Source organism: Vulpes vulpes, chromosome 1, assembly GCF_048418805.1.
Source record: "Vulpes vulpes isolate BD-2025 chromosome 1, VulVul3, whole genome shotgun sequence".
NCBI lineage: Eukaryota > Metazoa > Chordata > Mammalia > Carnivora > Canidae > Vulpes > Vulpes vulpes.
The window spans coordinates 129,298,524-129,365,798 of NC_132780.1; the positions used below are offsets into that span (position 1 = coordinate 129,298,524).

At 50.3% G+C, this 67,275-nt stretch overlaps 6 protein-coding genes across 40 annotated transcripts; 1 reads left to right on the top strand and 5 right to left on the bottom strand.

The window, feature by feature from the left end:
* Positions 1-524: 524 nt before the first annotated feature.
* Positions 525-8,559, bottom strand: PPP1R18 (protein phosphatase 1 regulatory subunit 18). The gene is made up of 3 exons (XM_025990368.2): positions 6,406-8,559; positions 2,047-2,281; positions 525-1,391 (listed from the first exon to the last, which is right to left on the bottom strand). Exons 1-3 carry the CDS (start codon positions 8,026-8,028, stop codon positions 1,372-1,374), a joined length of 1,878 nt encoding a protein of 625 aa, XP_025846153.2. The 5' UTR covers positions 8,029-8,559; the 3' UTR covers positions 525-1,371.
* A 972-nt stretch (positions 8,560-9,531) lies between these two features.
* On the bottom strand, positions 9,532-12,614 carry NRM (nurim). The gene is made up of 4 exons (XM_025990369.2): positions 12,419-12,614; positions 11,712-11,908; positions 10,948-11,124; positions 9,532-10,388 (listed from the first exon to the last, which is right to left on the bottom strand). Exons 1-4 carry the CDS (start codon positions 12,549-12,551, stop codon positions 10,107-10,109), a joined length of 789 nt encoding a protein of 262 aa, XP_025846154.1. The 5' UTR covers positions 12,552-12,614; the 3' UTR covers positions 9,532-10,106.
* Positions 12,615-15,577: 2,963 nt separating this feature from the next.
* On the bottom strand, positions 15,578-29,970 carry MDC1 (mediator of DNA damage checkpoint 1). Of its 32 annotated transcripts, none has more exons than XM_072727125.1 (16): positions 29,656-29,769; positions 27,062-27,200; positions 26,313-26,506; positions 26,126-26,200; positions 25,970-26,039; positions 23,989-25,451; positions 23,213-23,278; positions 22,955-23,047; positions 21,634-22,398; positions 21,475-21,518; positions 18,989-20,995; positions 18,789-18,908; positions 18,478-18,660; positions 18,139-18,264; positions 17,916-18,026; positions 15,578-16,658 (listed from the first exon to the last, which is right to left on the bottom strand). In XM_072727125.1, the coding sequence occupies exons 6-16, from the start codon at positions 25,286-25,288 to the stop codon at positions 16,491-16,493; spliced, it is 4,983 nt and encodes a 1,660-aa protein (XP_072583226.1). In that variant the 5' UTR covers positions 25,289-25,451; positions 25,970-26,039; positions 26,126-26,200; positions 26,313-26,506; positions 27,062-27,200; positions 29,656-29,769; the 3' UTR covers positions 15,578-16,490. The 32 variants fall into 32 exon arrangements, with proteins under 32 accessions (XP_072583226.1, XP_072583145.1, XP_072583221.1 ...); XM_072727044.1 differs by having other exon boundaries at positions 22,955-23,044; positions 29,656-29,736; XM_072727120.1 differs by having other exon boundaries at positions 22,955-23,044; positions 29,496-29,728.
* TUBB (tubulin beta class I) lies at positions 29,863-36,454 on the top strand. Its single transcript, XM_072727139.1, has 5 exons — positions 29,863-31,557; positions 32,533-32,979; positions 34,285-34,393; positions 34,606-34,716; positions 35,215-36,454. The coding sequence occupies exons 2-5, from the start codon at positions 32,923-32,925 to the stop codon at positions 36,270-36,272; spliced, it is 1,335 nt and encodes a 444-aa protein (XP_072583240.1). The 5' UTR covers positions 29,863-31,557; positions 32,533-32,922; the 3' UTR covers positions 36,273-36,454.
* Positions 36,455-38,073: 1,619 nt separating this feature from the next.
* FLOT1 (flotillin 1) lies at positions 38,074-49,105 on the bottom strand. Of its 4 annotated transcripts, none has more exons than XM_025990380.2 (13): positions 48,991-49,105; positions 48,079-48,135; positions 47,702-47,777; positions 47,526-47,616; positions 47,144-47,287; positions 46,901-47,020; positions 46,715-46,810; positions 46,336-46,488; positions 40,813-40,994; positions 40,586-40,631; positions 40,332-40,469; positions 39,922-40,086; positions 38,074-38,489 (listed from the first exon to the last, which is right to left on the bottom strand). In XM_025990380.2, exons 2-13 carry the CDS (start codon positions 48,119-48,121, stop codon positions 38,460-38,462), a joined length of 1,284 nt encoding a protein of 427 aa, XP_025846165.1. In that variant the 5' UTR covers positions 48,122-48,135; positions 48,991-49,105; the 3' UTR covers positions 38,074-38,459. The 4 variants fall into 4 exon arrangements, with proteins under 4 accessions (XP_025846165.1, XP_025846164.1, XP_072583270.1 ...); XM_025990379.2 differs by lacking the exon at positions 48,991-49,105 and adding an exon at positions 48,429-48,672; XM_072727169.1 differs by lacking the exon at positions 47,526-47,616 and having other exon boundaries at positions 48,991-49,034.
* Positions 49,106-49,712: 607 nt separating this feature from the next.
* On the bottom strand, positions 49,713-50,873 carry IER3 (immediate early response 3). The gene is made up of 2 exons (XM_025990381.2): positions 50,273-50,873; positions 49,713-50,193 (listed from the first exon to the last, which is right to left on the bottom strand). The coding sequence occupies exons 1-2, from the start codon at positions 50,480-50,482 to the stop codon at positions 49,933-49,935; spliced, it is 471 nt and encodes a 156-aa protein (XP_025846166.1). The 5' UTR covers positions 50,483-50,873; the 3' UTR covers positions 49,713-49,932.
* Between the last annotated feature and the right edge of the window lie 16,402 nt (positions 50,874-67,275).

A 67,275-nucleotide genomic window follows, 5' to 3' on the forward strand; every position in this document is an offset into this window, starting at 1 on the left:
AAGTGTGCTAGGGATAATATTGTGAGGTATGGGGATGCTTCATTAAACCCAACTACAGTCTGCCCTTGTGGCACTTCCAGTTTATTTTTTTTAAGATTTTATTTATTCATGAGAGACACAGAGAGAGGCAGAGACACAAGTAGAGGGAGAAGCAGGCTCCATGCAGGGAGCCTGATGTGGGACTCGATTCCAGGACCCCGGGATCACACGACCTGAGCCGAAGGCAGACCCTCAACCGCTGAGCCACCCAGGCTTCCCAATGGCACTTCCAGTTTAGTGGATTCTTTCTATCCTTCCTTAAACTGGTCCTTTTCCTGCCACTCCTTCAAGCAACAGCTACAGGGCTCTCCCAGAGCCCTTTCTTCATGTCAATGCTGAGTTCCTGTTTCATCTCCATCACCTCGCCGCAGCTGTGGCCACTACCTCTTCGTGGCCAATAGGAAGATGGGAGCGGCTTGTAATGAAGAACACAGACCCTCCCCCACCCCATACCTTTTTCTAAAGAAGGAAAAGCAGCTGGAGAGTTGGAGAGATCTCCGTTTTATTATGGAAAACTTAAAAAACAAACAGGCAGTTGATAAGGAAGGAGAAATGGGGGAGAAGGGTTGAGGTGCCTTGTTAGTCACCCCACACCCACTTGCAATTCAATTAAATTGTGAACCACTGGAAGGAACAGAATTAAATAATGAGGTGGGGGTACAGGGTTAAAATCCCCAGCTCTCCTTCTTGAGGACAGCTGAGGTACAGTAATACTGAGCAAAATTGGAGGAAGCCACACCCCCAAAGAGACAAAGGGCGGGGGGTGTTCCATATGGACTCAACAGTTAGGTGTGCTTGTAAACCTGGGACTTCGGCAGGTGGGGCTGGGAGCTAATGGGATTTGTAAACCAGGCTGGTGGTCAGGGGAGGAGGCAGGAAGTATAAGCAAGGGGGCAATGCCCTAACGAATAGGAAGGAGAGGGGCCTGTAAATGGAATGGGGCAGGCTGTCCAGGATGAGTGCTTAAATCCTCAGAGCCCCCACGGGGTGGTGGGGAGTCAAGGAAGGCTGAAGGGAGAGCATGGAGATGGAGGAGGTGCTACACCCCAGCCCCAGTGAGCCCTGTGATCCTCCCCAGGACGTGATGCTCATTCTTAATTCACCTAGGATGCCACCAGCATGTCTGACACACTCACACCAGGGATTTTTGGTGAGGGTGGAAACTAGGTGACTAGCTCTGCTCCCATAAACAGGATGAGGAAAGAAGGTTGGAAGATGTTGGTTGCCCCTCACTGCAAAGCTCATTTTCAGGGTCTCTCTGTTCTCAATCTTCTGGGCTCCAGGATCTTCCATTCTGGAAAAGGGGGGTATAGACCCTCTGTTGAAGGAGGGTCACCTCCGGCAGGACTCATCTGTGGGAGAGGAGGCAGTAATGGTAGAGAGTGAGTGAGGGCCTCTGCCATCCACCGTCCCCACTTACTCTCTACACTGAGCAAGTCAGTGTTTTCCATGCCCAGCACCTGCTCCTACAGTACCAGCAGCCATTGCTCACCTAGCTCGCATCCTGTGCCAGGCATTCTTACAACCTGTTTAATCACATAGTAGCACCAGAGGAGATTAAGTAATTTGATGGCCAGCCATAGTTACAGGGTGCCTCATAAACATTACTGAACCTTTTCAGTAAACCCCAGGCGGTGGTTATTATTAACTCCATGTCATAATTAATAAACTGAGGCCAGAGGTCAGGTGATTTCCTGGAGGTTACACCCCATGTAAGAAACAAGACAGAAATCAAATGCAGGCCTGTCTGACCCAAACCCGGCGTTTTTAAACACACGAGAGTGCTCAGAAGGGGTCCTGGTTCCGAAATCTGGAGACCCCTTGTGCCTGCACGTCCACTTCCCCATCTGTGAAGGAGAGCGGTGCGCCTGGAGGTCCTGCTGGAGGTCCTGCCGGCCCAGTCTCTCCCAAGCAGCAACTCGACTCACGCCGCCCCTTCCCTCCCAGGGCGCAGTGTCCGCCCTTGACGCCAGGGGGCGCCCTCGGACCGGCGGAGCCTCCGCTCACCCACGATCAGGGCCTTGGTGCGCAGACCGCCCCGGAGCTCCCGCTGCAGCAGCAGCAGCTCCTCGTCGTCGTCGTCGTCGTCGTCGTCGTCGTCGTCAGGCTGGGCCGCCGGGGGGCCGGGGGGGCCGGGGGCACCGGGAGCCTCAGGGTCCGGGCCCAAGTCCTCCAGCACCGAGCTCTCCGAGGGGTACTGGTACGTGGTCTCCAGTGCTGTCTCGCTGAAGGAGATCTTGAGCTAGGGTGGGAGAGAAGCGGGGGCCGAGTTCAGCCCGGGAGGCGCCGCCCAGGGGAACACGTGCAAGGCGGAGCGAGGCCGGAGCGGGAGCGGAGCGGGGCATCCACCCGGGGCCGCGGGGCCGGTTTTCCTTCTGATACAGGCCCTCCAATTCCAGATTCTCCCTCTTCTATCATAGCATTTCCAAAACATCAGACTCCGCACTGCCTGGGCAGAGGGGAGCAATACAGGACTCGGGTTCCTACTCTGGAGACTGTGGGTGGTGGGAGGGTAAAAAGAAATGAAAAAATATACTCCTGTAATCAGAGCTGAATCCTTAGGCACCCTTGAGGGCAATCAGGAAGGCTTCCTGGAGAGGAGGGAAGTTTGACCTGGCAGGAAATAGCTGACTGGACACAGTCCCAGGCAGAAGCAAACACAAGCACATTGGTTTCCGCACCCTAGGCCCCCTGGGGTGCCTGGGAAACCCAGCAGCCTGGATACCTGTGCCCTCCGGCTCCCCTCACTCTCCTCCTAGAGCCCGAGTGGACTCACAACAAACTGGGGCTAGGGCCTGGGAGGGGAGAAGAGACCTACCGAGAGGCCCAGAGGAAACAAGACTCTACCCTGACACACAGGGGAGATGGGTCCCTGAGTCCCTGCAAGGCCCAGCTTGGGGAGGTGGCAGGGCAGAGAGGAAAGTGCATGCAAACACAGGTTGGGGTGGAGAATGCACCCAGAGGAGCGCACAGACAGGCGAAGAGCCAGAGGGGACCTGAGGGGACAGAAAATCCTTCACAAACACGCTGTCCCCAGAGCAGGCCAGCTCCAGCTGTCCTCACTACCTTTCTACCCTTCCCCTTTGCCCTTCTTTTTTTTTTTTTTTTTTTTTTTCCCTTTGCCCTTCTAAGAAGCTCAGGGAGGCAGGGGCAGAGTGGGATTAACTCTGGGAGCCAAAGCGATTAAGAAGACAAACAGGAGGATTCCATGTGAACTACTTGGAAAGGTCCAGATCATCTACTGGGGCCTTCCCAGGTGCCTGTTGGGGGAGCCAGGGCTTGGGCCCTGCATCCTTGAGAAGACAGAAGCTGGGAGGGTGGCTGGACAGGTGGATGCTAAAGGCTAGATGGAATGTGAAACCTGGGTCCTCACAGGAAGCTGGAACTCAGAGGCACCTTGGCTCCGGAGCTGGCATTGGCTCCTCATCTCACTGGCAGGAAAAGCCAGAGCCTGACTGAGGCCCACAGGGTACTGGGGCCCCTGTGCCGCTCCCGCCTCACCTCTCAGGCATCTGTTTCCGCTCCAGCCACCCTGGTCAAGGCTCCACTTGGCTCACCAGGGGCACTCCCATCTCGGGGCCTTTCGCTGGCTATTCCTCCTGCCTGGAACACTCTTCCCCCAAATATCCCCATGGCTCCCTCTCTCCCAGTCACCTTAGTGAAAGTTCACAGTCACACCCCCAACCTTCTGGCCCTCTAGGTTCCACTTACCCTGTTCTAATCCCCCCCCCCCCACACACACACACAATTACTTACCACCTTCTAATGTACCAGGGGATTTACATTTGTTATCCTGGGTCTGCTATCCATTAGAACATGGAAGTTGCCACAGTGAGTAAGGAAGGGCTGCTCCAACCTCAGATGTGGTCCCCAGAGACCCAACTGTGGGAGGTACACAGTCTGTCTGTGGAACTGCTGGTAGACACGAGGGACAGCAACCAGACCCCTTACGTCCCAGCTTTTCAAAAAGGACCACTTCTGGTTCCGTTTCTGACAGATTTACCTAAACTCCTGGGGACCCACTTGTTTTCTTTTCACATCCCCTTTTGGGACAACAAGCTCTGTAGTTTATTATCCACTCTGAAAAAAAGATTCATTTTATTTGTTCTGAGTCATGTTTGTCTCTCTTCCCCAACCCTTTTTCTCTCCTCACCCCCCTCCCCTCACCCCTGCCCCAACTTCTGACTGGTCTCCTCAGGAATGCACAGCCTGCATGGGAGCTGAGGGTGGAGTGGGACGGGAAACAGAGGGGTGTGATTCACTTGTTCCTCTCCCATCAGCTATATAAAGTCACAAGGGGGCCAGAGAGGGGAGGAGCCCAGCTCTCAGCTAGAAGGGGCTCTCGGGAAGGGCACCAGCCACAGGGCAGGGCTGGGATTTCTGTCCTGTGGCAAGGATGTGTTTGATGACATTAGCTTGCAAACAGGAGTTATTTAGGGAAGTGGCGGGGTGGGTAGGGTGGGGTGTGTGTGGGGTCCTCTGGTTCCGAGCTAGTGGGTTGGGTCAGAGCTGGGTCAAGGCACACCAGTCTGTGCTGAGCAGGGTGCAGAGAGAGGGAAGGCAGCCTGACGTGGGGTGGAGGGGGAGGTGTCTGGGTCTAGAGAACTCTGTGCTGCTTCCCCACCCCCACCCCCAGAGCAGCTCGCTTCCTTATTCTCTCACCACATCCTGAGCAGTTCTGGCCAGCCCATGGCCCAGCATTTACCCACTCAGCCCTACCAGCCTTCCCGCCCCCACCCCAGGCTTCCTGTTTGGGTGATCTGCTTCCCGCTCCCCTTCTCCCTCACCTAGGTATGGTCACTACCACAGGTTCTGCTCTGCTCTCCAGGCCTCCCTCTGCTTTTCCTCCCCAAAGGCAGAGGCCAACCTCAATAGGAAGTCACTTGTTTGAACGCCTCATCTAGGCAGTTCCTGACCTACTTCCTCACATCTGCCCAGCCCAGGAAAGAAGGGGCTGGTTGCAGCCAGAGTGCCCAGGATAGACTCAGGTACCATGGCTCAGGGATGAGAGCTTGAGCTTCATGTGAGATGAACTGGGGGAGCAAGTGACCTGCAAGCTTCATCTAGGTCGTTGGTCCCTGTGGTTTCCCACTGACCAGGGACACACAAAAGAACCAAATCTGAGGATGTCAGAGGAGATGAGGACTGCAGACTAGGAAGGGCTTCCTGGTCTCTGGGGAGATGTGTTTGGTGCAGGGACCTCTCTCTCCTTAGACATTTTCATTTTTTTTTTTTTTTCCTTAGACATTTTCAAACTGGAAACTGGGTGGCGTGTGAGGAAGGGACTGGGCTGAAGCCAGCCAGGGCAAGAAGCCTGGCTGATCCCACTTCCTGCACTTCGTCCTTTTTCCAGTTTTAACATCTGATCCTCTGCTGGCTTCAGCCCTCACCCCTGTCCCCAACTTCCATTGTATTCCCTGCTTTGGGCACAGGGCCTCCAAAGTCACTTCTCTCTTTTGCTACCCCAAGGGGAGGGAGAGGCCAGGGCAGCAAGGGCAGCAGGAAGACTGGGGAGGGAGGGAAACCAACTGCTGAGCCAGTTCTGGGGAAGGAGGGGAAGCCCAGGGAAGAAGGAAGAAGGGGAAGGGGAGGGGGAATTTTGGAAGAAGAGAAGGCTTTTCTTGTCCCAAGAGAGAAGGGAGCACTGTCTAAGGCAGTGGCCCAGCTGAGGGTGTGTAACCCTGAGGTCACCCACTTCAAATGGCCTCTGTGTGCGCCTCTCCCATGGAGCAGATTTGAGGTTCAGAAGTCTTCTCTTGGCTCTTTGGCCAGCCCTATTCCATCCCCTCATCCCCTCCCGCGGACATACCCTCATTCAGCTCTGCCCCCTCAGCCTTGGGGCTGAGACCTTCCTCCACTCACTTCTCTCTGGAACCCCAAAGCCACCCGCTTGTGCCTCTTCAGGCTTCCTGCCCCAACGTCCTCTTCCCTGGAAGGCTGTATGTGCTTTCAACCTGATGACCCTGCTCCCATAGATTCTAGGCTGGAGCCTCAGTCTGACTCTCCTACCAGGAGGGCTGGGTTTGGCATGGCTCAGAGGAAGGGAAGAAATGGGGCGGCCCAGGGGAGGGGGAGCTGAAGGGGCAGGGAGGAAGGACCCAGAGCTCGAGGGTGAAGAGTGAGCAGCCTGGGCACACCCTGGGAGACACACCCAGGGACAGCACTTGATTTGGGACAGAACCCTTGGGCTTGGAAATGAATGGAAAGTGAGGGCTACAACAAGAAGGAAGGGTGTGCGTCGAGGAGGAAGGGTAGTGGCAGGAATTAACGAGAAAGCATAGAGGAAGACAAGAATACGGGGCTATACAAAAGAAAGGAGGCCAGAGAGAGCTGAGGCTTCTGAGAAGTCTGAGGGCTGCTCCCTACCTGTTTGTGGTGCCTTTCGGGGGACCCCTTGACAAGGCAGCTGCGGCTGAGGCGGAGGTAGCCCCCCAGAACCAAGATCTCCTCCGCAGTCGGGTACCGCTTCTTCCCAACTCCAGGAACTGCAGCATCAGCCGTGGCTGGGGTGGCGGGAGTGCTGGGGGCTGCAGGGGGCACAGACCGCCGGGGGTTGACTGTGAAGGTGTGTCCACTGCGGCGAGGGGTCCCCACCCCTGGCCCTGCCTTCACCCCATAGAACAGACGGTTCATGAGGGGATCCCCAGGGGACTGGGGAGCAGGTGGGGCTGGGGGTGGGGGAAACAGAGGGGCAGTTGGTGGGGGCCGGAGATCCACCGCTTCCTCTTCCTGCCTCGTAGAGCCTTTAGTCCCAGCGTCCTCTGGTGGGAAGGGGGAGGGCACAGAGCTATAGTTCTGCAGGGTTCTCAGAGGCCTGCTCAGAGCCCCTGCCTTCTCCTTCTCAGCCTCCCCTTCTCCAGCCTCTGTACCAAGAGGCCCCAGATACTTCTCAGCAGCCTCTGGGGGGACTGGTTTCTGAGGTTGAGTCTCTGTGTCCCTGGGTGTCCATTCTCGAACCTTTCCAGAGTTCAGGGTCCATTTCCAGCCTTCTGTCAGCCTCAGGCCCCTCTCACTATCCTCCACAGGGCCGGGCCTTTGCTCTGCTGCCTCCACCTCTCCAGAGCTGCTCTCTGGAGCCTCCCTTGTCAGGGTCTCTGACAGCTTTGTAATCTCTTCTGAAGCCAGTGTTGGAATTGGTCTCTCTTCTTTTCTCCTGCATTCCTCCGAACAGTCTTTTCTTTCTTCTTCTGAGCTGGGCCTCCACCCTGATGCCTCCCGTTGTACCAAACTCTGTTCCTGAGACTCTCCAGAGTTGGGCCTCCATTTATGGGACTCTGACAGCTCCAACTTCTGGTTGTCAGATTCTGCGGGGCTCAGTCTACTTTCCACCACCTCTTTTCTCCTGGGGCTTTGTTCTGCAGGCTCTGCCAGTCTCAGACTCCACTCTGGAGTTTCTCCAGGGCTCAGCCTCCATTTCCATGCCTCGGACAGTCTAGAGCTCCTGTCTCCAGACTCTCCTGGGCTCTGCCTCCAGTCCCAAGCCTCTGAAGATCTGGGGCTCAACTCTCGGGCTCCCCCTATCCCCAACTTCCTCTCTCTGGCCTCCCTGGGACTGAGCCGCTCTTCTTTTGAGTCTCTTCCCTTGGGGCTCTGATCTCGAATTTCCCCAGGACTGGGTCTCCTCTCCCGGGCCTCCAAAGGCCCAGGCCTTCTCTCTGCAAGTGACTCTTCATTGCGCTGCTGCTGCTGCTGCTGCTGCTGCTGGCGCTCCTGCCGAATGAATCGGTTCTGGTGCACTGGCCCGATGGCTTCTAGGAGGACAGCCGACTCATCTGGGTCTGGAGGTCCAGCCTCTGTAGTCCCAGGGGCAGGGCTAGGTTCTCCAGGAGACAGACCAAGCTTGGCCCGGCGGCGCTCCAGGATTCCCCGCTTCCAGGCTGGCATCTGGGACAGACGGTCCCGCTCAGCCTTCTCCCGGCCGCGAAGGGCCGCCTCCTCCTGCCGCCGTCGGGCCAGCAGCTGTAGCTTCCAGTCTGGGATGGTAGCCATGGTCGCGCGGAGGGAAGGGTGGGAAGTGCTGGGCTGGAGAACAGGAAAGGGAGGCTCCAGAGGTCCTGGGGGAGGGGGACACAGAGATGGGCCCAGGAGCTGAGGGTGAAGGCAGGGGAAGCGTGAGAAGATGGAGGGCAAAGCAAGGGGGAAACAGAAAGTGAAAAAGCAGTGGGCCAAGGGGGTGGCGGCGCGGCCCTGAGAGAAGAATAGAGATTGAGGGCGAAGAGACAGGAGTCGGAGCCGGCAGCGCAGGGCTCACGGTATCGGGGAGGCCCGAGGATGGGAGAGGAGAGGAGAGGAGAGGCCGGGGGCGGGGGCCGGGGCCGGGGCCGGGGCGCCGCGAGGAGGAGGATCCAGCCCGGGTTTCCCCGCCGCTGCCCCAGGCGGAGAGAGCGGGGAGGGGTCCGGGAATCCCGCCGACGGGCAGAGGCGGGGCGACAGGGGCGGCGGGAGGCGGGAGCAGCGGCGGCCGAGAGGAGCCGGCGTCCGGGTCCCGGGGAGGCCGCGCCGCGCGTCTGCGCCCACCCCGGGGCTCCCGGCCCCGCCCGCCCCCGCCTCCGCCCCCGCCCGCCCCCGCCCCTCCGGCGCCCGCAGCCCCCGGCCCGGCCCCGCGCCCCGCACAGCGGCCACCCCCGGCTCGGAGCGCACCGACAGGCAACCTCGGCTCGACGGCGGGCGGCCGGGGGCGGGCGGGGGCGGCGCCGCGAGACACCCCCGCCCCGAGCCTGCAGCCCCGAGCCTGCAGCCCCTCGGCCGACTCGCGCGCGGGGCTCCCACGGGAGGGGTGCGGAGGAGCAAGCGTCCGGAGGGAGGGGGAGGGGGAGGGGGAGGAGGAGGGGTGGGGCCGAGCCCCGGGGGCCGGGCGGGGGGCGGCGACCGCTTTGTCTGAGGACAATGGGGAGGGAAGGGGGCGCGGGGCGGGGCGGGGCGGGGGCGGGGCCGGCTCCGGAGCCCGCGCGTGGGCCCCGCCCCCCGGCTCCCCTTCTCGCGCCCCGCCCCGCCCCGCCCCGCCCCGCCCCGCCCGCCGGGCCCTCCTCCCGGGAGCTCTCCGCCCTGCAGAACGCGGGTGTCCAGGCCCTCGCCGGCCCCAGGCAGCCGCCGCCCGTGACCCGGGCCCCTCGAGGGACTTGGGGAGGAAGCAGCCGCTGCCCCGGCCGGGCCGCCCCTCCCCAGGCGGCGGCCTCTCCCGACCAGCCGTCGTCACTGCGGGGCCCCGGGCGGCCACCGGGCCGCGGGCGGCCGGAGAGGTGCTCGGAAGCCGACGGCTTTGGTAACTGGCCCCCACGGCGGCCGCCGCCCAGTCCTCAGCTTCAGCCTGCGTCCCGTGGGCCCCGGTCCACGGCGGGGAACTGGGGACTTGGAGGAAGGGGGCTGGGCCTCGGGGGGTCGCCAGAGGGCGCGGTGGCTGTCCGGACTCGACTTGGCGTGCCCGGGCTCTGCTTGCCTTCCTCCCAAAGTCAGCCCTCTAGTCAGAGACACACTGGTAGACTGCATGCCATATGTAGAAAAAACAGGCTGAATTTTATTTTTCCGCCGCAGACGTTCCTCGGGAGGGCAGAGATCTCTTAGTCACCAACACGAAGGGCGGGAGGATCCTCTCAGGTTAGAGGACAGAGCCCAGGGCCAGCGCCCAAGGAGGGGCAAGGCCTAAGGAGGGGCTAGGTGAGTCAGCAGGGCTGGCATTACCATCAAACCTGCAGACCCTGACCCTACTCCTAGGAAGGGAAGCCTGAGGGGGAGAAGGGGATCCCTGAGGTGTAGAAGGGAGCAACAGTGGGAGGGAAGTGGGCAGGCCCACCCTTCTTCCTTAGAAGGACGTCTTAAGGTGGGATGGAGGTGGGTCAAGGCCTAAACTGTGAGGAAACACTGAAGTTCCCCACCCTTCTTCCGTGGTTTGGTGAGAAGTAGATCTTGGGGTCCAGCGGTTGAAACTCAGGATTTAGGGTATGGAGCTGGGCCCAAGGAGTGGAGGCTCAAACAGGGGAAAGGATGGCCCCTTCAGTCCATAGATTTGGGCCTCTGGTCTGAAGCAGCCAGAGCCCAGATGTTAAAGGGCTTGGGACCAGGTTAGCTCCTCACTCGGCCTCACCTTCCTGGGGCCGGGAGAGCAAGTGGAGTTTTCTTTGTAACTGGGCCCGGAGGTAGCGGAGGTCTTGCTGGTCAAGCCCATGAGCCAGGCCCAGGTAGAGGGTAAGGAGGAGAGCAAGGAGGAGGCGGTCAGTGCCCAGGGTGGGCACCACCCACAGCACCATCAGCAGCTCCACACACACTGGATGGCGCAAGTGGGAGAAGAGTCTCAGAGCCCGGGGAGACTTCAGGGCCAGAGGCTCACCCAGGCCCAGCACATGGTAGTACACCTAGGAGGGAAAACAGCTTAGAAATGAGGTCAAGCCCCTTTTGCAGCTTAGCCACCTCTTTCCTCCCCTTCCAGGAAACCTCCCTTTCTATAACTTAGGCCCAAGAACTACCCTTCTGAGACCTGGGTCCCTGGTCCTCAACTTGGATTCACAAACTTTCCCTAGGCCCAGGAAGCCCATGGTTTCAGGCCTTCAGTGGAGAACTGAGGGGAGACTGTTTTATAAAAAAAGGAGGAGGGATCCCTGGGTGGCGCAGCGGTTTAGCACCTGCCTTTGGCCCAGGGCGCGATCCTGGAGACCCGGGATCGAATCCCACATCGGGCTCCCGGTGCATGGAGCCTGCTTCTCCCTCTGCCTATGTCTCTGCCTCTCTCTCTCTGTGACTATCATAAATAAATTAAAAAAAAAAAAATTAAAAAAAAAAAGGGGGGGAGGTAGGTGAGGGAGTTGAAGAGGAAGTTGGAAGAGCATGGGAGAATGAACAGAGAGAGATCCTTGGAAGGGAAAAAGGCGTTCTGGATGGAATCATAGGTCTTAGGTAGGAATCTGGGAGCCTTACCTGTTTGAGGCCCATGAGTTCGGCATAGTCAAAGACGAGAAGGATGCTGAAGATGAGAAGCCAGGATATGACGTGGAGCACAAAGCAGAGGAGGGGCACCCAGGTGGCCCATGGTTCAGCCCGAGCCTCCCATAACACAGGGCCTCTGGGTACAGGTTCCCAGTACCGCATCACCAACTGGGAAAGGATGAGGTGCTGAGTATCTCGCTGAGTACCTAAGCCCAGAGGCTGTCCCCACCCCAGGTTGGCCTGGAGCTGTCCCTGCCTCTACCATGAGCGTCACAAACAGTCATCACGTGGAGGGTGCTCGGTGGAGTCCTAAGTATGTAAGGATGACCTGTATCTACCCTGAGGACTTACAAAACAGATGGGGGTGACCAGATAGGTCCATAAAGTAGGCTATGCCAAGCACTCACTGAGATAAGTGAGTGCCAACTGGAAAGCCTTCTCTTGAGACCTAGGGAGGTGGTTCGAAGAAAGGGTAGCACTGAAAGAGGTATTACTAAGGGGATCTCAAGCAGAACAACATGAACAAAGTTGCAAAGGTGAGAATACACAAATCTGCTTGGGGAATGAGGAATGGTACACCATTCTTGATAAGAAGGATATGTGCTGCAGAGGAATGGAAGCTGAGATTAGAGTCCCGAACACCCTCAGTTCTCCTAAAACCACATTTTCAGAAGGTAAGGTCCTTGCCCCTCCAATCTAGGACACCCTTCTCACAGATAGTTTCCCTTGGGGACTCAGTGGCCAAGACCTCATACCTGCAAGGCCAGGGCAGTGCATGCCACATACAGTGACCTCTGAAGGACCCCAAAATATCGAGACATCCATGCCTTCACGATTTCAGTTGCCATGAGGCTGTGCTGCCCCACAAATAGTAGGAGGAGACCCAGATCCCAAGCCAGGGGAACAAGGATGCTGCGGTCCTGCACGGCAGCCAGCCATCCCTGGCGGGCATCTATGGGTTTTCAAAGAAAGGGACAAAAGATCAAAAAGGTTGTGGAAAACACCCCCTAACCCAATCTCCTTTTGCGGCCCCCATCCGTGTCCCCTTCATGCTTCCTCTCTAGGCTTTGCCAGCCTTGCTCTTCCATTCCCTGCTCCTTCCCCTTTCCCCTGGCCCCCTGCAGAGTAGCCGGAAAGGCAAGGCTGGAGAGGCAGCCCTCTGGTTCGGGTACTCCACACGCTTCCTCTAACACTCTCCCCTCCATAGTCCTCCTTATAAAAGCACTTTCCTTTCTTCGCTTATCGCCCTTGCTCTCCCCACAGTCCTCACTCCAGCGTCTTCAAACCGCTAATCCCCGAGTTCCTAATTTAGCCCTCCGGCCTGCCCCGAAGCTCCTCCGGCTTCCAGGGTTGCAGCTCCCTCTCCCGGACTTCCTCCGTCATAGGTCTCCAAGTCCCGCCCCCGCCCCGCGTCCGGCCCCACCTCCCGTCCCAGGGCTCCTCGGCGGTCCCGCGGGCTCACCCGGACCACCAGGCTCCGGGGCCACTCCGAGAAGTGGCCGAAGAGAGGTGAAGCGCACGAACTCCACTCCGGTGCCAAAGGCCAGGATGAATGAGGCAAGGGCAGCAGGGATCAGGAGCAGAGCTGGGGCCATGGCGACCCGCGGAGGGGCGGGGGAAGGGGCAGGCCTGGAGTTCCCGCTGCCGCAGGCCCCGCCCCTCCCCGGGGCCCGCCCCCTCCCCGGGGCCCGCCCCCTCCCCGGGGTCCTGCCCGGGAAGGCGGGGCTCCTGCGCTCGGAGGACCAGGCTGCCCAGCTCGCGTCCGCGGCGCGCCCCCGTTCACTGCCTGCCCTGCGGGCCCCGGGTTCCCTGCGCCGAGTTCCCGTGTCACAGAGAGGGGTCAGAACTCCGAGGGACAAATGGGAAGGGCAGGGGTCCTGCGGCCGCTCCAGTGGGTTGAGTCGCAAGCTCGGCTACTTGTCTCATCTGAAGTGAAGCCAGTTCATTTCTTTGAGGATTCTTGTAGAAGCCGAGAATTATAAGCACCCTTTCTGTAACCTGGCCAGAGGTTGCAGAGCCTCAGTTAACACTTCACTAATAAGCGGTGAGAGAACAGAAGATTGTAGACCGAGTCTGAGAACCCGAAGCTCTCAATCACCCATTACGTCTTATTAAAGACTATTTTACCATAAAGTAAATTAATGTTTATTCTGTAACTTATTCTCTCCACTTGCCAAGGACAAAAAACTTCTTGTAACACTTACAGATTATTTCTAATAATGCCAAAGGCTGTTGATTTGTAATCATGAGCGTAACAATGTTAAAATATTTGTGATAGAAAATTTTGTTGTAAACTTTGTAGTCTATTAATTTCATCCAAGCCTGTGATAATTCACTATCTATGACTTTACCCTGCAAGCTTATTAGTCTGACCCCACTTATTAGTGAGGAACCGCCAAGATCTATTTTCTGAACACATTTTCCTTTGGACCTGTTTGTAATACCTACAGACTGATATATCTGAAAAAGTATAAGTAATGTTTTCCTCCATCAGAATTAAAGATCATGTTGCTAAGGACCTAGTCAGAGTAGCTATGACCGTAGCAGGGAAGTGAGACATCATTAAGTGAAATCCCGTGGCTTATAGACAGAGGAAATACAAAGAAAATTTACCAAGATGAGAGTTAACTTGCTGCTAGTCCTGTGGGTTCATGAATGAGAAAATTGCTAGACAGCATCCCACAGCCTTTACACTCCTCTTGGAGTCCCGTACTCCCACCCTCCTCTTAATCAATGCTGTCGTAAACTGTTACCAGGCATCTTAGGTTTTTCCTCCAGTTGCACCCTCCACCCCCTGCTTTCGCTTCAAGAAGTTGTCCTGAATTCACTGTATCAATGAAAATCACAGCTTTGGGGGCTTAAAAAAAAAAAATCACAGCTTTCATTGAGGAAGCCCTCTCTGCATAACTGCTCCTTTGTGTCAAGCATTAGGAGTTAAGTAAGGTGTGGACACAAGAGCTGTGGGTACTGGAGTACTGCAACATCATGATTTCTCTAACTCTCCCAACTTCTTTGTAATTTTCACTTTATTATACTCTCTCCAAATTATTTTTTCAAGATTTATTCATGAGATAGAGAGAGAGAAGCAGAGACACAGGCAGAGGGAGAAGCATTCTGCCTGCAGGGAGCCTCATGCAGGGACTCCATCCCAGGACCCCAGGATTGTGACCTGAGCCAAAGGCAGATAGATGCTCAATCACTGAGCCACCCAGGTACCCCAGTCTTCAAATTTTTCTAATTTCACTGTACCATCATTTTCTGCTAGGACTCTGATAGAGATACTTCTCATTTGTGCTACAAGCTATATAGTATTTATTGAAAATGTAAAAAAGGATCTCTATTTTCCAGAAATTTAAACTGGGGCACTTCAATGTCACTAAGTAGGAGTGCACAAGCGCTAAGTGGGAATATAGAGGCAGTTGATATTGTAAGGAATCCTGAGGACCTCAAGGCCATAGTCAGTTTTACACAGTACAGGCTCTGAGTTATACAAGCAGACTAACATTTATTTGGGTCCTATCATGTGCCACACCTACAATGGCTGTGCTTAATATTTATTGAGACATGTTTCTATGTTTAAAAGGGAGCATTTGGTAAAGCTCACGTTCTTTCTACTACACCAAGAATTTACAAACTTAAGTATAATTTACTCGCAGAAAAGTCACAAACTAATCACCCATCATTTTTATTAAGGTGAAATTCACGTAACAAAATTATTTTAAAGAGAATAGTCTAGGGCAGCCCCGGTGGTGCAGCGGTTTAGCGCCACCTGCAGCCCAGGGTGTGATCCTGGAGACCCTGGATCGAGTCCCACGTCAGGCTCTCTGTGTGGAGCCTGCTTCTCCCTCTGCCTGTATCTCTGCCTCTCTCTCTGTGTCTCTATGAATAAATAAAATCTTAAAAAAAAAAAAAAAAAAGAATAGTCTAGGGATGCCTGGGTGGCTCAGCAGTTGAGCGTCTACCTTCAGTTCAGGGCATGATCCTGGGGTCCGCGATTAAGTCCTTCATCAGGTTTCCTGCAGGGAGCCTGCTTTTCCCTCTGCCCGTGTCTCTGCCTCTCTTTCTCTGTGTCTCTCATGAATAAATAAATCTTAAAAAAAAAAAAAAAAGTCTATGGGATCCCTGGGTGGCGCAGCGGTTTGGCGCCTGCCTTTGGCCCAGGGCGCGATCCTGGAGACCTGGGATCGAATCCCACATCGGGCTCCCGGTGCATGGAGCCTGCTTCTCTCTCTGCCTGTGTCTCTGCCTCTCTCTCTCTCTGTGTGACTATCATAAATAAATAAAAATTAAAAAAAAAAAAGTCTAGTGACATTTAATACATTCATAATTTGGGCAGTCACCTTATCTCTAGTTCAAAGCATTTGCATCCCTCCAAAATAAATCCCTGTATCCATTAAGCAGCCATTCCCCACTTCCCCTGCTTCTGGCAACAACCACTCTACTCTGTCTCTATGCACTTACCTATTCTAGGTTATTTCATGTAAGTGGAATCATCCAAGGTGACCTTTTGTGTTTGGGTCCTTTCACTTAGTATAATGCTTTTGAAAGTTCATCCTTAAAACACTGTAACATGAATCTGTACTTCATCTCCCTTTATGGATGTATAATATTCCACTGTATAGATACTTCACATGTGTTTATTCACATAAATAATGTTGATAGACATTTTTCTTTTCACCTTTTCGCTCTTGTGAAGTGTGGATATAAACATTTTTGTACAAGTATTTGTTTGAACACTCTAATTCTTTTGGGTGTATACCTACTAAGGGAATTACTGGGTCATTTGGTAATTTTACATCTAATTTTTTTTGAGAAACTGTCAGGTTGTTTACCACAGTAGCTGAACCATTTTATATTCCTACCAGGAATGTATAATAAGGGTTATAATTTCTCCGTATCATTGTAATCAACCAACTTTCTTAAAATTTAAATTTAAGATACGTTTAAAAAAAAAAACCGCATTAAAACAAAAACAAAAACAAAAAACCGCACTACACCATAAGGCACAGAGTGAATATTTATCAGACGTTAACCTAAGCTAATTTTGTAAACACTGGAAAAGCAGGCCAGAAAAGTGCAGAGATTTGCTCAAAGTCAAAGCTAAAGAACGCTTCTAACACGATGGAGGAGAAAGGAAAATATTCTAGAGGATTCCATAACTCCAACTTCAAATTTACTCATTCCCAGCATCCCTTCAAGTTCCTGACACTAAAACTGTTCCACTATCTTTCAGAGGATGAGTAAGGATCCCAGTAAGAGGAAAAGAAGTGGCTTCCAAACGGGAGGTAGGATACTGTGTCTGCCCAGAGCAGTAAGTACATCAGTTCTGCTAAGATATCTGAGTATGGTACCACCCAACTCTAAGAAATCTGTGGCTCCAGACCTCCCTATCTGTTGTTTACCCATAATATTCCAAGATAAGTCAGGTCAAGTTACCCCAACCATCTCTAAAGCCCTAGGTTCTTTCTTCCATATTTTACTCTAACACTTTTATTCACTGGTCTGGGAGGGAAAAGAGTACTGTAGTGACATTTTCAGGAGGATGACATTTCCAAAGTGGAGAAGATGAACGCCTCTGGCTTGGCTTCCTGCTTTAGCACTCCTGTTAGCAGGAACTCAGGTGAGAGGATGGGCAGCCCAATCCGAAACGGAATAGAGCATCGAGGGAAGTCCTGGGAGCATGTAATCACAACTCTCTGAGGCTGGGGAAAGACAGCAAAGACAAAGTCAGAGGTGAAAAAGAATTCTAGGAATAGGTTCAGAACCCACGAATCAGTTTCAGCATCACTGAAATAGACTGCCTGATATGAAGCACTTGCCAAAAGTACTCTTGCCAGAAAAGCCAAACCTGAATTTATTCAAGCTTTTATTTTTATTTAAAAAATTTTTTTTTATTTTAAAGATTTTATTTATTTATTCATGAGAGACACAGAGAGAGAGGCAGAGACAAAGGCAGAGGGAGAAGCAGACTCCATGCAAGGGAGCCCAATGTGAGACTCAATCCTCTGTCTTCAAGATCACACTCTGGGCCGAAGGCAGATGCCAAACTGCTGAGCCACTCAGGCATCCCTATTCAAGCTTTTAAAATTAACTATAGTTTATAAGGAATGTAAAAGAAGAACAAGATAAATGACACAGCATGGGGGCAAACAGTAAAACCCAGACGGGAACATTGTAAAAAACAGCTGACCTAGTTTCTGCAGGAAGTCAATGGAATAAAAAATAAAAAAAAAAGCCTGGGTGGGTTGGGGGTGGGGGGAAGATCTTCTAGAGTGAAAGAGAATAAAGAGATATGCAATTGTGGCAATACATAGACCTTGTTTGAATCCTGGTTTGAACTGTAAAGAGAACTTTTTGGCCAACTGGAGAAATCTGACTAATGGAGTATGAGAAAATGACTAAGAAGCTATTGTTAATTTTGTTATGGATCAATAATTGCATTGTCATTACGTTAAAAAAAATACATAATTTCTTAGAAAAGTATACTTTAAGTATATAGGGGGAAATAATATGATGTATGCAGTTTCCTTTAAAATAGTTCAGAGTGGCTCAGCAGTTGAGCGTCTGCAGCTCAGGGTGTGATCCCAGGATCCAAGATCAAGTCTCACATCGGGCTCCCCTGGAGGAGCCTGTTTCTCTCTCTACCTGTATCTCTGCCTCTCTGTCTCTCATGAATAAATAAATCTTAAAAAAAAAAAAAACCAACTAAAAAATAAATAGTTCAGCAAAGAAAAACAATACATGAAGAAAATGTAGCAAAATCTAAACTACCTTGTTAATTCTGAGTGATTGATATATGGAGGTTCATTGATAATAGAGGTTCTCTCTGTATGTTTGAAAATTTTTAAAATACAATACAAATAAATCCACTTGGAATCAACAGACTTCTCCTTCATTCCTATCCCTTTACATACTACAGGGCTCCCCTATCCTCTCAATACTTGTGTTCCCACCCATACCTTATAAGACCGGGGCATGCTGGGTAGTACAGTGCCTCCACAGCAGCTGATGATCTCTCCCATCTGAGGTGGTGGTGGCTGGACTCCTGGAGTCACATGGATCTCATAGCCCTAAGAGAAAGAAAAATGGTGGAGGCCACAGATGTATGCACTGAGAGGCTATGAATAGCTGGGGAGCCTCAGGAGGGAGGGTTGGAGCATGGGGCACAAGACAGCCTCTTACCTCCAGCAACCTTTGCTTTCGAGCCCGGCTCAGGGCATCTCGAAGGCTGAAGCCAAAGTTCTTCTCCTGCTCAGGATCAGTCACCACATATTCATCCGGGGGCAAAAAGCAACCAGCCTTGCGGGACTAAGGACAGTAGCAGTCAGCATCAAAGCTCAGCCCAGCTCACCACCCAGCTCTTCTGCCTAGCATTTGGAGGGAGCTTACAATGTTTTTTGAATTAAGCTTTCTGTTTCACTCACCTCCCTGGTCTTCCTGGGCCCCTCCTTCCCCTTTCTAGGGCACCCTAAGAGTAGTTTTCTGCCATGGTACCTCTGCTGTCATCTTCTAGCCTCTCACCTGGTGAAGCCAATCCAAGGAGAGGATGGGAATCCCCCGCCCCAGGGCACACAGGAACTTGACCGTACGGCGGACTCGATCAGTCACCAAGTGGGAAGCCTCTGCCACTGAGCTGGCCAGACTCCCCCCGAGGGCCAGCACTACCCGCTCACCACGGGCATCCACCACTCCTGTGAAGAGAACCTGCGGAGGGAGTTAGCCTGAGCTGGACACAGCAACCCATGCCATCAGCGCCTGTTTCCAAACCCCTTGGTATCCTCCCATCCTCCCGCATCTGCCTCCCACCAAGCCCCATGCCCCTTCTCTCCTACTTTGGGGGCTGTGGACTCTTGGTTAGGTTTGGTTCGTCTAAGACTGCGGCTTGGGATTCCCTTGGGCTCCTCCTCTGCTTGGTCTCTCTTTCTCTTGCCTGGTCCTGGAACCACTACATCCTGGGATTGAAAAAGATCTTGCTGGGAGTTTCGGAGCCTCCAAGCCCTTTCCTAGCTTCACAGTCAGGCCCTGTCCTCACCTCCTCCTCCCTTGGTCTCTCCATTGGATCTTCTTCCTCCTCCTTGAGGAACACTGTCTCCTGGGTGACTTCTCCTCTTTGGTGCCGTTTTTGAGGTGGGGGTGAATCCACAGTAGCCAAAGGCCTCTTGTGGCTCTGAGAGGCCTTAGGTTGGGGCCCCAGGGTGAACTCAGATCTGCCTGCTGCCTCCAACTTGTGGATCTGGGTAGCATGAGTGGGGGCTTCAGGAAGCTGGGCAAAGGCCGGCTTGGGAATGGTCCTGAGGGACTCAACTGCTCTCACTGCTCTTTGTCTTTGGTTCCTTGAGGACCGAGATTTAGGTTCAGGGAGTGCAGAGTAGGGCTCACAGATAATGGGAGCTATAAGGGACTTATGGTTCCTAGTGGCCCTCAGCCTCCTGCTGCAATTGGCTTGAGAGATGGGCTCAGGGGGAATAGGCTGGTCTGTGGGGACAGAAGGCTGGAATTCAGGAGTGGTAAGAACTGGCACAGCACTTATTGTAGAAGACCTTAGCATCTTACCCTGACTTCCCTGAACCTTGGGGGAGAACAGTTGATCTGTGGGGGTGACAGATTCAAGATCAGGGGCTGTGGGTTCAATTGGCTGGAGCATCTTGACAAAGGACCTATGTGTCCTGCCCCGAGTGGCCCGAGATGTGGGCTCAGGAGTGACAGGCTGATCTGTGGAGATGGAAGGCTGGGGTTCAGGCACTGTGGGGGCAACTGTTTCAGGGGTTTTGATAGAGGACCTTTGTGTCCTACCCCGAGTGGCCTGAAATGCAAGTTTGGGGGTGACAGGCTGGTCTGTGGGGGTGCAAGCCTGGAGCTCAGGGACTGTGGAGACAACTGATGTGGGAGTCTTGCTAGAAGACTTAGGTGTCCTGCCCTGAGATATACGTTTGGGGGTGACAGGCTGGCCTTTGTGGGTGGTAGGCTGGAGCTCAGTGGCTGTGGGGACAGTTGGCTTAGGAGTCTTGAGAGAAGACCTGTGTGTCCTGCTGTGAGTGGCTCCTGATGTGGGCTCAGTGATGACAGAATGGTCTTTGGAGGTAGAAGGCTGAAGTTCAGGAGCTGTGGGGACAGTTGGTTCAGGGGTCTTGACAGAGGACCTACGTGTTCTGCCCCAAGTGATCGGAGATGTGGGCTCAGGGGTGACAGGCTGGTCTTTGGAGATAGTAGGCTGGACTTCAGGAGCTGTTGGGACAATTGGCTCAGGAGTCTTGACAGAAGACCTACGTGTCCTGCTGTGAGTGCCCCCAGATGTGTGCTCAGTGATGACAGACTGGTCTTCAGAGGTGGAAGGCTGGAGTGCAGGGGCTGTGGGGACAGTTGGTTCAGGGATCTTGACAGAGGACCTACGTGTCCTGCCCCAAGTGACCTGAGATGTGGGCTCAGGGGTGACAGGCTGGTCTTTGGAAGTAGAAGGCTGGAGCGCAGGGGTTGTGGAGATGTCTACTTTGGGAGTCTTGACAGAAGACCTAAGTGCCCTGCTCTGAGTGGCTGTGGAGACGACTGGTTCAGGAGTCTTGACAGATTTACGTGTCCTGCCTTGAGATATGGGCTCAGCAGTGACAGACTGGTCTTTGGAGGTGGAAGGCTGGACTTCAGGGACAAGGAGTTCAGGGGTCTTGAGAGAGGACCTACGTGTCCTGCCCCGAGTGACCCGAGATGTGGGCTCAGGACAGAGGGGCTGGTCTGTGGGGATGGTTGAGTGAGGTTCAAGGGCTAAAGAAGAAATTGCAGAGAGTGCCTTCCTGGAGGACCCTCGGAGCCTGACTCTGGATTTTGGATACAGAGGCTCCATCTCTGAGGATAAAGGAGTCCCTGGAACTTCCTGATTCCCATTTTGTCTGGTCCTGGGAATGGGCTCTAAAGAAGATGGAGAGGAAGAAAGGAAGGGCTGAGACACAGGATGTTTTTGACTCTGAGAGAGGAGGGGGTTGTGGTGTGGGGTTGAAGCTTCAGGCACTGCAGCAGGCAGATGAGCATCTGCGGATTCCTGATCACCCTGAGGAGAAATAGAAGTAAGTGAGGGAGGAAGAGGCAGAGAGAAGAGAGACAGTACTTAGATACTATTCTTGATAGTTGTTTATGGTTAGAGTGTTTCCTGGCACTTCACTTGTCTGTGACCTCCCTTCCATGAGACTTGGAACTTCCTAGGGAGGAAGCAGTCCTCATTCCCACAGACCTATCCTCATGCCAGTATAGTGTTCCCCACAGATGGATGATGGTAATAAAAGGATGGCTGGAAAAAGATGGGAAAGACATGAAGAAAAAAAAAAAAAAAAGGACATTCTAAGTCAGGCAGAGGGAGACAGACCTTGGGAAACAGATACAGAAAATGATAGGTGTGAAGGGAAAGGTACAGAGCCAACTAAGGAGTGGTGACAATGGAAGAAAATTGGGAAGATGGAGAAAGGAAGAGATTAAAGCAAGGTCAGGGGAAGGGGCAGTGAAATAGAGGGAGGTAGAAAAAGCAGTTCTCACCACAGAGGCCTTCTCAGCAGGTGGTGCCTTGCAAGTCAGGTGGCCTAGACAGAAAGTAAAAACAAGTGTATGTAGCTGGGGTCTAAGTACTCAGCCACTTAGGGGTTGTTTAGCACAAGTGCTGTGTACCACCTTAGGTTCCCCTCTGCCTTCACTTACCTCTCTCCTGCCTGCTGGGGCTCATCGGGGCTCCACCTGACTGGCTCCCAGAAGCTCCTGGGACTGAAGCAAGTCCCTGCTGGGCCCCCATCCCTGCACTAGGCTCTGGTGTTAGACTGGAGGCCTGCCCTTCCTGGTCTTGGCTCCCTTTCTCTATCTCCCCTCTCTGTGGGCCTCTCTCCAGTTTTACTTCTGGTACCTTCATGCCTAATCCACTTGGCTCACCCTCTCTCTCTAGTACTGGTTTCTCTGCTTCTCTCTCAAATATTTCTCTTGCAATAGACTGCTTTTCTGTCTCTTTCTCTTGTGCTTCCCTGGGTACCTCAATTTCTATGTTTAAACTCTCCATGTTCCTTTCAGTACTTGCACTTTTCACCTTTTGGTCAGACTCTTGTTCCTGATTATCTCTAGCTAACACCTGTATCCCTCTCGTTAACTCTTCTCCTAACACATCTTCTCTCTCTCCTGCTGGCAGCTTCTTGGTTTCCCTGTCCAATGGGCCTCTCTCAGGGGCCACCTCCTCTGGTGCTTCTCTTGGTGTACCCATGTCTTTCTCCACAGTCTGCATCCCTCTGCCTTGAATCCCCAGTGGCTCTGCATGAACTGGGCTCTCTGGATGTTGGGCTTGTGGTGCTGTCCTAGGTGTAGAGGGGCAAGATCCATGGGCATCAATGTGGGCAGCAATGGGCTGGGGCTCAGGGGCCTCAGACTCTCTTGGACAGAATGGCTGTGTTGCCAAGACTTCCCACGGCTCATCCAGGGCACCTGGAAGTAAAGAGTCAGGGAGAGAGACAGAGAGACAGAGAGACAGAGACAGAGACAGAGAGAGAGAGAGAGAGAGATGCAGATTGGGAAAGTAATAAATAGGATGAGAAAAGATTAAGATAAATTCATGAATAATAGGGATTGCCTGGGTGGTTCAGTAGGTTAAGCGCCTGCCTTCAGCTCAGGTCATGATCTTGGGTCCTGGGATTGAGCACGTGTTTCTCCCTCTCCCTCCACCCCTTCCCCAAATCGTGCAGGTGTGCTCTCTTTCTCTCCCTCAAATAAAGCAATAAAATTTTTAAAATAAAAAATTCATGAATAATAAACCTAATAATCATCATCATCATCATCACCATCAGCTGGTCATTAAAGGAAAGTTGGGAAGAGGACCAAAAAAATAAGATCCCACATGCATACAGAAGTTCTCATAGCAGCCTCTTTAAAAATGATGGAGATGGAGAAACGTCAGTAAAAAGTCAAAGAATATGAAAGAAACATGTAAAGAGAAAAAGCAATGATGCCAAGTTAGGAGCATGAAGGATAGAGTTTCTTATACCTGAGGCCTGGAAGCTGTAACAGGAAGGGCCAGACTCTTGGGGTAGAGTAGCCAGGAAGGCCTGAGTGGCTTCATCCTCCATGTTCTGGACTGCTGCAGAAGAAAAGCTGGCTCACGCCTAGCTCTTCCACAGAACTCTGGGGACCCATTCTTGGCCTTCTGCCCCACCTACACCAGCTTTCACAACCTTCAAGGACCACCAGTCTGGGCTCCCAGCTCCCACTTGCACCAACATCCATACAACACAGATGCCCTCACCTTCTGGGCTCTGATTCTCTCTCTCCACAAAACACTGGGTAGCCTGTAGGTCCAGGTCTTCAGAATCTGATGGGGGAGCAATATAAGATAGATAAGTCGTATCTCATGTTTAACTCCTTACTCTTTCTCTACCATTTTCTCCCCAACCCCAAGCCCTCTACAATGGACTGAATGTTTGTATCCCACCCAAAATTCATATGTTGAAACCTAATCCCCAATGTGATTTTATTAGGAGGTAAGGTCTTTGGGAGATGATTAGGTCATGAGGGTAGAACCCACTGAATGGGATTGGTACCCTTATAAAAGAGACCCCACAATTAACTTGTGCCCTTCTGCTTCTACCATGTGAGGACACAGTGAGACAACAGCTGCCTATGAATAAGGAAGTAGGTCTTCATCAGAACACAATCATACCAGAACTTTTTTTTTTTTTTAAGATTTTATTTATTCATAGAGACACAGACTGAGAGAGAGAGAGAGAGAGACAGGCAGAGGGAGAAGCAGGCTCCATGCAGGGAGCTCGCCGTGGGACTCCATCCCAGGTCTCCAGCAGGATCACACCCCGGGCTGCAGGCGGCACTAAACCGCTGTGCCACGGGGCCTGCCCCATACCAGAACTTTGATCTTAGACTTCTAAGCCTTCACACCATGAGAAAGAATTTCTATTGTTTATAAACCACCCAGCCTATGGTATTCTGGTACAGTACCCCAAGTGGACTAAGATATTCTATAAGCATTCTTTCTTTTCGGAGTCAAGGAAGAAGGCCAGCACTTACCACCATGGTTGTCTCCAGAGTTCTTGGTCCTGTCCACATGTGGTTCCCTCTTCCTTTCTGTGGGGGTCTGGGCTCCCTCTCTCTGTGGTTGGATGGTTTCTCCTGAAGTGCCTGTGTCCACCACCTGATCTATAAGGTTCTCCTTTGAGACAGGGAGAAGATCTTGCTCCACCTGTGATACAAGTGAATCCCCCTGGGCCCTCGCCTCAAGAACTCTCTCCTGCTCAAGAACTGGTGCAGCCGATTCTGTCCCAGCATCCCCTTCTGCTAGAAGCTGGTGCTTTCCAGTATCTGCCACCAGTGAGGCTGCTAAGGATGTGTCCTCCTCCACATCTGTCCCACAGTCCTCAGATAGAGGAGGCTGGGGTTCCCCTAGGTGCATCACAGGCAGCTTTGCTTGGTCCCCTTCTACTTCCACATTTGTTTGATTTGTCCATACCACAGGCACCTGATGCTTCTCCACAAGTATAACAGCTGGTCCTGGTAGGACTTTCTCTTCCACTTGTGTGATGTCTATGGTGGCAGAGGCTTGATTTCTCTCCAGGTGGACCTCAAGTAAGCTCTTATCTACCTCTAGATCATTGTCTTGGAGAGGAAATTGCCTCTTTTCTGAGCATGCCTTGTCTGTATGACACTTGGGCACAGTTCTTCTGTTTTCCATTGGGAGACCCTCCTCCTCCATGTCTGTCTTACTATCTCTCCCAGCAGAGGTTTGGCTTTGCTCCAGAAGGGCCACAGGTTGGGCCCTGTCCTCTTCCACATCTGTACCTCTGTTCCATGTATCAGATCCGCTCTCTTTCAGACGTGCCAAAGTGAGTGCTGCTAAGACTTCTTCCTCATCATCCGTATTGCTGTCAATCACCATGGAAATTTGGTTTCTCTCCAGAGGGACTGCCGGTTGGATCTCACTTTCCTCCACATCTGTATCACTACCAGCTGGGTTCTCCTGTAGATGTACCAAAGCAGGTTCCTGAAGACTCTTTGTACTAACTCTGTGGAAGATTTGCCTCTTCTTCATAGGAACTACAGCAGGTGTTGCAGGGATCCGTTCTTCTTCCACATCAGTATCACTGTCTATGAATTCAGAAGGTTGGGCCCTTTCCAAATGGACTTCAGCAGGCCTTACTGGAGGCCTGCTCTCATCCACATCTGTGTCACTGTCCTCCCCAGCACTTCGGTTTCTCTCCAGAATCCCCCCAAGTGAGACCACCCCATTCCTTGCATCCCTCTCAACTTTTGTGTTATTGTTCCTCTCCTTCACTGAACACTGATCCTTTCCAAGCTGGGTTGCAGGTGTCATAGCTTTCAGCTGTTCTGTTTCTGCAGTGGAGCCTCTTCTGGCAGATAAGGAGGCCTCTCCCGCTGCTGAATGCTGACTTTCTTCCTCATCTGTGTCACTGTCCAGGTTGAAGGCAAAAGGTGGCCCAGGGCCATCTGGGGCAGGAGAAGGCCCCTCTTCATCACTGTAAAAGGGAACAGAAGAGAAAGGGTTGATATCATCTGTTTCCCAAGAAGGAATACTTCACTCAACTATGAGCACCTTAAGGGCAGACACAAGGCAGTAGCTGTTTGTTTTTTGTTTTTGTTTTTTTCTTTTCTCTCCAGCAATTAGTTCTCACTTGGCACATCAGAGATGCTCAATAAAAGTTCAGCTGAGCTGGGATCCCTGGGTGGCGCAGCGGTTTGGCGCCTGCCTCTGGCCCAGGGCGCGATCCTGGAGACCCGGGATCGAATCCCACATCGGGCTCCCAGTGCATGGAGCCTGCTTCTCTCTCTGCCTGTGTCTCTGCCCCTCCCTCTCTCTCTCTATCATAAATAAATAAAAAATTAAAAAAAAAAAAAAAACTTCAGCTGAGCATAAGAGTATGTGCAATTCCCCAGCCCCACTTTCATAACAATCATCTCTTGCAGATAGATTCTACAGTCCCTGGTTCCTCCTCCTCCTTTTAAAGATGTAAGTATCTGGCCCTTTGGCACTTACCTCTCTGGAACTACTGCTGCCAAAGGGGAGGTCCTTGGTTCTTTCACCACACACCTTTCAGAAGGAGAATCTAAGAGTAAAAAGAATTAAGTTAGTTGACTGTTCTATACTCACCATCCCCATCTTCTCACCCACCCTCCCAATATACAAACATACCTACTTCCTCCTCCGAGTCCTCAGCCAACAGGAGCCCCTGGGGTTGAGTTCCTCCCTGTACCCTGGGTGTCTCTTCTACAGTTAGAGGGCCCCGGGAAACAAAGGGCAGGGGGACATTCAGGCGATGGTACTGGCAGGGCAAGTCAGCAAAGAGAATCAACTCCTGGTCCCTCAGCCGATGACTCACCCCTGGGCTTAGGACCTTAGGAGGCCTTAGGACTTGAGTACCATTGAGGCTGCCACAATCTTGGAGGACAGGTGCCTTGTCCCAGGCCAAGATTTCAATGACTGCATGTTGTTTGGAGATGGATGAAAAGGGCAGGGTCACAGAGCAATCAGGCATTCGGCCTACCATATTCTTCCCAAGATACAGGGGAAAATCTATGAATTAGAGAGATAGATAGGTTAAGGCCTGAGTCTTGGCCTGCTATCAGGAAAATATTCCTGTTAAGTAAGTACCCCACTACCCATGTTAAGTAAGGTCCCCACACACATAAGAAAAATAAAAGACGGTAGGACGTATAAGTATTGAAGAATATAAGCAATGCGTTATTCATTGTCAATACCCCATCCATCCACATTGGATTTTTTCTACTGCAGTAAAGTATACATAAAATTTACGACTTAACCATTTTTAAGTGTACAGTTTAGTAGCATTAAGTACAGTCACATTGTTGTGCAACCATCACCACCATTCATTTCCAGACCATGCTGGATTTCCATCTGAATCTCTTCATCTTCTACCAAAGTAAAATTGAGCCCATTGAGTCCAGGGTACTTGCCAGGAGCAATCAACTCAATCAGTCCCTCCTCTGCATTCCCAGTGAAAAACTCTGATCTCCTCGAAACATATAAAAGATGCTTACAACCCTCCAACTACCTCCCCATAAAAATAAGAGGCCTATACCAGTACTTTATCATCTAAGAACCTCTGACCTTTTTCTGGTCCATGGGCACTACTGAAGATATGCAACCGCCCTACAGGCTCTAAGCCACGCCCCAAGGCTTCACTGGGTCTCTCTGTCTCCTCCTCTTCTTCAACCTCCCAGTTGATAGCCTGGGTGTCCTCCATGACCTGGGAAGTAAACACATTATCATCGTCTCAGGTTCTTGCGCAGTCTGAGAGAGGAGGCTGATAACTGGAGATAACCCTGGAGAGTTATAGGAGATTGACATGTCTCCTTTTTTTTTTTTAAGATTTTATTTATCGGGACACCTGGATGGCTCAGTGGTTGGGTGCCTGCCTTCGGGCCAGGTGGTGATTCTGGGGTCCCAGGATCCCATCGCACATCGGGCTCCCTGCGGGCAGCCTGCTTCTCCTTCTGCCCCTCTCTCTGTGTCTCTCATGAATAAATAAATAAAATCCCAAAATAAAATGTGGGACTCCATCCCGGGACCCCAGGATCACGACCTGGGTGGAAGGCAGGCGCTCAACCGCTTAGCCACCCAGGTGTCCCGTCATGTCTCCTTCTGACAACCATCCTGTTATTATCCTTCTGAACTATTTAAAAAACATTTCTGTCTATAATAATAAATAAATATTACGGGGTTGGGAATAAACAGTATGAAATTCCAAGTACACATACTACAAATGCATGTGCTTATGTAAAGAGACAAACATTCTGAGAAAAAGCAATGCTTAGCCTTATGGTATATGATATACTGACAGTTTTCATTCTTTTTTTTTTCCCCCATCCACTATTGTTTATTTTTTTTTTTTTTAATTTTTTTTTTTAATTTATGATAGTCACACAGAGAGAGACAGAGAGGCAGAGACACAGGCAGAGGGAGAAGCAGGCTCCATGCACCGGGAGCCCAATGTGGGATTCGATCCCGGGTCTCCAGGATCGCGCCCCAGGCCAAAGGCAGGCGCCAAACCGCTGCGCCACCCAGGGATCCCTCCACTATTGTTTAAATGCTGATCTGCAACCTGCTAAATTGATTTCACCATCCACTTACTGGTTTGGAACCCACAGCCTGAAAAAAATATTTTAGAGAGAGCTAAACTTTGCCAAGCATCAACTATGTGCTCAGCATTGTGTTATGTGTTAGGCATCATGGACATATGAGGCAGGCATTTAAAAAACTAAGGCTAAGGGACACCTGGGTAGCTCAGCAGTTGTGCGTCTGCCTTCAGTCCAGGGCCTGATCCTGGAGACCCTGGATCAAGTCCCACATTGGTCTCCCTGCATGGAGCCTGCTTCTCCCTCTGCCTATGTCTCTGCCTCTCTCTGTCTCTCATGAATAAATAAATAAAGCCTTAAAAATTAAGGCTAAAACATTAAAACATTAAATGACTTGCTTAGGGTAACATAGCAGGTAGGTGGAAAGGATAGGAATAAATGTGCTTCTGGAGGCAAACCGCATGCTTTTTATACTTTAGCAGAACATCTCAATGTGATCGAGTAACTGCCGAGAATCCTAACAACCGAGGTACACAGAGGCTTGTTCTTTATGAAGCATTACTCTAGTTTATACTGACACTCACTTAATCCTCATAAAAATGTCTTAAACTATTATTGTTACTCTATCAGACTAAGCAACTGCAACATAGGTGGGTTAAGGAACTTGCCCAAGGTAAACAAGGTATTTTCTGTCCTCTGTTTAATATTTCATGGCTTTCCATGCCCACAGGATGAAATAAAATCTCACGTCTTTAGCAAGATCCTCCATGATCTGAACCTCAGGTCCTGCTCCCCTCTGCCAAAGCCTATGGTTCAGCCACATGGACCTTCTCCCCGAACTCTGAACACACCGTTCCTGTTGTTCCCCGTACCTGCATGCCTCGGTCAGTTCCTTGGCCCTTAGCTCCTAGTTTCCTGGTCCAACTCCTACCCATGATTTACGATTCAGTCCAAATGTCGCCTCCTCAGTAAGGCCTTTCCTGGAGGCGTCCCTGCTCTCTCTGTTCTTGGTGTCCCCACATGCCCCCCGTGGTCGGAGAACTTTTACTTCCCCTGATACTTCTCACCATACCGCAACCATTACTTTCCATTTCTGCCTTCGCAAACTGTGTCTCTTCCCCTAGGTCACATCATATTCATTCAATAATACCTACTGAGCACGTACTGCGCACCTGGAACTGTTCAAGGAGCTCGGAATACAGTCACACAACAAACAAAATTAACCCCACCCTCCTGCGAAAGGACAAATGGAAGGTGATGAAAACTCAAAACGGTGAGGGTGGAATTCACTTAGAGGTTAACTGCTGACAGGGAAAGCAGGCGTCGTCCCGGGGGAGAGAGCTAACTCCGTCCCGAAGGCAGGACTCAGCGGGAGCCCAGGCCCCGCGGCTCCTCCGGGGCGCCACCATCTTTCATCTCCACCCCAGGGGCTTCCCGCCGGGCCCCACGTCTCCCCGTCTTCATACCTAACCTCGGGGAGGGGCGTCAAGTAAGGCTGAATACTATGATCCGAGAAACCAACTGGCAAGTGCCGTCCGCCCCGTCGCAGCAGGGCACGCCCCTCCCGCCCTACGGGAGGATCAAGATGGCTCCCGCGGAGCGGTGGGCGCGGCCCCCACAACTCACCCACTGTGAGTCCCCGCGCGCCGCCAGTAACGGCCGCGACCCGGCGCGCGGGAGCTCGCGCCGAGAGGGCCCCGGCCCTTTGATTGGCTGCTGCTGCTGTCGTTCACAGCCGCCGACTGAGGAAGCGCCCAACCGGGAGGCGCCGCCAAGGCCCCGCCCCGCCCCTCAGCAGCTCAACGGGGCAGGCCTTCCTGGGCGCCTGAAACCGGTTACGTGAGGCGGTAACCCGAGGCTGCCGTGCGCGCACTGGGTGGCGCGCCCCGATTGGGCAGCTCCGGGGCACGGCGCAGCACCGCGCACCGCGCACCGCCCACTTCCCGCGCAGATTTCCAAACCGCGACCACAGAGTCTGGCTCCCGTCGGTGGATAGAGGGGCCGACCACCGTCGTCGCGAGGCGTCGGCCGCGGCCAGAGAGCCTTCCTCGGTCCTCCCAGACATGGAGTCCGCTGACTCAGGAGAAATGGAAATGAGCTGCGGGTTGCAGTCGTGGCCGGAGGCTGCAGGTTGGAGAGCTGCCCGTAGGCGTGCCGCTGGAAGAGTCTCCATCACAGTGGAAATTCATTTCCTTTGGCCTTGGCTTTTTTAGGGCAAGTCATGTCCTTCCCTTTCTGACACTACATCCTGATGGACATGTGGAGGTCATTTTCCTAAGGATCCCTAGGCAAAGAGGGAGAACTGTTTGTTAACTGTCTTAAAGGTTGACCGAGGTCTGTCAAGAGGTGGAGGACGGATGATAAAACCATCGATTTCATTATCTCACACTAAGAAGAGAGGAGAATAGTGACAATACTATTACGTGTGTACTTTAGGAAGTCCTTTGCGTTCATTATCTGTCCTCCAACCACAACAATCAGATTTCAGGGGGGGAATTGAAGTCTGCGAAGTTAAAAGACCTGCCGACGTTCCTACAGCTAATGGAAGGGAAGGACAACTTGAGACAAGTCCTCTGATTCTAAATTCTGGACTTTCCCCACTAGCACAAAATGACTGCTTTCATTATGATCATGCCCTGAAACACAGAACATTCTCTTTTAAGTGGGTAGAGACGGTCTTGCACAACTTGCTGTTTATTTTTTGTTTAGGTGAGGAGAAATGTGTTGACTGGACTGTGAGTGAACAATGATGACCTTGATAGCACAAGTCCTATGTCCTATTACAATGTGGTAACACCCTCCATTGTTTACACATTTCCCATCAAATTGCAGAGACTGAAGACAGGGGAACTAATTTTTACTCACTTTGTATCCCTAGCTTCTGGCTTGGTGGACACTTAGTATCTATCAAACGAACCCTTAAGGAGCATGCCCCTCTGACTTGAGCCCATCCAATTTTCTCCCATCAGCCCCCCTCTTTTGTTTCAATCCTGAGGCTTTTGAGAGATTGCAATGGCCAGCCCCCTAATCAGTGAATTCGGCAAACTGAAAAACACTTCCACCAAAATGTCTGGAGAGGCATCCTGGAAGACACTGAAATTCAGGCACCTCACCTCATAATTCTCTCGACAAAAGCAGTGTCTTCAATGCTGCTTCAATGCCCCCCCCCCCCTTTTAAAGAATTTATTTATTCATGAGAGACACACGCAGAGAGAGAGAGAGAGGCAGAGACCCAGGCAGAGGGAGAAGCAGGCTCCATGCAGGGAGCCCGACGTCGGACTCCATTCCGTGTCTCCAGGATCACGCCCTGCGAAGGTGCGCTAAACCGCTGAGCCACTGGGGCTGCCCTAAGAACCCCTTTTGATGGGGGAACAGAGGACTGGCTGAGGACAAAGCACAAGCCCAGGGCAGCACATTGACAAGCCCTTGAAACAGGCAGAGAGGGACCTTCCTCTACGGACTCAACTGCCTCGTTGTTCATACTTTGCTAAGGAGAAAAGGCAATCTTAGCCCGACCCCCAGGATCCTGTAAGTGTATTTTAACATAAAAATTCCTTTAGAAAGATCCTTTATCTAAACCCACAAGATACATGTTGGCAATCATCCCCCAAGCACATGGCCCACCCATACACATCTGAAGGGTCTCATGACTCAGGTTTTATTAGATGGTAATAAGTGACCTTTTCCCAACAATAGCTGGCCCCCTCAAGGTCCTGGAAACCTTGCTTCCAAATTCCTTAGAGAGTACACTATCCTCAAACCCCTCCCAACTCCCAGGTATATAATCAGCCACCCCTCACGGGGCAGGGCAGCAGCTCCTCCTGCCCATGGGTACTGTCCCCCTGCTTTAATAAAACCACCATTTCGCAGCAAAGACATCTCAAGAATCATTTCTTGGCCGTCGGCTCCGAACCTCACCTTATAATTCCAAAAACTTCATCACTTTCATGGATAGACTTCTGACTTCAGATTCTAAATACAGGCTTTTCTAAACCATTCAGTTTATTATTTGAACACACCCTCAATTACATCTCTACTCTGAAAACCTATTGCTGCATTTTTGTTTCTCTTTCTAAACATTATCATTAGAAAATTTCCAAGGAAATAGCAGGAGGGCCATCCCCTGTTTTTCCTATCTGGGGGAGCAGCGGCTTCCTGGATTTCATGCCGTGGGTCACCGAAGGACCCGCTGTTTGCTACCAGAGCAGGGTGCCGCATTTCTCCCCAGTTTTAGCTGAGCTAAGCAGCCCTCTTTACCAAGAGCTACCGCAGCAGGGAACGTTCAGGGCGTGCCCACTTCGCCTTCCAACTCCTGGCACCCCAGGGTTCCCAATGCCTGTATCCCCCCAAATGACTCCCTTTTAGTACAAAAAACTCAAGTGTAGGGGAAAGAAATTTGCGCAAGGTCATTTTTCACTAAAAAACAACAACAACAAGGCCAACTCTACCCTCCCCCCCAACCCAAAAATCCAGTATCCACTCATCCCTCCCTTCATTTTCCAGCGTAGACAACAATGGAGGACTACGACTCCCAGGGAGCCAGCGTCACCCCCCGAGCGGAGCCCAACAGACAGGACCTACGTGACTGGCACCGACCAATGAGGGCCCGCCCCAGTGAGGCTTTGTCTGCCTGCCGCGGCGCGGGCGCTCTCCCGCCTGCAGCCTCCGCGCACGCGCGCCCCGCCCTGCCCGCCTTTCCTCCTTCTTCGCCCTCCCCGCTTCTTTCTACCTCTCAGAACGTTCCTGCCGCTGCGCTCGGACCTCGTTGCTCCAGCCTCCGGACGCGTCCCGTCCTTCCAGCCTGCGAATTGCAGTATAGGGAAAAACCCATCTCACTCTCTGCCCCGTACACACCTTTGAGAGAAGCAAAAAGAATTAAAATAAATTTTAACAATGAGGGAAATCGTGCACATCCAGGCCGGTCAGTGTGGTAACCAGATCGGTGCCAAGGTAAGGATTTTAAGCCTTTTCTTTTAACTATGGTTTTTTTTTTTTTTTTTTTTGAGAAGAAAAAAAATCCAGCTAAATGATGAAGAATGTGGGACATATTTGCGTTCCATCCATTGTCCCGCTTTGCCCTCAAAAGTTTTCCGTATACAATACACGGTTGCGCCTAGAATTTACTTTTGAAAAGCGGGGGAATTGTACTCGGCTGGCTAATTTTGGGTGAGCTTTTGAGGACGTTTCGGGTTTGGAGTCGGAAGACTGGCTCTTTAAAATTTTACTTGAAAGTGTTGTGGTCCGAGGAACGGGGAGAGAGGAGATGCGGAAACGGTCCGAGATAAAGCGCGGAGAGGCTGTCCCCGTGTGCATCCCCTCGGCGGGGGGCCCGGCCCACGGAGGGGAGGGGGACAGGGAGCGCGGCTGGGCGGCGGCCGCGGGGCCCTGGGCCCACGGTGGGGAGGGGGGCGCGACGCGCCAGGGTGGGCAGCCCGCGAGGGGCGGTCCCGTAGGCCCTCGTGGACGGAAGACTGGTCGCCGCGGGATTAGTTTCCTTTCATCTCCAGTAAAGAGACCCTTTTAGGGCGTGCACCGATGTGGAGAAAGAGGGCGGGAGGATCCTTTTCTTTCAAGGGTCCCCCAGGGCTACACGGTGGGAGAAGGGCCGAGAATCCGTACGTAGAGCCAGGCGTAACAAGCCGGCAAAGGAAGAAAATCGGAGGCTCAAGCCGGAGGTGGGGGTAGTTTCTTTTTCTGCGCGCGGTTACAGTGTGGCGGGGGCAGGGCGGGGAGGAAGTCCTGCCGCTACGTTGTAGCCCGCGGCGGGGCGGGGCGCGGCGGGGCGGGGCTCCATGCGCCGAGCCGGCCGGCTGGGGGCGCGCTAGCGGCACGGGCCCCCGCCCACGCGCGACGCCTCCCTTTGTCAGCGCCGACGGGCGGGCGCCGCAGTCACGTGGAGGGGCGTCCACTGCGGCGGCCTCTGTCCCTCACCCCGGCCCGCTGTGCGCGGGGGAGGGTGTGCCGCTCGGCTCGGCTCGGCTCGGCTCGGCAGCCTCCGCGCGGCTCACGCCCACCGCACCGCGTCCACCGGTGGCCGGGCCTCCGCGGCTGCACCCCCTCACAACCCGAGCAGTGGACGCTGCAGCCCTTCGGGGGCTGCGGGTGTCTGGTGGAGGGCGCGGCGGGCAAGCAGAGTGCCCGGTAGGCCGTGGAGGTGCGCTCTCCGCGTGCGTGTTTGCACTTGAAATGTGTCGGTCGGGGGGCATCACTGGCTGGGACCAGAGCTGTGCAAGTCTCCCTGCTCTTCCTCGGCAGTTCTGGGAGGTCATCAGCGATGAACACGGCATCGATCCCACCGGAACCTACCACGGTGACAGCGACCTGCAGCTGGATCGCATCTCCGTGTATTACAACGAAGCTACAGGTGAGGGCGGGAACGCGGGGCTCCCACTTTTCCGGGGTCTCCTTTCCAGCCCTGGAGAAGCCACCTGGGGATGGGTCTGATTTTTAAAGGTCTTACCCTGATTTGACTTTTCACGGTGTGGCAAAAGGTCAGCTCTGCTGCCCCCTGGTGTCCTCCAGCTCCATTTGGTCTTCTGGTCCACCAATTCTTACTCTACTCTTTCTTCCATATAGGTGGCAAATACGTACCTCGCGCTATCTTGGTGGATCTAGAACCCGGGACCATGGACTCTGTTCGCTCAGGTCCTTTTGGGCAGATATTCAGACCAGACAACTTTGTTTTTGGTGAGTTATGCACATATTAGTAGTGCTATTCAGTGTATTTGAAGGAAGGAGACTGCAAGAGCTAAGAAGTTATTTTTAAAAAAAATTTTTTTAAATTTTTATTTATTTATGATAGTCACAGAGAGAGAGAGAGAGGCAGATACATAGGCAGAGGGAGAAGCAGGCTCCATGCACCGGGAGCCTGATGTGGGATTCGATCCCGGGTCTCCAGGATCGCGCCCTGGGCCAAAGGCAAGCGCCAAACCACTGCGCCACCCAGGGATCCCAAGAAGTTATTTTTAATGCTGGAGCGTTTATCTGGGGATATGTTTTGAGATCTCTAACGCAGGGTGTTGGGAATGACCGCTTTAGATGGTAGATACTGAGGCAGGGATGTATCACAGGTGAGTGAGAAAAAAGGCACATTCGTGTACGTTATTCTAAAAGCTGAAGAGTGGAAATGGGTCCTTTATCTTTGATGCTTTGCTAATAAAGAGAATTTTGTTCACCTCATTCCAGGGCAGTCTGGGGCTGGCAACAACTGGGCCAAGGGCCACTACACAGAGGGGGCTGAGCTAGTGGACTCAGTCCTGGATGTGGTGCGGAAGGAAGCTGAGAGCTGTGACTGCCTGCAGGGCTTCCAGCTGACCCACTCACTGGGTGGGGGCACAGGCTCTGGCATGGGCACGCTGCTCATCAGCAAGATCCGAGAAGAGTACCCTGACCGCATCATGAACACCTTCAGTGTGGTGCCCTCCCCCAAAGTGTCTGACACGGTGGTTGAGCCCTACAATGCCACCCTCTCTGTCCATCAGTTGGTAGAGAACACAGATGAGACCTATTGCATTGACAATGAGGCCCTGTACGACATCTGCTTCCGCACCCTCAAGCTGACCACGCCAACCTATGGGGACCTCAACCACCTTGTCTCAGCCACTATGAGTGGTGTCACCACCTGCCTCCGCTTCCCTGGTCAGCTCAATGCTGACCTCCGCAAGCTGGCAGTCAACATGGTGCCCTTCCCACGTCTCCATTTCTTCATGCCTGGCTTTGCACCTCTGACCAGCCGTGGAAGCCAGCAGTATCGGGCCCTCACTGTACCTGAACTCACCCAGCAGGTCTTTGATGCCAAGAACATGATGGCTGCCTGTGACCCTCGCCATGGCCGTTACCTCACTGTGGCTGCTGTCTTCCGTGGGCGGATGTCCATGAAGGAGGTAGATGAGCAGATGCTCAACGTGCAAAACAAGAATAGTAGCTACTTTGTGGAATGGATCCCCAACAATGTCAAGACCGCTGTCTGCGATATCCCACCCCGTGGCCTCAAGATGGCAGTCACCTTCATTGGAAATAGCACAGCCATCCAGGAGCTTTTCAAGCGCATCTCAGAGCAGTTCACAGCCATGTTCCGGCGCAAAGCCTTCCTCCACTGGTACACAGGCGAAGGCATGGACGAGATGGAGTTCACCGAAGCGGAGAGCAACATGAACGACCTTGTCTCTGAGTATCAGCAGTACCAGGATGCCACCGCAGAAGAAGAGGAGGATTTCGGTGAGGAGGCTGAAGAGGAGGCTTAAGGCAGAGTACCATCACCTTAGGCTTCTCCATTCCTTCTTCCTCAGCTGCCCCTGTCCTCTCCCTCAGAATTTGCATTCTCTGCCTCTTTTTTTTTTTTCCCCTTTTTTTGGGGGGGGGGGGTGTTCCTAGAACAGTGCCTGGCACGTAATAGGCGCTCAATAAATACTTGTCGTTTGTTGAATGTCTCCTCTCTTCCACTCTGGGAAACCTAGATTTCTGCTGTTCTGGGTGACCGTGTATTTTCCTTTGGTGTCCATTTTCCCGTTTGTGCAGTTGATATTTCCCTTTGTTTTTTAAGGTGATTCTCCGAGAAGCTGGGTCTCATTAGATCCCATTTAGAACATGTGCTGAAAACATCACCACCATCTTAAGCCCATGTGGTAGCCCAGGGGAAAGGAAACCAAGCTACCTCATAGCAGTAGAGGTACATATTGAGAAGGTAGGGTTTTCTGTTCTAGAGCAGTTTTAGAGAGGGAAATCCAGGCTCTTGAAGTCCAAATCCAGGAATCTTCTTGCTCTCAGCTTCAGGGGAGATGTTGACAGTATTGTCTATTTTTAGTCTTCTTCCAAGCTCAGTCCTGAGCTGTTTCTTTTGAGGGGTCTGTGCCACTTTGTTGAGTGGGATCCTTCCCTCCTACATAAACTGCTTCACGTGTTCAATTTCTTCCTTTTCCCCAGGGGAAAGAGGGACTGGCCTTGATCTCCTAAAGTCTCTGGAAAGGCCCACTCCCACTCCCCACTTTTTCCTAACAAAACTCCAGCTCTGCTGTGTACATATGGAAAAGTGTATTGCCACCTAAATCATTCGAGTCATTCTTCCAGAGGGGACAGGGAGACCCTCCACCTTTTGGCAACACCTCAGCTCTTCCTTCTGCTATTCCCTTTCCCCACACACCCTTGATTTTTGTCCTGTCCTACATTTCAAATTTCTACTTTGTGTTGAACTTGCTTTTTTTCATATTGAAAAGATACCATTGCCCCAAAAGCCAAAAATAAAAAAACTGAAAAAAAGTTGCGAGATGTGTGCTCATTTAGGGAAAGATTGCCATTGGACAACCCGAGGCTCAAGTTCAGCTACACATACTCTGCTCTTAATAAACTGATGAGAATATCCTTGTACTTACCTTATCTTGTGCCATTTCACCATCCTCACTACCAGTCTCAATAACTAGGATAGGCATAGACTCCTACAGGATTGACAGAAATGGGAACTGAGATGAATGTTGAATAGTGCGTAAGTGGCTCCCAGATGAATATCCTCTTGGGAACTTGGGTAGAAATGCAGATCACCAGGCCTACCCAGATGTACTGAACCAGAAACCAGCTGACTAATAATCTGTTTAGCAGTACTCCAGGAGAATCTTGTGAATGCAGAGTTGAACGCTATTATTGCACTACCTTCAGTGCACAGCACATCCAGGGTTCATTTGAGTTACAGGTCTTTTTTCTCTTACACCATGGCATTTTCTCATTTAACTCCAGGGAAAGATAAAGATAACTAGTGAAGGATGCTACTTAATGGTCCCATTCTAAAGTACTGTTTCACCAAATAAATATGCTTTTCTAAGGCACAAAATAAGTCAGCTACCCTGGAAATTTAAGTCCATGTAATTTTCCTTGGCCCTATTCCAATTAATAAAGGGAACTAGTGCAGTTCTCCCAATTTCTTCCATTTTAGCATGCTTTTTTGCGTATTACCAACTTTTGCCGAAGAAAATTGTATGACATTAACTACATGTTAACTTGCTTTTCTCCCATTCTAAAAAGTGTTGAATGAAGGGAAGATGCTACGTTCCAGTATTAACTTTTAATCAGTTCTGCTTTATTAAGTTAATTATTAATCAGTATCAGTACTTTGTAACAGCAACTCATTTGATAAAGTTGAGAACCTCTAGGCGATCCCTCGGTTTTGGTCAGGAAAATTCTAGGCCATAAATGTATACAGTCCAGTTAGAAAGTTAAATTGCAGGGTGCAGGGTGAGTAGGATAATCAGAAGACTGGCATGAAACCCGTGGGGGACTGGGAAGAAGAGCAACCCCTCTCCAAGGCAAGGCACAAGCTATTTGGCAAGGAGATGAGGGGTGGAACCCCATTGTCAAGGGTGTGCGCAGAGAAGCCAGTTGTGCATGCAGTATGGGGACCATTCTGGCAACCATGAAGCAAGGCATCGGCAAAGGTTGAGGGCTCAAGCTGTTCGCAGAGGCTTGTGGTTAACCTGGTAAAAAGACCACAGTGATGACACGGGAACCATGTACCCTGTTCTCCCAGCTCCCCATTTGGATGAAAGCTACAGAGAGGACACGTATTTCCAGGAAGCTTCTAAGTTTTTTCTGCCGCCCTACCTTAACCTCTTGTCAAGCAGTCATAAGGAGCCATGTACAGCATCAAATCACTGCAAAGGAGTGGAGGGGCCAAAGCCCTGCTAGCGTAGACTCTCCTTGGCTCCTAATCTCATTCAGTGCATTCAATGCCAGCCTCAAGAAGGCTCCAAGGAACCCAGCTTGAAGGTCACTGCTACAGTCTATTGTTTTCACTTAAATATCTTTCTAAGAACTTCTATATTTGAGAGAATGTGTGCAAGGGGGGGGGGGTGGTGAGGAAGGAACAGAAAGGGAAGGGAGTAGGACAAGCAGACTGCACTGAGCACTGGGCCCAATGCAGGCCAATACCAGGACCCTGAGATCATGTCCTGAGCTGTAACCAAGAGCCAGATGACCCACCCAGGTGCCCCTATATAAGACAGATAGACAGGAAGATATAGATATACATTTTAAGCACTCTCGTGTATAGTACTTAACTATGTGTCAGGCACTGTCCTAAACACTGCCAATATTTACTCATTTAATCCCTTTAACAATTCAACAGTAGATCCTATTATTAACCTGATTTTAAGGTGAGGAAAGAGGTACAGAGAAGTAGCTAACTTGTGTAAGGTCACAGCTAGCATGCACTGGGGCCAGGATTCACACCAAAACAGTATGATTCCAGAGACTGCTCTGACTTTTATCATAATCTATAGGTGAATAAAGAGGCATTAAGAAAAGCAGTGATGGGCAGCCCTAGTGGCGCAGCGGTTTAGCGCCACCTGCAGCCTGGGGCATGGTCCTGGAGACCCGGGATCGAGTACCACATCAGGCTCCCTGCATGGAGCCTGCTTCTCCCTCTGCCTGTGTCTGTCTCTGTCTCTCTCTCTCCCCCTCTCCGTGTGTGTCTCACATTAATAAATAAATAAAACCTAAAAAAAAAAAAAAAAAAAAGAAGAAAAGCAGTGATATGCCTTGGAATTAACTGTTAATAGGCTGCAACCAGTTCTGTGTACTAGTGCAACCATAGGCTCTAAAAGGCAGTCAGCCTGGGTTTGAAGTCTAGCTTTACCAGCTGTATGTCAGGGGCAAAATTCCTTAACATATTGGAAGTTGTTTCTTTACTTTGTAAAATACTATATACCCAAAGGATAGTTTGATTAAAACAACAACATACCATTGGTGTAGAGGCTTAGCATGGCATCTAGCATATAGAAAGCAAAAATATCAGTGGCCCCCCACCCCCAACCCTCCTTGCTGGCCTACTGCTGGCCTGCTGCATCACATGCCCAGGAACCCAGAAATTCACAGAAAATCCACACCTCCCACCCTAGAGACCCTCACCTGGGAGATGCTGACACCTGTGAGTCTCTCCACACTCTCTGGCAGGCGGCTCAGGATGTCCAGTACTTCTCCAGTCACTTTGGCCGCCCCCATGGCCCCACCTCCACTGGACACTAGTGTGATCTTATTGGCTGAGGTCAAGGGACCACTGATCTCTTCTGCCACCTGGTAGGTGAGAGATGCCCACTCAACACCTGTAGTCTGACCCTCCTAAATTGCTTTACGCTGGGCTTCAAGATCACTGATCATCTTCACTTTGTAAGGATTATCTTTCTTTACTTCGGTCACTGGGTTCTAATTCCTACCCCTCGTTTATGGTCCCCTAGTCTGTTCTCCCCAAGCCCCTCATTTCCCCCCACCCTACACTCCCTGGTTCTGTTCCTCTCCTGGTGCCCACACAACCTCCAGACCTGGGGCAGCTTCTCCAGCAGCATGTCCAGCTGAGCAGCCTCCTGGTACAGCTGGAATGCTTCTGCCTTCTTGGCCATCTGCTCGGCCTCGGCCCGGGCTCGAGCCCCGATGGCAAAGGCCTCAGCCTCCCCACGCATCTGAGAAGGGAAAGGGAGATTGTGGTGCTGATGGCTGTAGTTAAGGACAAGAAACCCAGCTCAAGCAGCAACTCCCATTCCCTCTGCAAGCCAGCAAGAGCCACCTCTTCACTCACCCTCACTGACTCCGCTTCTGCCTCAGCCTGCATAATTAGCTGGGACCTGTGCACAGAAAGGAAGAGGAGGGAGGGGCTGAGGAAGGGCAAAAGGCAGGCCCTGCTGGAGAGACAGAGGCTTCTGTAACCTGAGTTCCACAGGAGTTCAGGTAGTGAGGGCCTCCACTCTTCACCTGGGGGAGCCAGATGAGAAAGGAGCAGGATAGGGCTTGGGAGCGGGTGTTTACTTCTCTGCCTCAGCGAGGCGCTCCAGCTTGTAGCGCTCAGCTTCTGCTGGCTTCCGAACTCGGGCCTCCAGCTCCTTCTCTCGCCGGGCGATCTCCTGTTCCTGCACTGCCACCTGCTGGGCCCGCTCCACCACCTGCACCTGTACCCGCTGTTCCTCGATCTGCTGCTTAGTTTTGGCCACCTGGGAAGGAGCAATGCTCAACATCAGGGCTGAAGGTCCCAGGAACCACAGAGAAAAGCCAGGGCAAGGGCTCCAGGGTGAGATATAAAAACAGAGTAAGGGGCATCCCGCGTGGCTCAGCGGTTTAGCGCCGCCTTCAGCCCAGGGCCTGATCCTGGGGTCCCGGGATCGAGTCCCACGTCAGGCTCCCTGCATGGAGCCTGCTTCTCCCTCTGCCTGTGTCTCTGCCTTCTCTCTCTCTCTGTGTCTCATGAATAAATAAAATCTTAAAAAAAATAAAAATAAAAACAGAGTAAGGACATGAAGTCAGTCCCTGGTGGGTTCAGCCAGCCCAGTGGAGTCCATTTCCCATATGGATCCCAGTTGTGGCTTGGGGGATGGCCTGATCCTCCTCAGAGGTATCTTCCAGGCAGCCTGACCATCAAAAGCTGGCTAGGGCTGGAATCCAGTCCCTGTTCTCCCTCAGGCCAGGCTAAGTGTCCCTCTTTTTGAGCTCCCGTATTAGTCTATTTCTCCACAGCGTCCCCCTCTAGAGTCTGAGAACCTGCAGGGCTCTGATGTGCGGTGGCATCTTCCACCTCCAGTCACTTAAATCCATCCACTTCTCTCCATATGAGCTGCTGTAACTGTCTTGTAAGCCACCACCAAACTCGCCCTCCCTGCAATAGCTTCCTACTGGCTTTGGTGGTGGTGGGGCGTGTATATATCTCTTTTATCTTTTGTATATGATACAAACTCAAAAGAAAAAAAATGGACAATGAGAATCAAGGTTTCCTCTACTTATTTCCTCAAACTACCTTGTTCCTTTCCCCAGAGGGAAGCATTGTGATCAGCTTCTTGTGTCTTCTTCTTCCAGGGAGATTCTAAGCATTTACAAGACTGTACATATAGGATTCCTCTTCCTTAGGCAGATTTCATTTTCTTATTCCTGTACAGAGATCGGAAGGCTCTTGCCAAGATTTTGGTGAGGAGAGGTACCAGTAGAGGAACATGCTTCTTTCCTGTCCCACTGCTCCAGCTCAGCCATGTACCATCATCCCTGTGGGTCTTATCAATAGCAGAGATGACGCCCCTGCCTTTATTGCACTCATCTGTTCACCCCAGAGGAAAGGCTTCTGGATATGGCACCCTGTGCTGTCTTTGACCCTAAATTTGCAAACCAGTTCCAAACTGAGCTACTTGCTCTCTACCCCAGTGTGCAGGATCTCTCTCTATATTGGAGCCCCTCCTGCCTCCTTTGTTTAGGCATCCTTTTTGATGAAATAACCCCCAGTAGCTTCCTTGGTAGAAGTATATGGGCAATACATTTTTTGAGATCTTGCTTTTCTGAGATTTTTATTCTACCTTTCTCCTTGAATGACAATGAGATTGAGTACAGGTTAGAATTCATTTTCTATCAGCATTTTTGAAGGCACTGCTCCATGGTCTTCTAGCTTCTTGAGAAATCTGAAGTCATTTTGATGCTTGGCCCTGTGCAATCTGTTCTTTCTCTCTGCAAGCTTTTATATCCTTTCTCTGTTCTCCATGTTCTGAAATTTCACAGTGTAGTTGTTTTTCATTCATTGTATTGTGCATTCAAACAGTCCAATGTAGAAAGTATCAATCTAGAAAGTCATACCTTTCAGAACATTAAAAAAATTTTTTCCATTGGTGATTTTCCTACCATTTTCTTTGTTCTGTTCATACTTTATGATTAATAATCTGTAGACTAGGATTAATAAATTTATTAAAATCGGAATTTATTAGAATTAGATGAGTAAATCTGTAGATTTATTATAATTTCTTTCAATATGATTTGCCCTTCTCATTTCTGTCATCTTACTGATTTCTAAGAACTCTTTTTTTGTTTTCTGTTTTATGCTCTGATTTTCTGGATGTGAATTCTTCTGTCACTGAGAACATTTAAAAAAAAAATTTAAGCTTTCTTCTCCCTGCATAACCTCCAAATTGCTTTGCTGTTTGTGGTTCCAGTCTCGGACTTTAACATTGCAGGATTCCCTCATATATTAGGTAATCTTCGATGGCCTGCTCACAGTGAAGGAGGTCTAAAACACTGAAACCCAGCATGTGGTTGAGGCTTCATTCTAGGGTGATCTGGACAGGTCATCTGCTGAAGAACCTATGATTCAGGATCTTTGGATTGGTTGTGTTCCCCAGCACAGTTTTCTGATGACTTCTTTGGAAGATGGAGGGTCTTGGGCCCAAATGGGGTAAAGGAGTTAGGGGAGACTGTCAGCCTTTAACATTCAATGGTCACATTGTGCCCGTCACTGATAAAATGATTATGGCCTTATCGATTACTGGCTTCATCGATTACAATGGCTTTCTGGCTTCCAAAATGATACCATGCTTTCTCTTCATCCTGATGCTATTCTCTCCATCTGTTTTCGCCTTCTTCCTCTTTTCTGAAAATCACTCTGTCGTTTCAGTGAGGTTTTAGAGAGGGAGTGCAATGAACTGTATTGATTTAATCCATCATCTTTGAAAAAGCTTCCAACTTATCTTCCTGCATCCTCTCTTGTCTTCTGACCATCAATTCTCCACACAATAGTCAGACTGATCCTCGTAAAAATGTAAATTAGACCACGGCACCTCCCTGCTTAAAGTTCTCCAATAGCATTCCACTGGGCTCTGAATTCCCTTCTAAGTCTCCAACAGGGCCACTTGAACCCTATGACCTGGCCCTGCCTGCCTTGCCATCTCACTCACAGCATACCAGCCCCACCAGATCAGAATCCTCCTCTCTGTTCTTGGGATACATCAACCTCTTTCGTATCTCAGGGCCTTTGCAGACGATGGTCCTCTGTCTAGCCACATATGGCTATTTATATTTAAAATTAATTAAGGGATCCCTGGGTGGCGCAGTGGTTTGGCGCCTGCCTTTGGCCCGGGGCCCGATCCTGGAGACCCAGGATCGACTCCCACGTCAGGCTCCCTGCATGGAGCCTGCTTCTCTCTCTGCCTGTGTCTCTGCCTCTCTCTCTGTCTCTCTGTGTGACTATCATGAATGAATAAAATCTTAAAAAAAAAAAAAAAAAAACTTTTAAAATTAATTAAAATAAGTAAAATTTAAAATTCTGTTCCTCATATTTCACTAGCCACAGTTCCACAAGCCACATTTCAAGCACTCAACATCACTGCACAAACTTACAGCATTTCCATCATCACAGAAAATTCTATTTGAATAGCAATGGCCTAGAATGCTATTGGCCCACAACTCTACATTGCTGGCTCCTTCTCATCTTCCAGTTTATCTCATAAATCACTTCCTCATTGAAGCTTTCTTAGATCAGCCCCAACCTAATATAGTATCTCTCCACTGTTTTTTGCATCACTCTCTATATTTCCTTCATAGCACTTACACAAGATAATTAGAACCTATGAAAGTTATTTACTTGCTTTATTAGTTATTTCCTGTGTTAAAATGTAAGCTCCATGATGGCAGGAATCTTTTCTGTTTCATTCATGCTTATATCCTCACTTCTAAAACAATGCCTGAATGGGTGACGGGCACTGAGGGGGGCACTTGACGGGATTGAGCACTGGGTGTTATTTTGTATGTTGGCAAATTGAACACCAATAAAAAATAAATTTATTATAAAAAAATAAAAATAAAACAATGCCTGGTACATAGTAAGCACTTAATAGCTATTTGTTGAATGAGTCCTTATTTCCCAAGCACCCAGCACAAAGTCTGGCACAAAATAAAGAACTGGTAAAACTGGAACAGAGCCAAAACCAGCCCAATCCTTTAATTTGCAGAGGAGGAAAACCATATTTAGGTTAAGGACCACACAAGCTAATTTCTGCTATGTTAATGCTTCTCAAACTCCAATGTGTACATGAATCCCCTAGAGATTTTGTTAAGATACAGATTCTAAGGGCACCTGGCTGGCTCAGTCGGTAGAGCATGCAACTCTTGATCTTAGGGTCATGCATTCAACCCCCATGTTGGGCGTGGAGCCTACTTAAAAAAAAAAAAAATGCAGACTCTGATTAAGTTAGTAGAACTGGAGCTTCAGATTTTGTATCTAACAAGCTCCACAATGATGCTGATGCTGTTGGAAGGCAGACCACACTGAGGAAAAAGTGCTATGCCACACTCAATGACCTGTCAAACCACCAGGAATTTAACATCATAACCAGAGATGCTTTGTACTTCATTATCCTTTCAGCATATACCAACTCTTGGCAAAAACAAATCTCACACTATTGCTATCCTTTGCTTTCCCTAAAGTCTTAACGTATAGTTGATTCTCATTATTCATGGTGGATCTGCTCCATAAAGTAGCCAAAAATACTGCATTAGCAAACACTTATTTTGTTGTTAGGGGAAATATACGGTTAGGTTCCTATGTGCCCCTGTTCACAACATTTCGTCAACAGATCAGTATATGTCCTTGCTTTATATGTGTTTCTGATTAAAGATACCTTATGCAACATACATGGTTAATTCATTAACAATGAAGTCATTGCCAACAGTACTGTAACTCATGCCTGAAAGAAGCATGTCATTTCTTTATAAGGCATATTACAGCCTCTTTGCACTTAGGAACACTTAATGCTTTAGCGGGAGGCTTGGGGGTCATTTTAAACAGCAAAATCACCAACAAAGAGTACAAAAATGCAAAAAAATGTAGCAGTCACTATACGGTGAAAATGACAGTGTTTACACTACTGACAGTTTACACTACGAGAACTGCAACATGAGGCAGAACATCTCGTTCACCCTCAACTGCACATCAGGCAACTCAGATTTTTCAATGCTCTGTGCATGTCCACAAATGATCACAAAGGTGCCACAAGTACTGTTTCTGGGGTTACCAGTAAATTTTAGTGAGTAGGCAAAATCTCAAATACAGAATCTGTAAACAATGAGGACTGTCCATGCCTCCTCGCAGTATCAAGGGCTGCCCATATCTTACTTTGCAGGGTTCAAAGCCCAAGTCCCCATTTCCAAGTCCCCAAATGGCTGCTGTGAGCCCATGGGAAATCAGAAAAAGCTGCCCTTTCCCCTAGGTGGATGCGGCACCATTCACCTATGCCGGAATGCAGAGCATGGTGAACGGAGCACCAGCTGGACCTTAGCTCTGCTTTCCCCCTCATCCAGGGCCCTTGCCCAGTCTGCCCAAACATATGATCCCATCCTACTGACCATGTCCCTTCTTGGCCTCTGCTTTTCAACCGAAATGCTTAGGTCTTTCAAATCTTCCTCATATGGAGAAATTGGGTCAGAAATGTAGAGCCAGAATAAAGGGATTAGAGTTAGAACTTGGGAAAGTGTGGAGGGCTAAAATGGAGGGCTTGAGAGGAAATAACTGCCCAGTGTGAGAGGTCTGACCTGAAGCTGATAGGCCAGGTCAGCCTGGGCTCGGCGGGTGTTGACCTCGATGTCATATGCAGCCTTCTTTAGCTCATAGTCTCTCTGCGCCTTGGCCATCTCAATCTCACTCAGGTACTGAGCAGACACCTTTTCTTGCTTAGCTTTGGCTTCCTGTCCACACAGAGATCAGGGAGGAAGTTAGAGTAGGGAGAGGAAGGCCCCAAGGCAGAGAGCCAGCTCCTCACCAGGCTCCCCTGCCCATGGCCTCATCTCTTTCCTCTGCCAACCCCGCTCTCCAAGTCCTCACTCAGTCGTGCCCCCTTCCATCCCCATCTCCCACTGCATGCCCAAGAAGCCCATGGTGACCAAGTGAGCCCTCAAATGGGATTCAGCTCACCCGGATCCCAGCGTCTCTTTTGGCTTCTGCTTCCCCAATGCGAGCATCTTTTTGGACTTGAGCTGTTCTAGCTTTCCCTAAGGAGTGCAAATAGTCCTGAGGAAGAGAAGCAGCAATCAGAATCCTCAGGAGGGCTTAAGAGATAGGAGCAGGGAACTGGAGAGGATCAGCCCCACCTAAGTTTACCTGATCATCATGAATGTCCTTCAGGGTGTAGCTAACCACACTGATGCCCATGTTGACCAGGTCTGAGGAGGCCACCTTGAAAACTTGCTCTGAGAACTTCTGCCTGTCCTTATAGATTTCCTAGGGTAACAGAATGGTAGGAAGGAGGAACTGAAGCTCTCAGTCTTCTGGCTACTGTTTCCCACAGACTAGCTGGGTTCTTCAGGGCATCTCTCCCGGATCTTTCCCTGCCCTCAAGCCCACCTCCACAGTCATGTGGGCCATGATAGCCCTCTGGTGCCCCTCCAGAGTCTCCAGTGCAATGTGGGCAATCTCAGCCTCCGTTTTCCCCAGGAACATCTGGCAGGCAGCTGCCAACATCTCCTTGTTCTGCCCCTGGATTTTCACCTGTAACCAGAGCAGGGATAGGGAAAGTGTGGTGAAGCCCTCCTGAAGCCAAGTAGCAAGCGGGAAGAGAATGGAAGAGTTAAGTGCCTTGGGAGTCCCTGGAGAAGGTGAAACTTAGCAGAGAAATTTCTTTGTGGCCAGAGGTTGGGGAGGCCATGGTCAGAAGATTCTTAATGTCTGGGGACAAAGAAGGGGATGAAGGAATGGCCTTTGGGGGAAAAGGCTCTGAAAGCCTCACCTGGGCAATGCCAGTGACTGAGATGGGGACCCCATGGCGAGTGTAAACCTTTTCACTCTTGACATTGAGGGTCAGTGTGTTGAGAGAGATCCTACAGGAAAAAGAAGGAGTGGACAGTGAGGAAAACAGGACAGAGAGAAAACTGGGGTTCCCCTTCCTGGTTCTTTTCTACCTACCTCTGGATTTGCTGGATGCAGGGCAGGACAAAGACACGTCCTCCGGCCACCATGACTGGGGGGCTTCGGCAGAAACCTGCAAGGTGAGGGGGTAGCAGACTGCAGTGACAGGAGTAGTGCTAGAAAACGGAAGACTGAAAACGTGGGGTGGGGGTTGATCCCAAAAAGGAAATCTGGGAGTCGAAGAGGAGGCAGTCCAGGCCTTGGAAGGTAGCGCTGGGAATCACAAGTGGGGTGGTTGGCAGCCATGGGGAGGTCGCGGGAGGGTGCTGTGTGGACAGAAGGCCTGGACCCGGGAGCTGGTGGGGAGAAGGATAGGGGGTAGAGGCGGGACCACAGGGCTTGGGGGCACTGGCTGGGAAGAGAGCATTACTTACCAGAGACCACCATGGCCTCATTCGGGCCACAGGTGAAAAACATGGCTCAGGCTGAAGCTGGAGGAAGAGGGAGAGAAAGCCTTTGCGGGCGGGGTCCGGGGGAGTGCAAATTCTCTTTCCGGCAGTCTAGCCCCATCCCCAGCCACCAGGGCCCGGTCCCTCCCGAACCCATGGGTCCACTAAGGCATTTCCCCGTGAAGTCCCGCCGATCGCCAGGGCTCTCCCCCGCCGGCTCACGGCCACTTCCTGCTTTCAGGGAGGACGGTTTCTCGATCCTCGGATAAAGCGCTCCCGCGCCGAGAGGCCCCAGACCGCGCGCCGCCCTCCCCGGCCCTCCGCGGTCCGATTACCTCTCGGCGCCCCACCCGCCTCCCCGCACGCAGGCCGGGGGGCGCGGCGGATCGGCCCTCCAGGAGCGCGGCGAGCAGCGGCCGGGGATCGGCGGGGAACGGCCCTCCAGGAGCCCCCGGGGATCGGCGGGGGAACGGCCCTCCAGGAGCGCGGCTCCACCCTGCGGCAGCCGCAGGCCCGCGCCCCTCCCCCGCGGCCGCCCCGCCCGCGGCCCTTCCTCCCCCGGCGGCCGCCCCGCCCGCGCCCCCCCTCCCCCGCGGCCGCCCCGCCCGCGCCCCCCCTCCCCCGCGGCCGCCCCGCCCGCGCCCCCCCTCCCCCGCGGCCGCCCCGCCCGCGCCCCCCCTCCCCCGCGGCCCTTCCTCCCCCGGCGGCCGCCCCGCCCGCGCCCCCCCTCCCCCGGCGGCCGCCCCGCCCCCTTCCCGGCAGGCCGCCCCCGCCTTGGGCCCTCCCCCAACCGGGAGCTCCGCCGCGGGACGCGGGACATGACCTCCGCGGGCCTGGCAGCCGGGCCCGGAGGTTGCCTCATTTCTGGTTTCCCCCGCGGGACCTGGGAATCCGTACCCGGCTGCGTCCGGCCGCCCGGGGACGCGGCCCCCGCCCCCCCCGCCCCCCCCCGCTCGCCGCTGGCGCCTGGAGGCGGGGACTCGAGGGGGGAGTCGCCGCTGGCAGAATACACTCAGGACTACGGACTGGAAGTCGACTTTATTGGTGTTCACGGAACATACTGGGCGGCGCGCAGCCGCCCCCGCCGCCCCTCGACACCCCCGCCACGGTCTGGGGGCAACTCGGAGAAGACCGACGGCCGAGGACCTCGCCCCAGTGTCCGCCGAGGCCTCACAGCGGATCCGAGGAGCCGAAATCCCGGGGGGCGGAACACCAGCCCCCAAGCCCACTCCCAGCGGCGTCCGCGGCCCTCCGGGCGGGCTCCAGCTCCACGCGCCCGCCTCCGCCTCTCCCACGAAGCTCAACGAATACCGAGAGTTCTGCGTTTACAGCAGGGGGCACATCGCGCTCCCCTGCATAAGTTAGAATAAATATTAGACACCCCGCCATCACCTAGGGGGACATTCATAAATACGTATAAATATTAATTAGGATCAGTGAGAAATAAATTAATGACGCTCTTCCGCACCGGGCCTGGCCCCGGAGGGCCGCGGCTCGGCTCCGGCTCGGCTCGGCTCGGCTCGGCTCGGCTCCGGCTCGGCTCGGCTCCGGCTCGGCTCGGCTCGGCTCGGCTCGGCTCGGCTCGGCTCCGGCTCGGCTCCGGCTCGGCTCCGGCTCGGCTCCGGCTCGGCTCCGGCTCGGCTCCGGCTCGGCTCCGGCTCGGCTCGGCTCGGCTCGGCTCGGCTCGGCTCCGGCGCGGGCTGGCGTCTCTGCCGACGTGCTCTCTCTCCGCTCAAGTTGCCTCTCAAGTCCCAGTTTGGGATACGCTCTCGCGCACCAGGCACACCTGGTGTTTATTTGGGTTTTCCGGCTCTTTCGGGGGGAGGTGGGGAGCTCGCGTTAGAAGGCGGCCGGGTGTTGCTGTAGGAAAGTGCTAAGGTCCAGAGCGTAGTCCGAGGGCGCAGAGGTCAGGTTGAGGGGCTCGAGGACCGGGGGCGCCGGGGAGGGCGCAGGGGATGCTCCGCTGGGGACGTCCCCCCGGGCCAGGGGCGCCGGCACACCCTCCTCGGCCAGCAGAATCTGGCAGAAGATGACGGCGAGCAGGACGAACAGGAGCCTTTTGGCCGGGCTCGGATCCTCGGCCGGCAGCGGGCGCCGGACCTGGGAGACAAGCAAGGGGACAGGTTGGCGGGACCCCGCGTCGCCGCCCCCGCCCGCCGCCGGCTCCCGCGGCACTCACCACTCGCGGGTAGAGGACCCTACGGCTGCGCTTCCGATGCCCGCGGGACGCGCCGGGGCGCGCGGCAGGGGCCACCGCAGGCTCCGGGAGAGGATCGAAGGTGAAGATCTCGGGACCAGAGCCCCGCCGGGGTCCGGGGCTGGCGGACGAGACGGAGGTCGGAGCCCGCGGGACGGTCATGGTGGGGAGGGAGCTGCGGGAGCGACACATCGCGCGGCGAGCGGAGCGGAAGGCCAGATGCGGACCCGCGGCCGTGCCGAGCGCATTAAGGGCGCCTCAGACCTGGGCGGGTCCTCCTCGACTCCTCCCGCCGCCGGGAGGGATGGCCCGAGCGAGCTGGAAATTCCGACGGTTAAGCAAAGAGAGGGGGTGGAGACTTGGTCTGTGCACCGCCAGGCGCCCAAGTGTGTGTTTGTTGGGAGTGTGGGGGTTGTGAGTGGGGTGGGTGAGATCCCGGGCTGCAGGCACAGGTCAGGGCATGTGGCAACTAGGCAGGGACCGCCGGATAGCTTAGGAGATGGCTGGGCCACCGGCCCCATCTCTGGGGAGGCAGGAGGACTGACAAATCTGGCCACGCTGGGACGATAGCCACTCAGCAAAGTCAAGGAATTACAGTTACACACGCACATTTATACACTTGTAGGTACACACAGAAAACACACACACACACACCTCAAGAGGAAAGTAGTTACAGAAATAGCCAAGAAGACAGAAATGAACACATTAGTCCACCATGCTGCTGACCTCAGCACACATGTTGTAGGGACAAAAAGAACGTCCCTTCTTTCCTTCTAGCTTCTTGGGCTGGTCTAATAATTAAATTGATACAAGATAGAGTAACAGGAGAAAAGGAGGTTTAATTACATACGTCGGGAGCCTGGGAAGCCATGAGATTCAAAGGCAATAAGGCAATTGGGGGTTACATGCTATCTTGAGCTAAGGAATGGAACAGGAGCCTGGGGCTTCAAAGGGGAGGAGGGCAATTCACAGGAAGATAAGATGCTCTGAGGCAGATGTTTGTTCTGTCCTGATAAAAAGTTATCTGTGGTAATAGCTGTCTTCATAGTTCAGGTGCCTATCTAAATTATTATTATTGTTTTTTTAAGATTTATTTATTCATTCATTCAGAGAGAGTGAAGAGAGAGGCAGAGACACAGGCGGAGGGAGAAGCAGGAAGCCCGATGTGGGACTCGATCCCAGGTCTCCAGGATCACACCCCAGGCTAAACCTCTGCGCCACTGGGGCTGCCCCCTATCTAAATTCTTTTAGGCAGTTAAGGGAGAGGGGTAAAAAGCTCTTCTTGTGTGCTGGGTGTTGATGGCCGTCAGCACATACTGGGGTGGCCTGGTCTGTTCCCCTTTAACACGCACATAACACATGTGTGTGCGGGCACACACATACACAGAGCAAAGGGGCAGAGACTTCACAGGGGCAACACAACAGAGCTACTACCCACATAGATGTGTGCAGAAATGCTCACGTAGGGAAGGTGCTACAAAACAAAGGCAAGAGGTAAGCAGCCACCCAGATTTGTCCCTTGCCATCAGATTTGTCCCTTGTTATTTTTTAACGCAATTTATATGAAAAGAACATTTTAAACTGTGAGATGTTATTTAAGTGTGGTAGTGGTACTAAGAATTGCATATTTTCATAACTGCCTTAGAGGCAGCTCCTCATGGACACAGTTTAACATCCTTTGAGCATTTACTGGAGCCAGGCAGTAAAGGTCCTGTTGAAAGTACTGAGGTTGGTTTCAGTGTATGGGCTGATGAGTAGGGCAAGCCAGATTCAGCAGGCGGCTCACCCTATGCATGCAGAGGGGACCTGGACCCCGGACCTGGAGAACTCTCTGGAAGGTCTTCTTTTTTTTTTTTTTTAAGATTTTATTTATTTATTCATGAGAGACACAGAAAGAGAGAGGCAGAGACAGAAGCAGACTCCGTGCAGGGAGCCTGATGCAGGACTCGATCCTGGTTCTCCAGGATCACGCCCTGGGCTGAAGGCAGACATGCTTAACCACTGAGCCACCCAGGCGTCCCTCTCTGGAGGGTCTTAAGACAACTGAACACTAAGTGCAAAGGAGGAGGAGGGACCCAAAACAACGAATGTTCACGTCTGTCTAGTCAATAAGGCGAGGCTTCATGGAAGAGTGGCATTTGAGATGACTTTGAACAGTGGGTGGGATACCACAAAATCAGATGTGGAAGATGACTGTGAGGAAGAGAATGGGATCAGCAAAAGCCCTGCACTGGAAAAGTACAGGATGTGTTTGGGGAATTGCTAGAAAAACAATCTTACAGTAAGTTTCCTGTAAAGGAGTAGTGGGAAGTAATGATTCTGGAAAGGAGGGCAGAGTGTGGAGAGCTGAGCTGCGAGGCCAGACTAGATCCTGGATTCCGTGGATCATGAGAGATTATAAAAGGAAGGCAGTTCAAGCTGGGAACTAAATCAGATGCCAAGTATGCCCTGCATGGGGAGACACTGTAATAGGGGATCAGAGGCTACTGGAAATGTTCAGGTGGATGGTAACAAGGGCCGGAGATGGGCCATGGCAAAGGGAGCCAAGAGGAGGAGTGGCAGGAAGCAACTTTCCTAGCCTAAGACCACAGGGATTTAGTAATGACATGGGAATCATTAGAATCAGGGAGCATGGGGCAGCCCGGGTGGCTCAGCGGTTTAGCGCCGTCTTCAGTCCAGGGCGTGATCCTGGAGACCTGGAATTTAGTCCCACGTCGGGCTTCCTGCATGGAGCCTGCTTCTCCCTCTGCCTGTGTTTCTGCCTCTCTCTCTCTCTCTCTCTCTCATAAATAAGTTAAATAAATAAATAAATAAATAAATAAATAAATAAATAAATAAATAAATAAAATCTTAAAAAAGAAGAATCAGAGAGCATGGAGAGTTTGGGGTGCTGACTGTGAGAGCATGAAGGCATCAAGGCTAACTCCAGGGATTTAAAATGCATCTGGCTCAGGTCTTTACTCCAGATCATATTATGTCTGGTGTACACAGAGTACACATATGATCTCTTCCACCACAGGCTGTGTCACACATATGTCTGTGCCCTCCATAAAACCCAGCACACTGCCTTACATGCATTAGTTGCTCCACAGTCTTGTTAAACGAAGGCTGAAAATGCAGAACTATACACACACATATGGTATTCACCCCCTGGCTGTGTCACCCCAAGCTTTGAGACGTGGATATACTCTTTCAAACCCCACATACAAATTTACAGTATCTTTTTAAAATTTAATTTACAGTATATTAAGAACAGCTGTGACAATTATTACACACACATCAAACAAGGAACACCTAATGGCATTTCTCAACCAAGGATGTGTGGGATGCAAACAGGGACATTCCCACAATTGGGCTTCAATTGATACATTATTGCTGTATATACAACCGCTTCCTGGGCCTCTATGTCGCTTGATTTTACACCTATTACTACTGTCTAAATTCATGTGTTACCACACTTCTTCCTGACCAGCATAAAACACACCTCCACAGAGACATGTCCCTTCCCCATACGTGCCTTCCACACCTGCCATCATTGTTTTTACACCCAAGCAGTGAGCCTGCACCTACTTACACCCTTATTCCAGGGCAAGCTGTACACTACACAATGATTAGCATGAATACATGAACTACTTACATATGCGGATGGATGGCCCACATACAGGCTCACACAGATATAAATCAGGGGTGAGGGAGATGGTGATGATGGGAGAAGATGGCTTGGGGGGGCACCCAAGGTCAGGAATGCATAACTTGTTTATGATGGAAAATTTCTCTAGGGCAGGGGCAGGGGAGGGGAAATGAAGTGGGATGTCAGGATCTTATTTCACCACTACCTCCCACATCTGGAATCAGGGCCTCCAGCTGGGCCTAGTTATCTTCACTGTCCTCCTGGCACAGAGAGACCTTTCTTTGTGGCAAGACCAGAATGGGACAGAGAAGAACCAGAAATCTTAGACTGCTCATCATTCCTTCTCAACCAATGTCATCCCTGTTCCTGCTACCCTCAGAGAGCCAAGGGTCTGCATTACCCCCTCCTTGCCATGCAGGAAGCTAGGGAAAGGTTGAGAGTGAATCATTAAGCCAATGAAAGGTTGTGGTGGGGGATGGGGGTGGGGTGGGGGTAGAGCTGGAAGATGAGTTAAGGCCAGGAAGGACCAGGGGCTGAGACCAGCAGCTGGACCAGTTCTCACTGCCCTAATCCCGGGGAGACAGGCCTTTGGCCCCATTCCATTTCACTGCTCTCACTGTTCCTCATTTCCTCTCCATCTTCCCCAAGATTGCCAATGCTCCTTCCTTTCCCTCATTTGACCTGTGATCTTGACCTCCCACCAACGTCCTTCTTAGCCCCTTGTTCATGTTCTTAGAACTCTTGCTACAGTGGGGCATCATTTTATGTATTTTTATGTATGTTGTTGTTTTGTGTCCCCCCACTGGAATATAATCTCCATAAATAAACAGGACCACATCCACTCTTTTTCTCATGATATCTTGGTAGTATCTCCAGTACTTGGCCTTTCACCTAGTAGGGGATTAATGTGTATCCTTAAAAACATCCCCTCTGAGGAGCTACCCCTCAGCCTTGGAAGTGTCTGTTACCCAGCTGTGTCCTTTCAGAGGCCCCCTCCTGGGTTCAAATGCTTCCTCTTCAAAGATGGGATGCGGGATGCTCAACCATGGCACAGAAGGATCTGCCATTAAATTGAGAATAACTGTGCAGGTGATGGATGGCAAAGCACTGGCCCTCCTTGGCAAAGGAGTGAATCTTGCCTGATGGCCCACCTAGATAACTGCTGCATTGCAGACCAAAGTCTAGAATGGGGGATGAGGGTAATGGGAACAAGACAGATATTTGGAAGTGGGAACATTTGAAAAGGGGAAACAGAGGTCTGGAGTCAGGGTGCTCAAGAAATGGAAACTAAAACCTCAGCTATACCCGGCATTTGGTAGATACTCAGTAACTTTGTTGACTTGAGATGAATTTGTGATAGAAAGGAGGCATGGTGTAACAAAAAGAGCATGTTAGGATCTGGTGGTGTTAGAGGAAACTAGCTTTAAATTCCAGCTCTGCTACTATTAACTACATGATACTGGGCCAGCTACTTCGTCTCTGAAAATGTCTCCTCTATTGAAAAGTGGGCATATTGGCTTTAAGGTTATTGTGAAGATTAAGGATACCAAGTGGACTGCTCCTAGGCACTTCCGTGAGGGCCATTATTATGATTATACGAAGAGGAGCTCCTTTGGAGACGAAATGGGCAGCAGTGAGCTAACCCAGGAGTAGGTGACCAGGATGACAAATAGCCTTCAAGTGCTAAGATCATCAGGAGATAGACTTTCTCTTTCTGTTTTCATCCCCCCTTCCTTCCCTCTCCAACTCAGGCAGGTTTTGTGGCTTTTGCTTTTCTCCAAAGAAGCAGAGACTTCTGCATTCCTAGTTCTTGTTGAGCCAAAGTGACTGATTTTAAACTGATTTTTTTTTTCCCTTGGCCCCATGCACACACATTCTAGCTGGAACAATTCTTGCCAGAGGCATGTAGGGTACGGTGGTGTGGTGAGTTCTTGGCAGCAAGTTAATAAATGACCATCAAAGACACCCATTAGGACCTTAGGAGGGTCAAGATCAGTCCCTGCCAGTTTCCCCTGATGCAAAAGGAAGGCAAGAGTGCCTGGAGCACCAACGCAAGGTCACAAGAAAACATAGTATCCCCTGCCCCAGGATGTAGTTTGGCCCGTCCTAGCTCAGCCCAACTCAACCAGAATTCCCTGGAGGCTGCTGGGAGAGATGGGGAGCTGGGAAAGGGTGCAATGTGCCTGTTCTGCCAACACAGGCTTCCCAGGGCCTGGTATTGTAGCTCCTCCCTTTGGCCTCTCAGTTTCCTACCAGATAATAACTCCATGAGAGCAGGATTTTATCAGTCTTGTTCACTGCTCTATAGTCAGTGCCTAAAACTGTGCTTATCCATCATTACAGGCTACTTGAAAAGGCTAGAAATGTAGGGCCCTTTAATTTATTAATGTTACAGAGCTGTTCATGTGGGAAGCAGCTTGTATCTCACTGTAGAACGCTCCTACATCAGCATTAGAGGGTATGATTGTGATTTAACTCAAAGCATAAGATGGGCGGTAGGGGAGGAGAAAGTGAAACAAATAAAGTATTTCCCCCTTTGTCCTGCCTTTTCAGACACCCTGCATTTACTGGATGAGTTGATCTGTAAAGTCAAGTGCTTAGATTAAAGGCTCTTTGATGTCTTTCCCTCCTCTGTAACCCCATGATTCAGCAATGTCTCCCATGGGTTCTCAAAAGTTAAACTAAGCCTTCCTTCTACTTCCAACACTGCTGCCTTTTCTTTGAAGGTTGGAAGAGGCCTCTGGGGGCGGGATGAGTGTTCCTGACCCGCCTGTCTCCAGTTGCTGGCCCATCTCCAGCTGCTGGCCTGCCTGGTAGTATCGCGTGTTAGCACTAGGCTTGACTGGCTGCCAGGGGGTGAGCCCTGGAGTGGTTTTCTGGGAAGGGTAGGTGCCTGTGTGACTCAGAACCAAGTTAGGGAAAAAACATGCTCACTCGATCTCTGGCACCCTCCTGCCTGGCCTGACTTTGATCATGAGCTCATGAAAGAGGAAGCTGGACCAGGCAGACAGTAGCCCTGCCTTCCCTCATGTTTTCTCTCTATGGCCTCACAGATTCCCTGGAGTGTCTGGGCCTCATGTTGTCATCATCCTGGCTCTGGGGCAGCCCTGACCCTTCTATGAGAGTCTCCCTTCCCAGCCTGGTCAGGTTTTTCCCCAGGTTGGAAATCCCACCCAGCACAAAAGGGGATTGCTCACCAGGGGAGGCTGAAAATGCTGTGTCCCTTGGGTCTGTTGATTTGTACCGTGAACCATGACTGTTTAGGTTTGCTCCTGTAACCATTGTATGGTGGTTACAGGTCTGAAATAGACCAAGTGGTGCTAATCCTGGGAGCCTGAACTAAGGGGTTGCTTGGGAGCTAGGGTTTCCCAGTTCAGGAAGACATACAGGGTGGTCCCAAAGTACTGGGCAGCTGAGCTACCCTCAGGGCTGCTTTATACTGAGACTTATCTAATACTTTTGGCATGCAGAACAGTCCACTACCAGAGAGGCACATTTTATTTCAGTGTATTTTATGACAAGGATGGGCCACAAAGAACCTTCCTAACTCTTTTTCCCACAATCCATCTTCTTTGTCTTCCCCAGAGCTTTCTTGTTAAAAGATAAACTTGACCAAGTCAGTGTCTGCCTAGCAACTCTGTGCTTCCAGACTTTCATGGGTCTATACTGGCTTCCCAACCTGAATCCAGGCTTTCTCTCTCAACTCTTCCAGTGCTTTCCTGCTATCCTGAGATACAGCACTACATCTGGTTTTGTGCTTTTTCTCACATGTGCCAAACTCTTACGTATTGGACCCTTCACATATGTGGTTTCTTCTTATTTTTCCTCTCCATTCTCCTGAGAAAACCCTGCCCTGACTCCTGCATGTAATATTAGTCCATCTACTTTGTACTTCTTGAGGCATCAAACACAGTTGATCATTTTTATTTTTTAAAGTATTTATTTGAGAGAGAAAGATAGCACTAGCAGGAGAGGGAGAATCTCAAAAAGATTCGCTTGCTGAGCTCGGAGCCCAATGCAACACAGTGCTTGATTTCACAGCCCTGAGATCATGACCTGGGCTGAAATCAAGAATTGGTCATTTAACTGACAAAGCCACCCAGGTGTCCTGTCTGTTGAACTTTCTAATTGCCTGGACCTGCCATTGCCCTTTTTGGTCGCCATCACCAGACATTGTGGTGCAGCCATTTTGATGCCGGGAACCTTTTGACGAGGCAAAAAAAGGTTATTAAATTATCAGCATTTAGGTGTGCCTCCATGGCTCAGTCGGTTAAGCATCTGCCTTCGGCTCGGGTCACGATCGGGAGTCCCAGGATGGAGCCCTGTGTCAGGCTCCCTGCTTGGTAGGGAGTCTGCTTCTCCCTCTCCCTCTGCTCCTCCCCCAACACACACACACACACACACACACACACACACACACACACACACTCTATCTCTAATAAATAAATAAAATTTTTTAAAGAAATTGTCAGCACTTAAAATCAGAAAAAAATGCATAAACCAGATATTTTCAACCTATTCCTATGGGTTGTGATCATCCTGTTTCGGACTCCCACTCTTTCACAGAGAATTTGCTAGTGCTTAGTGATATTGTCTTTATTAAAAGCCAGGCACGTTGAAGTATAGTTTACGTATAGTAAAATGCATCCTTTATAGAAGTACAGTGTGATGAGTTTTGACAAACTCATACATTGTACAAATGTCACTACAATCATGATACAGAATATTTCCATTGCCTCACAAAATTCCTTATGCCCCTTTGTGGTCAGTACCCTCTCTCTAGTCTCAGCCCCTGGCAACCACTGATCTGATATTCATTTCTGTAGTTTTGCCTTTTCTAAAATGTCATATAAAAAAAACTATGCTAGGCACTCTTTTGTGTCTGAATTCTTTTGCTCAGTATAATATCTCTGTGATTTACCTGTGTTCTTGCATGAATCAAGATCTTTCCTTTTGATTTCTGAATTGTATTCCATTGTATCAATATACTACATTTGGCTACTCATTCACTGTTGGTGGACGTTTGTGTTTTTTTCTTCTTTCTGGCTATTATGAATAAAGCTACTATGAATATTTTATACAAAGCTTTTTGTGGACATGTGTTCTTATTTTTCTTGTGCTCTTATATTTTCTCTGTAAGAGTAGTATAATTAGGTATGGATTTAACTTTACAAGACATTGCCATGTTGTTTTTCAGAGTGGTTTATCATTTTATTCTTTGACAGGACTGTTTAAGGAAGCTACCTCAAAGCATCTCTGTTGCTGGGGCGCTGGTTGGCTCAGTTGGTAGAGCATCCAACTCTTGATCTCAGGGTGGTAAGTTCAAACCCTACTCTGGGCTAAGTATAGCTTACTTAAAAAACAAAATAAAACAAACAAAAAAATCCCTGTCTACCAAATCTGCCAAGTGAAAATGATTTCTTCATCGGAGAACAGGATCTCAGGTTACCTCAAGGGACAGGGATGGGCTGGAATGCAACTAACTCCTTGGTTAGCAACCTATCCCTTAAAGAACTGGCATGTTCTCGGGGTGCCGCAGTAGTTTCCCTTGGAACTGCAGCAGCTCCAAGAACACACCTTGCCTGCCCCCCAGACCACCCATGGCTTGGTATCTGTCTGCCTCGCTCCCCACTCAGTTTCTGCTATATGGCTCTGCACAGGTCGCATGGCACCATGTAAAGTAACTTGAGCTCATACTGCCATTAGGCACTGTTCTTTCTGACTACTATACATAAATCAATTCATTAAGCCTTCACAAACCCTATTATTATTATTATTTTAAAATTTATGTATTAATTTATTTGAGGTGGGTGGGAAGGGGCAGAGGGAGAATGAGAATCCCGAGCAGATTCCCCTATGAGCGTGGAGCTGGACACAGGACTCAATCTCACAGCCCTGAGATCACGACCTGAGCTGAAATTAAGAGTCCAATGCTTAACTGACTGAGCCACCCAGGTGCATCCCTACTATTATTATTTATACCCTCATTTTACAGATGAGGAAAATGAGACAATGAAGCAGCTCACTTTCCCAAGACGGCATAACCATAAAGTAGTAAGAGTTAGATTGGAACTCTGGTCTACCTCATTCTGAAGGCCAACAATATGGCATATTGGTCAGAGACGGGTCTGGAGCTAGTCTACACTGGTTCAATTTCATGTTCAAGTTTGTATTTATAAGCCTCTGAAAGGAGGGCTATTATAACATCTGTTTTATAAGTGAAAAGAGGCATTACACAGCAGGAGACCGGCAAGGCTGGAATTGACATGCAGGAAGTTTGGCTCCAGAGACAGAGCAACCAACCTCTATGTTTTCCTGTATCTCAACAATCCTCATTATTTATGTTATTATTTGTTTTTTGTTTAACAATTATTTTGAACTTTTTTTTAAGATTTATTTATTTATTTGTTCGAGAGAGAGAGAGAGAGAGAGAGAGAGGCAGAGACATAAGCAGGCTCCATGCCAGGAGCCCGACGCGGGACTCAATCCTGGGACTCCAGGATTACGCCCTGGGCCAAAGGCAGGTGCTAAACCGCTGAGCCACCCAGGGATCCCTATTTATGTTATTATTTGGATCGCTGCCCTGGTTCTTAGTGTCTTTGGGATTTTATACTGTCCTGACATTTGCGTCCTTGCTTGTGTCTTACTTTCAAACTCTGAATGTGTTGTGTACTCGGTCCCCAGGATAGAATAACCTCGGTGGGCAGCCCTGTTGGCCATATCGCTGGCCTCTTACCAGCCCTTGAGAACTGCTTCTAGGTCAGGCAAGGTTCCAATCCAGCAGGTGAAGTCAGGGAGGTAAGTTATCTGCAGGGTGACCCATGTCTAAGAAATCTACTCCAGCAACGTATCTCAAAAGGATAAGGACTTAAGATCACCTCAAAGGATTATTTGCTTCCCTAAATAAATTTTGAGCTGTTTCAGTGGAGACTATCAATTGAACCCACTGTCAGGGCTTACTACTGTGCCCGACACGTATTAGGTACTCAATAGGTTTTGCTTGAATGATGAATGAATGAATGAATGAATGAATAAATAAAGAGACCAACATTCTTAGTTTAGCTCTGTGCTGTTCCATAGGGTAGCATGTGACTATTTAAATTTTAATTAAAGAAAATTTAAAATTCCATTTTTCATTTACATCACCACATTTCAAGTACACAGTAACCACATGTGACTAGTGGTTATCCTATTGGAAAGAGCAGATATAGCACAGAAAGTTCTATTGGAGGGGCAGCCCGGGTGGCTCAGCAGTTTAGTGCTGCCTTTGGCCCAGGGCCTGATCCTGGAGACCCGGGGATCGAGCCCCACATTGGTTCCCCGCATGGAGCCTGCTTCTCCCTCTGCCTGTGTCTCTGCCTCTCTCTCTGTGTGTCTCATGAATAAATAAATAAAATCTTAAAAAAAAAACAAAACAAAACAGGAAAGTCCTACTGGGCAACACTAGGTTAGACGATGAGGTGAGAGAAGGAAAAATGGTGCATAGGGAAAACATTTATCACAGGCTGATGGCTCTACCTTGCTTTCAACACTTTTAAAACAGCCTAGATCAGTTCTCTCTCATTAGATTTTGCATACTGCCCATTCAGAGGTCTAGGAATCACTTCAGAAATCTGTTATTAAGAAACATATCTCAGGCACCCTGGGTGGCTCAGTGGTTTAGCACTGCCTTCAGCCCAGGGCATGATCCTAAAGACCAGGGATGGAGTCCCACGTCGGGCTCCCTGCATGAAGCCTGCTTCGCCCACTGCCTGTGTCTCTGTCTCTCTGCCTCTCATGAATAAACAAATAAAAATCTTTAAAAAATATATGCCAAAAAGAAAGAAAGAGAAAGAAAGAAAGAAAGAAAGAAAGAAAAAGAAAGAAAGAAGAAAGATATCTCTGATCATATCCATGACCCAAACTTCTGAGAAAAACAAGACAGGAGATTGAAGGAGGAACTAAAACCACAATGTTCTGTCATTGGCCACAGGGAACTCACCCATGCAGGATGCTTTGTGCCCATTATCTCACCTCGTCATTCCAACAGCCTGTAGGACACAGATGGGCAGTGAAGATAACTGGCCGAAAGTCATGTACTTGTGAAATGTTGGAAGTGAGTCCACACTCAAAACATCAGTAGATTGACTGACAAATGTGTTCCGACTAAGAGCAGCAGAAGGCAGAAAGATGGATAAAATATGCCTCAGGAAGCTTATAACCCAGTGAAGGGAAAATAAGAGAAACACACAAGGACTGCCTAACCACACACACACACACACACACACACACACACACACACGTATTTATACATAAATACGGGGGATCCCTGGGTGGCGCAGTGGTTTGGCTCCTGCCTTTGGCCCAGGGCGCGATCCTGCAGACCCGGGATCGAATCCCACGTCGGGCTCCCGGTGCATGGTGCTTGCTTCTTCCTCCGCCTGTGTCTCTGCCTCTCTCTCTCTCTCTCTGTGACTATCATAAATAAATAAAAATTAAAAAAAAATTTTATACATAAATACGTTTGTACACTAATATGTATATATTATATACATTACATGTATGTGTAGACACATACACACATGTATATACACACATACACACATAATACACACTAACTAAGATTTGTTTGGTATATTAGAACTTACAAGTACTTTTCCTAAGCAAGTCACTGTGATGAATGTCAAATGAATGGAATGTTGATACAGAAAGCAAGCGTTCTAGGAATTTAGAGCACAGTGAGATCACTGCAGGGTGGGGTGAGGGGAGCAAGTTTTGATGGAGGCACAGAACTAGCAAGAATTCTGGACAGTCCTGCAAACCTGAATACAACTTCTGGCTTCCATGCTACAAACCTTCAGATTCTTCATTGCTTCTAGTTTTTAATGAGATGATTATAAATTCGTTTTTCTTTCCAGAGGATAAAATGCTGATGGAGTACTTAGTGGTCTGTGCTTTCTTTCTGATCCTCCATCTAAATGATCAACATATTAAAAACAACAACAGGGGTGCCTGGGTGGCTCAGTCAGTTAAGTGTCTACCTTTGGCTCAGATCATGATCCTGAAGTCCTGGAATTGAGCTGCACTGGGCTCCCTTCTCACTGGGGAGTCTGCTTCTCCCTTTGTCCCTCACCTCACTCATGCTCACTCTTACTTTCTCTCTCTCTCTCAAGTAAATAAAATCTTTTAAAAAAATGCGACAGCAACAAACCTCCCACACATTTTATGCAATTCTAGAAACATAGAGTAACTTTGATACTCTACATGTAAAAAGATTTGAGTTGCCTTTACTTAATTACCTTATGATAAGCATCCAATGGTTTAGCTCTGACACCTTACTTAATACTCAGCGTTATGTAATGACAGTTCTGCCTATAATTCTTGCGGTGTAGAATGCATAAAACTCCAGCCAGCCCTATATTCTGACTGGGCTTGCCTCAGTTCTTACATAATCATAGCCACCTCCTTGTTGGTGGTGATTTAGAAATATCTTTCCAAAGTTCTGTGCACCTTGCCTCAGCTACCTGTAATTTTTCCTAAAGCTTCTGTCTTTCTTCCTTTGGATTTCTTCAGTTTCAAGTCATAGAAACTCATTATGGCTAATTTAAACAGAAAACTTGAGTGTTGGAGGGTATTAGATAGCTCACAGAATCAAAGGAAGGCTAGAGAACCAACCAGGCTTAGGGGACACAGCAATGAAGGTAGCTCTAGGGGATTCAATGGCAGGAATCAAGTCTTGCCCTTGCCACCTGCTGAAACAAATGAATAAAAATCAGATTTTTCCATCTCTCCCATTCATGTTCATCATTCCAAGCCCCAGTAGAGAAACCTGGTTAGCCTAGTTTAGGCAGGAGCTAGATGAAAAAAGGACACCTAACCTGACCGTCATTATGACCACACAGAGGTAATTCCCCAATGAATCCAGTGACTGCTGTCAGAGGAAGGGAGAGTGTGTGCTGAATGATCAAACCTTCATATCTTCCATACCCCATTTTCTCTTCCTGACCTCAATTTCCTACCTTTTAAAATTTTCCACAATAGGGATAACCCACATATCTGCCTAAGGTTATAGAAAAGATATTTTTTAAAAGTCCATTTGTGGGGATCCCTGGGTGGCTCAGTGGTTTAGTGCCTTTGTTCGGCCCAGGGCGTGATCCTGGAGTCCCAGGATCGAGTCCCACATCAGGCTCCCTGCATGGAGCCTGCTTCTCCCTCTGCCTGTGTCTGCCTCTCTCTGTCTCTGTATCCTTCATGAATAAATAAATAAAATTGAAAAAAAATCCATTTGTATTGGAATTTTCCCCAAAAGGTGTTAATGGTTGGAGAAGTCTGGCCTTGCCCCTCAGAAGTTTGGTAGGAGGATTAAAGAAGGTAATGTAAGAAAAATGCCTATTACAGTGCCTAGCCTGTAGCAAGCTCTGTTAAACGTCATTGCCATCCCAGCCCTTCCCCAGTAATTTGCAGGAGCTGGCTTATACCAGCTCACAAGAGCTAATCATTCTCTTTTGGGGATTTTTGTGAGCCAATTGACATAATATTGGTAGTTTGAAGTTGACCTTAATAAGAATATGTACGCCATGGACATTGGAAATGTTGCAAATGAGGGCTTGCCCCATACCCTACCCTGAAAGTAGTTATTAATCATTAACCAGTACACCAATGCATCTACTTCTTTCTTCGCAAAATGTGAATAGAACCATGAAGGACTGAGCTCCAGTTAGGATTAGATTCAGCTGTGAGTAAAAACAACAATAACAACAGTGGCTTACAATATATAAATTCATTCCCTAGATTGAGGTAGGTCATTTGGGCTTGGCTCACCATCTAATTTGTTGCCTCACCATCCTCAATACATGGCTTTTACTTCGTGATCTAACATGGCTATGGTAGAGGCCAAGGGCCAGCTGCCCCAAGTTAGGCCAGTTTGGCATGAACATTATTTTGAGTTAAAAGCAATCAAAATACAGCCAATTAGGAGAAGCTCTTCAACTCTCCCTTGTTGCCTGCTTATACCAGAGAGAGCTCTCTTGTATCAAAGAGAGCTATTTAACAGAGATTCCTCTTTACTGAAGAAACTTATCTGCAAAATAGAGAGATCTTTGTTTTCCAAATATTTTTCACCTTCCGGTTAATGGTCTTTCACTCCTTTGTATCCTTAAACACTAGCTCTCTCTCATATAAATGTCATGTTGCCTCATTGTCTTTGGAATTTTATGTCTGTGTGGATTCCCTGTATGTATACTATTAAATTTGGTTTTCTCCTGTTAATCTTTCTCATGTCACTTTGATTCTTTGTCCACCTAGAAGGACCTTGAAGGACAGAGGAAATTCTTCTTCCCTAACACTGCTCAAGCTCCACACTACAGCCAGTAGGGAAGAGAAAGGGAAACACACTCTCTCCTTTCTATTAAGGCCACTGACAGAAGTAATGTGCAACATTTCCACTTCTATGAAATAGGTTGAGGTGAAGTCACTTAACCACATCTAGCTGAAAGGTTGGCTAGAGCATGTTTCCCAGATGGAAACTGGAAAGAAAGAGTGAATGGATATCGGGAGGCAACTGGCCATTCCTCTTGTCACAAGCTAGAACCCAGGACTTGACCTTTACTGACTGCTGGCTTATACTCATAAAACTTTGTCCCACATTTTTCCTTAAGCTCTTTTTTCCAGCTTCTTTCTCTTTCTCTCTTTTAAAGATTGATTTATTTACTTTTAGAGAGAGAGAGCAAAAGAGAGAGTGTGCATGTGCATGGGGGGAGGGGCAGGGGAAGAGGGACAGAGAGAAACCCAAGTAGCAAGGAGCTCAATGTGGGCCTCGGTCTCATGACCCTGAGATCATGACCCAAGCCAAAACTAAGAGTGGGATGCTCAGTTGACTGTGCCACCCAGGCGCCCCTCCAGTTTATCACTTAACTTGGGCAAATGGAAAGCAAAACCAACTTTCAAGCAATAGCAACTGTCCCATCAGGACCTCCCACTGGCCCAGACTACCCAAACCAGTTTGAGTTTAGCTTCTGGGTCACATCTGCACAGTTGGATGATGGAGTGACCTCTAAAATTACCTTCAATTACTTACCTTTACCTCATTATAATACTAAAACCTCCACCCAAGGAAGAGCCTCAGTCTCACTCATACAATATACAATGCATGTATAGGCATATTTCCTTAAGGCTCATGCATGACCTTATGCCTGCCTTTACATTAGATGACAAGGCTTCCCTATCTAAATATTCATCCTAACCATAAATAAAGGAGCCCGTCACCCTTGCTCAGGGAGTCATATCTTTGGAGGCTATTCCCCATGATCTCCCTACTTGCTGCAAATAAAGTTTTCTGTGTGGGACAACCTGGTGCAGTTTCTGATTCACCAAGGAGTGAACTCACATTAGTTCTGGTTATACTCTCACTAATGGGCAGGACTTAGGAAAGTATAAATGAGAGGGGAAAGTCATGCTGGTATAGTAGAAATGTGTGTGGTTTCTGGAACTTTGAAGGAGCTGGCTGGAATAGAAACCTAGAATACTGAAAATGAGATTAAATAAACAAGATGGAAGCCAGATCTCAGTGAGTCCAGGAAAGAAGACCAAAGGATCTTGATCTGGTACCACGAAAAAGAGGAGGCATTAAAGTTTTGGGTAGGGAAGCTGTACAATCAGAGGCATTTAAAAAATTTTAATCTGGCACTTACATGCTAGACATGTTGAAGGAGGGTGGAAAAACAGGAAGCATCGGGCAGGGTGGAGGGGAGACAGATTTCACAATCCAGCTGTGAAGTAGAAGTACATCTGAGGCATTTGCTAGACAATGTGTTCAGATTGATGTCTGGCCTGATAGTGAGTTTCAGGGCAGGGTGGCCAAGACACGGCATTTATAGAGTAAACATAACAAACCTGCCTTGGTAGGAGTTTTTGATTGGGTCACTTAGAAGCAGAACCTGGTGCGGGACCAGGAAAAGGAGAATGAGGGAAACGGGATGGCAAAGGGGAAGAGGGCGAGTAAAGGTGTGCGCCGAGCCCACTGAGAGGCTTTTGGCACAAATGGCAAAAGGGTGGGCTCCAGTTACAAACAAGTGGGCTGGTGCTTTGTAGCCCTACACCAGGCAGTCATTGACTCAGGTCTGTCCAGAGTATGTGTAAGGGAGGAAGACTCGGTTCCCCTTTGGTTCCAGGGTAATTCATTGACCAAAAAAGGAGGACAGCTATGTGTGGTTATTAGACCACATGCTTGTGAGTGATGAGTGGATCAGCTGCTAAAAAGGATCTGAGTGAGGCCCAGGCAGCATCCATTGCAGTGGGCCCATTTTGGGAGTGTTGGATTTGAGGTTTGGTATATGACTAGGGGGAAATGGGAGCTACAAGACAGGAGTTCACAGAG

Excerpts from the sequence above, each read along its gene's own strand:
- PPP1R18 (XM_025990368.2), bottom strand. The coding sequence starts at position 8,028 with ATGGCTACCATCCCAGACTGGAAGCTACAGCTGCTGGCCCGACGGCGG. Across the intron at positions 2,282-6,405 it reads CCGAAAGGCACCACAAACAG|CTCAAGATCTCCTTCAGCGA; the intron begins GTAGGGAGCAGC and ends CTCCCACCCTAG. Across the intron at positions 1,392-2,046 it reads CACCAAGGCCCTGATCGTGG|ATGAGTCCTGCCGGAGGTGA; the intron begins GTGAGCGGAGGC and ends CCTCTCCCACAG.
- NRM (XM_025990369.2), bottom strand. The coding sequence starts at position 12,551 with ATGGCCCCAGCTCTGCTCCTGATCCCTGCTGCCCTTGCCTCATTCATC. Across the intron at positions 11,125-11,711 it reads GCACTGCCCTGGCCTTGCAG|TTGGTGATGCGGTACTGGGA; the intron begins GTATGAGGTCTT and ends ATCCTTTCCCAG. Across the intron at positions 10,389-10,947 it reads AACTCATGGGCCTCAAACAG|GTGTACTACCATGTGCTGGG; the intron begins GTAAGGCTCCCA and ends TTTCCCTCCTAG.
- MDC1 (XM_025990372.2), bottom strand. The coding sequence starts at position 27,197 with ATGGAGGACACCCAGGCTATCAACTGGGAGGTTGAAGAAGAGGAGGAG. Across the intron at positions 18,265-18,477 it reads CCTTGGATTGGCTTCACCAG|TCCCGCAAGGCTGGTTGCTT; the intron begins GTGAGAGGCTAG and ends TACTGTCCTTAG. Across the intron at positions 18,027-18,138 it reads GAAAGCAAAGGTTGCTGGAG|GGCTATGAGATCCATGTGAC; the intron begins GTAAGAGGCTGT and ends TCTTTCTCTTAG.
- TUBB (XM_072727139.1), top strand. The coding sequence starts at position 32,923 with ATGAGGGAAATCGTGCACATCCAGGCCGGTCAGTGTGGTAACCAGATC. Across the intron at positions 32,980-34,284 it reads GTAACCAGATCGGTGCCAAG|TTCTGGGAGGTCATCAGCGA; the intron begins GTAAGGATTTTA and ends CTTCCTCGGCAG. Across the intron at positions 34,717-35,214 it reads ACCAGACAACTTTGTTTTTG|GGCAGTCTGGGGCTGGCAAC; the intron begins GTGAGTTATGCA and ends ACCTCATTCCAG.
- FLOT1 (XM_025990380.2), bottom strand. The coding sequence starts at position 48,121 with ATGTTTTTCACCTGTGGCCCGAATGAGGCCATGGTGGTCTCTG. Across the intron at positions 40,995-46,335 it reads ACCTGGCCTATCAGCTTCAG|GTGGCCAAAACTAAGCAGCA; the intron begins GTCAGACCTCTC and ends GCTCCTTCCCAG. Across the intron at positions 40,470-40,585 it reads CAGAAGCGGAGTCAGTGAGG|ATGCGTGGGGAGGCTGAGGC; the intron begins GTGAGTGAAGAG and ends TTCCCTTCTCAG.
- IER3 (XM_025990381.2), bottom strand. The coding sequence starts at position 50,482 with ATGTGTCGCTCCCGCAGCTCCCTCCCCACCATGACCGTCCCGCGGGCT. Across the intron at positions 50,194-50,272 it reads GGGTCCTCTACCCGCGAGTG|GTCCGGCGCCCGCTGCCGGC; the intron begins GTGAGTGCCGCG and ends CTTGTCTCCCAG.